Genomic DNA, 72,089 nt, shown 5'->3' on the forward strand with positions numbered 1-72,089 from the left:
TGTATGAATAAACAAATAAAAATCACCTGCTAATTTAAGACACAATTTCAAGGAAGTGAAACACTATCTAATTAGCTTAAAGCCAAAAAGAGAGATTGTTGGAGACAGAGCAGAGACAAAGGGATTACAGCTTAATATTTACAACCTTCCCTCACCCGTGCTTCCTGAGGAGGGTCTGTGTGTGCATGCACACCTGTGTGTGCTGCTTATCTTGAAGCTGTGATAACCGACAGAGCCGCACTAGCCTCTGCTTGCATACAACCCAAGATGGTCACCAGCCCTAAGTGTGCACGTATCCTACCGCTGTCTAACCACAGGTTCTGAGTTTAGTAGTCCAATTTCGTGCTGGAGTCTCTCATAGGTTCACCTTGGGTCAGGTGTCTATACAGGGTCCAATCATCCCTCACTGAGAGGGTGGATAACTTGGTATAAATTTGGCAGCCTAAAGCTCCCCTTTGAATTTGGAAGGATGGGGCAATGAGTGTGATATGTTACTTTAGAAGATCAAGTAGTGGGGAAATGACTGACATCTATATTACAAATGTAATGCCATCCAGAATTCATCACTGTTAACATTTCAGTGATTCCTTAGATAACATGCTGTTTATAACAGTATGTATATATAATTTGCTTGATATGCTGTCTTAGTGTCAGCCTATGGTCTTTGGCACTAATTCATTGCCAAAAGGAATCCCCAACTTGGGGTGCTGTGAATAAGGAAACTTTATTCAGTGCAAACAGCTCAGCAGTGCTATAGTGCAGCTGTGAAAACAGTCCAGCTATAGAAGAGCTCTGGGGCCCTGCCCCTCTCCAGGCAGGACAGATCTGCTGGGCTCTGGTCTGCTTTGCTCTGCTCTGCTTGGTGCCAGGCTAGCGAGATGGCTGTTGCAGCTCAGCCAGGTGAAAGGCAGGCTTCGTTCTTCAGCAGATAAGGAAAGTGCAGCCTCTGAAGCAGCAGGGAATTGGCTTATATGAACAGAAGTCCTTGTCCCTGATCCCTGATTGGTCCATCCTCATGCAAATGAGGACTCTGAATCTTCACAGTTTGATTGGTCCAAGTGCACTGATTTGATTGGTCAGAATAGAGCCACTCTGATTGGTCAGGGCTGTGCAACTCTGATTGAATGGGAAAAGCCTCAATCCTATTGGTTGAAATAGGCCAGGAAACCTTTATAAGGACTGGCTCTCAGCAGGTAGAAACACAGTGCAGGCAGGCAGTTCAGTATAGGCTTCTGCCAGAAATGCAGTTTGCATGAGCCGCCCCTGTGCAGAAATGGCTGCTAGGCTTCTGCTTTTATAATTTGATCCCAGTTAGCCACCAGGATTCCTTCTCAGTAGATGTCTTTTTTCCCCTCAGAGCTCACAGTAGTTCTGTGCATTGGGCTTTTTATTTATTAGTATGACACAAGCATTTCCTGTCATAACTAAAATTTTTCTCTAAATGTATAACTGAAAAGAGCAGGTTCAGCTGCCTGCTGCAAGGAAAGTCAAACTCATGAGACAGGTGTGGTGAAAATGGGAAGAGGTTTTATTTAGGTGCTGAGTGACCTGGAAGAATGGACTCCCCTCTCAAAGACCATCTCCGCTTCCTGCTCAAGCCAGAGGCTTTTACAGGGACAGGGAGGGAAGGGGCTTTTTTCCTATCCAGTTACCTTTCTAGCTTTCAGGGTATTGGGGCCCTGTCCATTCAGCTTTCTAGCTTTTGGCCACTCAGTGTAAGAACCTCCCCCTGACTCCATCCAGTGGCACTCTGTCTGTGGCAACAATTCTCCACTTCGAAACTGTGGACCTGGATGGGGTCTCATCTTCTGCAGTTTCTTCCTGCTCTCAAGGGGCCTAGTCTCAGCTATCCCTGGGGCCAGAGATTCTCATTATCTACTAAAGGAAGAAGGGGTCAAGAATGGAGGGGAGCCCTTACTCCAGGGAGGAGGATTGCTGTCTTCGGAAGGCAGCGTACGCAGTGTCTAGAGGACGGCACTGCTGAAAGGCGAAGCTGGCAGACTGCTTCATATTGCAAAAGATGGTGCAGATGGGCTTCCAAGGTGAGACCTATTACGCAGACAAACAAGTGTTTAGTGAGGGGTATGCCTAGTAGTGCACGGGAAATTGTAGTGTTTGTCCTAAATGTTGTACATATTGTTTGATTTTTGATTCATGTTCTAAATCTAAAGGGGTGTTCCTAAAACAGAAACTGTTTCGAAAGGACTTAATTTAAGCCCACCTCAGGGTGCTACCCTAATCTGGAGCAAGGCAATAAGGAGTGCCTGATCCTATTTCAAATGTGTTTTCAGGCATATTTTTTGCCAGGATCTTTTTTATTGTGTGGTTCATTTTCTCAGTCTTCCCCACAGACTGGGGTCTCCAAGATGCATGTTCAACGTTTGGAATTCAAATTCAACAAAACCCTGTAATCCCTAAGAATCCATAAAGCTCCCTCCGGTTCTCTGGGATGTTTATTGCAGCAGTGGTTTGTTTTTGATCAGCCATCAAGCTCCTAGTGCCCTGTTCATTTGGAATCCCAAGTATGTCACCTCCTGTTTGCAAATCTGGGCCTATGAGGTGATACTTTATATCCTTTTTCTTGCCAAATAATTCAGGATTGTGATGGTGTTGAGCAAACAGCCTTTGTAAGTATTGCTAGCTTGTAGTAAGTCATCTACACATTGTAGAAGAATTCCCTATTTCAACTTAATATCCCTTAAATCTTTTGCTAATATTTCCCCAAATATGGGTCGAGGAATTCTTAAACCCTAGTGACAACACAGTCCAACAGTATTGGAGCATGGCTTTAGTGTCTGGATCCTGCCATTCCAAAGCAAATAATAGTTCAGCCTGTTTATCTGTTGGGATGCAGAAAAAAGCATCCTTCAAGCCTAGGACTGAAAACCATTTGCTATCCCCAGGCACCATGGTCAACAAAGTATAAGGTATGGTCACTATAGGATGAATATCCTGGACATCATCATTTATGGCCCTAAGATCCTATACAAATGATGTTCATCAGAGTGAGGCAAATGAGGGTGTTGTGGTATAGGGAGAGTGGCATGCCTGAATTAATTCTGATTTTAAGAATTTCCCCAATATTGGTTGCATTCCTTCTAAAGCTTCATTCTTGAGGGGGTATTTTTATTTCTGTGGGATCTGTGCCCCATCTTTTAGGTTAATTTTTATGGATTGGATGTTAAATGCCCTACCTGGGTTTTTGTTAGCCCAAATGGCTCAATGAACCTGTTTGAAAATCTCAGGTGGGAAGAGTTCACCTCCAGGTCCTCCCTTGCGAGTCAGGAGCACCTGGAGCTGGAGAGCATGTTCCATCAGGACTCCCAAACAAAGTTGCTGCTTCTCAGGGGAAAGGTTATTTGTGCATGCCATTTACAAAGTAAATCTCAGCTCAACAATGGAATGAGGCAGTCTGGCATATAGAGAAATCTGTGCATAAATTTGTTTGTTTTTTAACTTTATTGTTGAAAGTATTACAGATGTCTCCCCCCCCCCCCCCCCCCCATTGATAAGTTTTTGATCTCCACGCTGGCATTCTAGAGTTGAAGGAGTGCTTGTTTTTGTAATTGTCCGGTCACTCCAGTAGCCATCACTACAGCTGAACTTTTCTTGGTTAGTTTTGTACTTAGCACTGAGTATGTAGCTCCCATATCTATGAGGAAGTCAGTTAGCTTGTTCCCCACTGTCAATTGTACCTGGGGCTCCTGTAGGGAAACAATAATAGGTCGGGAGGTGTCTAGGGGAGCCCCTGGGCTTCCTCACATGTGATCAGATTTGTTATTCCTTTCTAACATTTTTTTGGCAAGAGTTTCTATCCTTTTTATTTTTATTTTTGAGTTCAGGCAGTCCTTTCTCCAATAGCCTTCTTCATTGCAATAAGCACATTGATTGGCGCCTAGTGGGTCTTTCCCTTTACTTTTGGGTCCCACCTTTCCTGGTTCCCCGCACTGTTCCTTAGAACACTGCTTTAATTTCCTTGTTTCCCAGGCATGGTAAACTTTAAAGGCTATGTCCACCAGCTGGGAGGGATTTATTCCCAACGCCCTGTCTAAACATTGGAGCTTCCATTCTGATATCCAGGGCACTTTGCCGGAGTCATGTTTACCATCTGAACATTATCTGGTGCCTGTGGGTCAGCATCTGTATGCTTTCCATAGGCCTAGTAGAACCTTTCTAAAAATTCAGAAGGATCTTGGCTTTGTTTCTGTTGAATGGCCTGTATCATATTCAGGATCTTTTGTTTAGGCACCCCTTTCATAAGCCCTTCCAATATGCACCTATTATAATGTTCTAGGAAGGCTAAGTCCTCACTATTTGGGTCCCAGATGGGCTCTGTCAAGGGAATTGCCTCTGCTGGGCTGGAGGTCCCATTGGGATTCTCTTGATGAAAGTGATGAGCCTCTTCATTAGCCATATTATATAACTAGCCACCTTTCATCTGTTGGTAGCAGGATGTTAAGGAGAGCTTGTATGTCTGCCCAGTTTGGATAGTAAGAGATGATAAGATCTGCCATTTTTCTGGGGATATTCCCTAATATGAGAGGTTGGAATTCTTCCAATTCTGAAGTGGAAAATGGAGTATTGGCCAATAGTAGCCAGCGGGCTAACCTTCTGGCTTATGCCCCCTACGGGGCATTGCCTCAAAGGGAATTGTTCTGCTCCAGAAAGAATGCTCTCTGACCAAACTGGGTGCCTTTCCAGGTTCAAGGGGGAGGCCATTTCTTCACCATGCAAGGGTAGGGCTGTTGCCCCTCTAGGCCCTATTTCAGGGTTATCTAGCAGTGGAGAGGTGGGGGGAAATCTTCCTGCTGATAATCCTGGGTCCCCAGGTTCAAAGCATTAAAGAGACTCATCTCCTAATTTTTCTTTTCTTCATGTCTTACAATCAGGGAGGGGTTTTGAAGCCAATTCTCTTCTCTGCATCATTAGGTTGTTCCCTTTCTTGGCTGAATCCTTATTGTGTAAAGATATAAACAGCTGGACATGAGAGATTTCGTCCATTTCCCTGACTGTTAGCAAAAAATTCCAATTGTATGACTGTGTAGTAATGTAGGGAACCATTTAGGGGCCATTTTCCCCTGTAGTCTAAAGTATACATAGATCAAGCAGTGTTACAATAGAAAACCATTTCCTTCTTAGTAATTGGATCATAGCTGTAAATGGATCAATCTGCTAAAATTTGGCCCAGTGGGCTCCCCTCAGGAGTCAAAACAGAAAAACACTTGATGGCAAGAAGGTATAAACCCAAAACCATAACCATAGCAAGACCCCAGAGAAAATAGAAACATTAATAAAACTTAGATCCATCATTCCATTAGTGAAAACTAGTGCTCACAAGCAACTCCTAGCATCTTATCTCCTTCCAACTGATACTGCAAGTGGTCCTGACCGAACTCAAATGACACGAAGCCCAAGTGACAGGGATAGCTTACCAACCGATATGGTGAATGGTCTTAACTGGACCCAAGTGGCATGAACCCCAAGTGGCACAAAGCCCAAGCAGTAGGGATAGAGGACCCTCGTGTGCACACCAGTTTGACTTTCCCAGTCTTGGAGTTCTACTGTTTCCCAGAAATCCCTTTCCTTTCACCAGCCAAGGAGTTCAGGTAGCTGACACCTTGAGAAGGAGTGCAGGGAACTTCTCCTAGAAAAGCTCTTGGCAGCTGGTGGGAAATCCCCACAGTTCCACTCAGAAGTCAGCCTGGCAGGTGGGACCCCAGTCCAGGCCCTCCGGGAATTACCGATATGCACGCTATCCCACCAGTGTTGCCAAAAACTGTAACCAGAAAACACAGGTTCAGTTGCCTGTTGCAAGGACAGCCAAACTCGTGAGACAGGTGCTGGTACAAAAGGAAAGGGGTTTTATTCAGGTGCTGCTCAACCTGGGAAAATGGTGGACTCCAGTCTCAAGGACCATCTCCCCTTCCTGCTCAAGCCATGGTTCTTACAGGAATAAGGAGGGAAAGGCTTTTTTGCTATCCAGTTATCTTTCTAGCTTTCCGGGCACTGGGACCCCATCCATTTATCTTTCTAGTTTTTGGCACACTGAGTATAAGAACCTCCCCATGAGCCATCTTGGTCAATGGGGGAGCCTCCCCAGTGCTCTGTCTAAAGTAACAAGTACTTTGATGGTGGCATAACATTCTATTGTATGAATAATATTATAGTGTATGAATTCTTAGATATTTATGTGATTTCCAAGTGTCTACCATTTTAAATAAAGCTGCAGTAAATATTCCTGTACCTTAATCTTTGTGCATATTTCTCATTATTTTCTTAGAGGATACCTGGATGGTGGGATTACTAGATCAATGTCTATAAATATTTATTTACTGCCAGTTATTTTCTAGAAAGTTTGTACCAAAGCATCCTTCCACCAGCAATGATTAAATGTGGCTATCTCATTTTAGCACCAATTCTTGGCTATTTAGGAAAACAAAACAAAGCATAAAACTAAACATCGCCGTTGTATACAACTTTTGCCAATCCTATGTACTGTGTTGAATTCCTTACTTTGGTTGACCAAAGTTTAAAGCTGAAATTCTCAAAATATGCCCTTCTACCCCCACCCTCAACCATTAGCATCAGCATCACCTAGGAACTTACTAGAAATGCAAATTCTTGGATTTTATCCTAGACCTACTGAGTCAGAAGCTCTGGGGATGGGAGCCAGTCTGAATTTTAACAAATCTCCCAGTTGTGTCTTCCGTCTGCTCAAATTTGAGAACCCCAGATGAAAGCATTGAAGAATTCTTTTGAAGCCCTCCAGTGTTTCCCATTTTGAGTAACCAAATACCATTTTCTGAGCCCTGACTATTTACGAGGAACAATGTGATGTGGGATAAAGGCAGTGGGCCCTAGTTGTAACTGCTAGATGACTCCCTGCATGGAATGCATCCAAACACATGTGACAGTCAAAGTAAACATTTTTCTATGTCACTTAGCCCAAATGTGACAATGGAGAGAAGTTTTAAGCTAAGCTACCCAAGATGTTTCATGATTACGCAAGAGTGCAAGGCAAAACATGTTTTCCCTACTGAATAAAACAAAATATAAGTTTTCTTTAGCAGCTGTGGCTGGAGATTGCAAAATGAAAAATCTGGCCACCCTCCAGGCTATCTGCATCCTTCCCCCCCCCTCCAAGAATGAAAGACAATCAAGCCAAAGAGACAGGAAAACACAATGCTCTCAAGTTCACAGCTAATACTGAGAAATGAAGCTGCTGGAGCATCTGGAACATATCAGAATGGAGGTCACAGAGAGGAAGAGTACAGAGGAACTTGCCCCATTTAGAATGGTTCTGAGAGGCATCACCCCAATATTCATCTCAAAGCAATGCATGCCAGGATTTCAGGCAGTGTGGTAGGTGTGGGAGAGAAAATTGGAAAGCAAAAGTATCTTCCCAGGACCCTTCAAACAGTATGACAGCAATGACTGTGCTCTTCACCTGGATTTAATAATTCCCCCACTTCTGAGTCTGTTTAGACCTTGATCCCATTGCATCTCCAGAAGAATGCAGTGTGGTGTAGTGGGAAAGGTGTAGATTTGGAGTCAGACAGCACAGGTATCAATGTTCATGCTCTGTCACATCCCTGACATATAACTTTTAACAATTCACTTAAGTTTGCTAAACCTCAGCTTCCCCAAACAATACTTCAATAGGACTGCTGCAAGGATGAAATGAGCTCATGTGCATGGCAAACTAATTGCTTCATGAATGGTCATTCCCTTTATCTTCTTTACAGTACTTTGGTGTCTTCTCAGTACCTCAGTGCTCACCCTACTGTGAGAGACACATAAAAAGTACTCTGTTGATGTTCAGGATTTTTAAAAAATCTCAGAACTTCACAGTTAAGTTCTTTTCTTTTCTAAATGCTCTTGTGTATCAAGTCTTTCTTTGATATTTTGTAATGACCCTAACACCTCTTTCTTTGGTGAGCATCTAACGAAGTATTCCTGCCACAAAGTCAGCCCTTTTTGATTTAGTCGGTGTCCCAAACAAGGCTTCCTTTGGGAGGGAGAAAAGACTGAGAAAGAATGCATTGAGATGTGGTGTCTTCCACTTGGACCTTGTCAGTCTTGGGCACTGGGCCCTTCAAGACTACAGCCCAGATTAGCCTCCAGCTGAATTATTTACAATCAGGTACCCATTGCTACTTCAAATATTTCACCAAATCCCCAGTCCAGAAAAATTCCCAAAGGCCATACTTGACCTTGTGCCAACCTGAAGTTTAGGCCAGATCCAGAATTACACCATATTTCAACTGCTTCCCCAACCCCAGCCTCTCCTACTTGGCCTTTCAGGCACCAATTATTTAAAGGCCTTGAGAGATTCATATCTGCATGAAGCCTCTGAGGACTTAGAAGCTAAGGTCTAAATTTGATCTTGAAGATTACTTAAACTTCCAGAGTCTCACCTGGATGGCCAAGACAATTGTACAGGATGCTTGTTATGATTTCCATGCAGGCCACATAACCTATTAATATTCATTGATTAGAGTTACGGAGAGTACCAACCAGGGCTGCAGTCTTACTGCTTAAAATTTTTTTAGCTGGGCATTCAGAAAATGCTGAATTCTAATACATTTAATTCTAAAATACTTTGACATCATTCAATTATTTCTTCATTTAATAAATATTTAATAAACACTATATATAGGCTACTATGGAGATACAGTGAGATTAGAGCAAGAGTGGGGAACCTTTTTTCTGCCAAGGCCCATTGGATATTTATAACATCATTCACAGGCCATACAAAATTATCAACTTAAAAATTAGCTATGAAAAAAGCTCCTAGATTTATTGAATTTCTAGGCCCGCCTGCGGTTGCATTGGCAGGACCAGACCAAATGATACAGCCGACAGACGGGCTGTTCCCCACCCCTGGATTAGAGTAATGAGAAAGACATACATGTCCCTGCCTTCATGGAGCTTACTATCTATTGGGAAATGCAGACAATAATCGGAGTCAAAAATATGATGAGTGTTGCCAAAGGGTAACCACTGGGTGCTATGCAAGCATCTATCCATCAAGTGCAGCTCCATAATACTGGGTAACTATCATTTTTAGGGTTTTACTCTGTGCCTTAAAACCATTCAAACAAACACCCAATTCTGTGCCTCCTTTCCTGAGGGTAACTAACTCATCCTGGTTTGTCCAGGACTTTCTTGATTTTGGCATTAACCTTCCCCAGTAAAAGAAAACCCTCAATCCTGAGGAAACCAGGATGGCCTGGTTAAACTTTTTGCCTCAGGGAAAGTTTGGAGCACAGTTTTCTGGCTTTAGTTTCCAAACCTTTAGCCCCTTAGGAAAACTGACATGAATTCTTTAAAAATGTCAACATCATGAAGTAACAACAGCGAGGACATAAAAAGGTAAAGGAAATATTTCTAGGTTAAAATAGACTAGAAGGATATAAAGAGATAATGCAATGTGTGATGCTTAATTGGATCCTGGTTTTTATTTTTAAGCCAAAAGTAAAAAGGGGGGGAATGGAACATTTGGGGGATTTGAATGTGAGCTAGATATTAGATGATTTTGTGGAACTATAGATAATTTTGTTAGATGTGGCCCTAGTGTTGTGGTTATGTAGATGAGGGCCCTTATTTTTAAAAGACTTAGAGGTGAGGAAACAATGATGGAAAAATAATAACAATTTTTATATAGTATAGTTTATAAAGATGTTCATTTTATTATTTTTGTATCCATGGAAATAATAAAATTTTAGGAAAGAAGTCAACAACCACTGAGCAGAATAGGATTTGAGCTGAGAGCAACTTCTCCCTGAACCAGAAAATGATTCCTTCAGAATGGAAGCAAGAGAAAAAGGAGAAATGATCGCATGTAGTGGGCTTGATTCCAGGCACATGGGACCACAGAGCCTCACAAAAGCCCCCGTGCCCCAAACTTGGCACAGAAGCAGCAAACGGCATTGGGGCAGCCAAGAGAGCTCCTGGCTGATGATACAGACATCTCAGTAGATAGATTCCTGGGTAATCAGATGACTGGTGACCAGATGCCTGGGATTTTGATCCAAGTGCAAGTTACCGGCTGAGCCCAAACGAAACCTGAGATTCAGTTTCCATCACCGCAAAGAGTTACATTGTCGCCACATCTGAGTTTATGAACTGCATTTGATGGCCTATACACTAAACTGGTCCGCCAGAAAGGTCCACCCGAGTGAGTGACATTTTGGCTGCCACCTGAAAGATTAGTAGGAGTTGGCCAGGAGGAAGTGGAGACGGAGCATCTGAAACATCTGAAACAGCATGTTTACAGGATAGGAAGCTAAAGAGAATGGTGCCATGGAATAAACTGAGAGAAGTTCCACATGGCTGGAGCAAAGAGAGTAAGGGCCAGGGTGACGTGAGATGAGTGGGGAAAGGTGCGCAGGGGCCAGAATGTGCTAGACCTTCCAAAGTGAGCAAAGGAAATGACCCTCACCTTCTCCCCCTTAGGACTCTAGGGTCCTTTTGTTCCTGGACAAGGCCCAGCCTGGAGCAGGTCTGCCGCAGACCAGCTTGTTGTATGTGGGTCCTTGACTTTGTGTAGGAAAGATTTTGCAACACGAGCCCAGATGGGTTTGAGAGTATGTTTATTAATGCTGAGGACAATGAAACAAAGAAAGAAACAACCGGGGAGAGCCTAGGCGGTGCTCTGCTTTGGCTCTCTAGGAATGTTATAGGAAAGAAGTGAGCCAAGGCCAGGCTGCTCTAGCTCACTGGAAATCAGAGCAAAAGTGGGTCTTGGAGACAAGATCAGGGGGTGAGCCCGGGTCAAGCTTTCACTGCCCACCGCTCCCCTGACTGCAAGTCTCATGGGGATCCTTAGAAATTAGAAAGAAATAAAAATTTCATGCCAAGGAAGGGGCATGGGCATGCTCTAGAGAGAGCCCACATTGAGTCTTTCTCCTGAGGGCTTTTCATGCATTTTTTTTTTTCTTGCAGGCAAGAATCTTAGGAGAAGGTTTCAGTAAAATATCCATCAGTTTTCCAGGTGCATTTTAAATATGCTAATACATTAAAATGAGTGTATAAGGAGGTTTTGGATTATTCTTTGGTCTGTTTTACTTTTATCTTAGGTCTGTCTGGCTTTAATGGGTTTTTATTATTTGTTCCCCAACTTGATCTGTCCTTGGGCTTAGCTGGCACAAATGGCATTAATTGGGTCCCTGTTCTCTATTTCCCAGGCCAGGGTGATTTAAGTTATGTATTCTCTGATTAGGAAGAAGGGTATGAACCATTTGCTCTCAAGTGTCCTGGGTTAGGGAAGATAAGGCCTTGCAATTCACAAGCTGGCTGCAAGCTGCCCAAACTGTTTGGTCTTATTTAATTTTCTTGTCTCAGTTTCCTCATTCCAGTTGCCTGGGGATTTTTCTAGCTTCTTACTATCCTGCTATACTTTCCTCTCAACACTCTGCCCCATCCCAGTGCCCATGCCTCAGGGCCTTTCCAAATGCTTGGTCTGGGCTACAAATTAGAAGTTACTCTGATTAGGCACCAACTTCTTTCTACAACAAAGATGACAAATGAAGAGACACCTGATCTTCTGGGTCTGTTACCCATGATTTTAGGTCTTACCACCAGCCCCCTCTCACCCACTAATGCCATTAATATCTGATCCTAGCTGCCCCCAAACACTCCCCAAGTATTTGTGGACGTTTCCTGAGGTGCCTGACATGTGCTCACAGACAAGTCTAGCTAGTCTCCACCTGGTGCCTGCAGGCTTTCCCTCCTTTGCTGCCCCAGCATCTGTTTGCTAGACAGTGTCCTCTCCCCTGGGCACAGCTGTGTCCACTGGGCACCAGCTGAGGAAGGGCAGAGGAGGTGCCAAAGCTGTGAGTTGTTGTTCTGTGCACTGGCAAAAAATGCCTCTCCCTTTGTGTGTATGCTCAATGACTGGGGCCCCAAAGTCACATTACTTCTGCCCAAATAGCTTATATGGATTGCAGGGAAACAGCTCTTTCTGTTTTAGTGCATATTCCCCCAGCTTCTCCTGGGACTCAGATATATAATCACAGGACATAAACAGGGGTTGGGCCTTGGGGCTTTGGCCCACAAACATGTGTCAGACACCAAGCTGTCCCCCAAATCATTCCTCCTTCCTGACAATGGAGGCTTTGTTCGTGGGTCAGGCTTGTGGTGCCTGGCTCCTATTTCCCTGAGATGACTTTTCTCCTGGGAGGAGCTTCAGTTCTTCCTGTAGAGACCTCAGGGACTGCTCACTGGTTCTCTGAATGTGCCAGATCCATCTGAACCCCAGCAGAGGTCATGGGTTGGGCTTCTGGGACTCAAACTTTTTGTCTATGTCTCCCACTAACTCAGGATGCTTGATGAAGGAGCAAGTTCTTATTTGTTCCTGTATCCCTGAAAGGTAGCATGGGCCTGGCATGTAGGAGGTGTTCAATTTATTTTTATTGAAAGACCATCCCATACCCTAAGCCAGTGGTCATCAAATGTCAGTTTGATGGAAACCACTTGGGATATTGTGAAAGCAGATTTCTATGCCCCGTCCCCAGCAATCAGATTCATTAGGTCTGGAATGAGAGCCCAAGAATGTGTATTTTAATAAGATTTCAGGTAATTCTAATGCAGATGATTCTTGGATCTCCCTTTGCCTTTGTCTCAGGCAGGCCTGACCCTGAACCAGGGACACTATTAGTCCTTCAACTCCTTTCTGAGAATTAGAAATAGGCATCTCTTCCCCTTCTAGTTGCACCAAGCTCAAAGCCAGGGTAGCATCATGGCAAGCAGAGTTTAGGCTGTAATTTCAGCCTCTTCTCCTTTGCCAAGCATCCTTGTGCTGTGCACAACTGCACATATTTGCAGCAGCCCGGTCAGAAGCCTGTTCCTGCTAAGAGATGGTGCAACTGAGAAATTCATCTTTAAGTCACCCAATCTCTCAGTAAATTCCAGGGAGATACTAGGGTTGAACTGTTCTAGTTATTTGTGCCTGGATACCAGGGGAGCCAGTAAGCAATCTCTGGACCTGTTGGGAAGGGTCTGGAGAATATGAGCTTGAAAGACCTAAGACAGAGGTTTCTAACTTTTGCCTCATGTTGGAATCACTTCTTATTGATTCAGAAATGGACTATAGGAAGATGTGGATTTCCTGCCTGGAGAGGTCCTCTGTTTTGTCAGAGTATTCAGAATTAAGTTGGCTCTGAAAGGCTACCTCAACTTACAAGAGTTTGGCATATAGACAAAAAAAATACCAATTTCTTAATTTCCAGTGGAGGAAAATATATATCAGCAACTAGAATGTTTGCGTTCCCCATTCAAGCTTAGAGTTTCCTGGTATGTAGCTCTTAGAAGACCACATCACAGTATATACTAGCATACACTGAGCTTCTAATCTGGGCCAGAGGCTGCGCCAGACATTTTCTACAAATAATCTAATTTGTTCTACATCCTCAACTTGATGAGGTAAGGGTGATTTGGACCATTTTACAGGTAAGAAAACTTAACAGCAGAGAGGTTATATAGCTAAAATATGGCGAGGTTGGTGTCTGAATCCAGATCTATTTGATACCAGAGTGAGTGCTTTTTACGCTGCACCTTACTGCTGATGTGGGAGCTTCTGTAGTAAGCTTCTAGACATCCTTGGCAATGTTTTCACTGACTGTGCCTCTTTGTACAGATTTCCACTACAGCATTTATTTTCGTTATCATGGAAGGTTATCTTTTCCAGCCTCCCTCCATCTCCTGGTATTTATGGATCATGTCTTAGTCATTTTACACAATTGAGACCAGCACAGGGCCTGGTATTTGTTACATGATTAAACAAATGATTAAATGAGTAAATAAAAAGCTCTCTTCACCTATAGTTAAAACCAGACCCTCTACAGCATCCTTACCACTTATTACCAACTTGTACCTTCAACACTTAACTGGCCTCTAAGATCACCACATTAATATCTTATTCTAAGTCCTTGGTTTCCAACTCTAGTGCCAGGGACACTCAATCACATTTCCAACTGAATCTAAACAACAACGTTTTATATACTGGAAAGGCCTACCTGACTGAGCTTTTGCTTCAGTCTAACAGTTTATCTGATGCCTTGTCAATGTGTTTCCTTTTGTTTCATCCTCATAAGTGATGAAAAAAAGCTGTTTCCCATTTTGAGTTGAGCATAAAAATGAGCCCTCAAGATTCCAGGGAAAGGCTGATGTCAGCTCCAGACTGAGGTCATGATTTTGTTGGAGACTTTGCTGGTCATCTCAGTGCTGGTGCAAACTCCCTGTAATGGCGATGAGCACAGGCCTGGGTGGGACTGGCCTCGTTCTCCAGCCACAGCTCTGGGAAGGAAGGAGCTGGAAACCAGACGAGGCCTTTAAAAGGCCTGGTTCCTCCACCAGTGACACAAATGATGGGGTATGTGGGTAGGATTAATCAAATCAAATGTGAAGATTACTTAAAAATTCTATGCAGATTTTGCATTTGATTCCACAGTTACTCCAAATTGTTAATATACAAATATATGCTTTTCTCTCAGTGGAGCCTTGGCAGAAAAGAGTTTGTGCTCTTGGGGGTACCGATTTCCTAACAGGAGGAGCTTAGGGCTGGAAGATGCCTGATATCCTTTCTAATCCAAAATTATTTTATGAGAATTCTGGAGTAAATAATATCAGAATCAGCATAGGCAAAGATATTTGAAACTAAGGGTATAGAAATTCAACTTATTTTTCAATACTCCAACCAAATAAAATGCTTTTGCAAACCAGATTCATTCACCAACTGCAAGTTCTCAAACTATGGGGGTTTAGGAATCTGTATTTTCAGAAAAGTTCTCAGGGACTCATTATCAGGCGATTGGAAACCCTGAGATAAACTATAAAACCTGGTACATACGTGACCCATGATTGTGGGCAAGTGTAATAATCCCTGCTGTCTTTGCCACACAGCGTGGTTTAAATAAAAGAAAATGCATTGCTTTGTGAAATTCAGGAACTAAAGCTATCAGACCTGGAGGCATGAAAGGGGCTGCAAATCTCTCCTTGATCCTCAGTGCAGGAGTAGATTGGGTGGGTGGAGGTTCTGTAAACTTTATAGCCCTGGAGGGAGGCACGTTGGCTTGGAAAAGATCCTCTCCACTTTTTGCCTCATCCAGTGGCTCAGAGCCTGGGCTGTGAGCTGTGCTGGTGCAGAACACCAAGGATCTCTCTCTTCCTTCACTTATTCATTTTAAGGCCTCTTCTATCGAGAGAGAGAGAGATCTGACAAAGAAAGGGACACGGATTCCAGTCAAACCTTAAAAAGAAGGACTGTTCTTCCTGAACCCCTGGATCTCTCCTGACCCCAGCCCAGACACCAAGGACCCATGCATGTGTTCTTTTACAAAGACTGCTTTCCAAGAGATCCCATTTCTTGATCCTCTCCTGACTTGATTCCTTATATCAAAGTGAATTGGTCCAGGGCTCTGTTCTTTTGGAGTCCTAGTATGGCAAATTAATATGATAAATTATATTTAAGGCACTAAACTAAGAGCTTCCTGAAAGCAGATTCAGGTTTTAATCATTTCTATGCCTTCATCCCTAGTTTCTGGATAATATTTGAAGGGTTGAGATGGAACTCATTTAAAGCTAAATGTGGAAAGGTGGCAGGGTTTTCAAATATACAGGCATTTCAATAGCTCCCTTTAGTCATTCAACAAATAGTTGAATGCTTACTATGTGCAAGACATGTTCTAAGAAGCAGCATAGGGCAGTGGGGCAGTGGCTTTCAAACTTCAGTGAACTTCAGCATCACTTAGAGTGCTTGTTAAAAGACAAAGTTCTAGATCATAGATTCTAACTCAAGTCTGGATTGGCCCTGAGAATTTGCATTTCTAACCCGTTCCCAGGTGAGGCTGGTGCTGCTGGTCTGGGGACCACACTTGGAGAACCACTAGTATAGGTCATGGTAGGCACCAAGTGCCTGACCTCGCAGGACGCACAGTCCATGGTGGTTACGCCAAAGAGACTAACGGTGGAAATTTCAATCATCTCGGCAGGTCAGCGGGGGAGACACGCAGGAGGCAGCGAAGCCCCTGAAGCTGCTCTGTGCCTGCCACCCCCGGTCATCTACACACTGAGAAGTCAGTTGTGTTGCGCCCCTCCCGGGGCAGCGGCGCAAGGAGCGGGCCGAGGCCGGGGCCCAGGCTCCTCCTGTCAGGTTCGGGGCGGGGGGCAGAGGGCGCGCGCCGGCAGACTCGGGGGTCCAGGGGATCGCTCCCCGACAGGCCTCCGCCGGAGGACAGCGGAGGAAGTCGCCCCCCCTCCGCGGCCCCGCCTGCGCTGGCTCTCCGCGCGCGTCCGGGGCGGTGGCGGTGGCGGCGGCGGCGCGGGGCGGGGCGCCGCGACCCCCGTCCCTCCCCGCCACCCCTGGCCCCTCGGCCGCAGGCGCGGCAGCCCGGCTGGCTCGGCCTGGCGGCGCGGGGAGCCTGCGGCGCCGCAGTCCCGGCCGCCCGCGAGCCATGGCCCAGCCCGGCGAGCAGGCTCTGCCCGGGCCCGAGACCGCCGTGCAGATCCGCGTCGCCATCCAGGAGGCCGAGGACGCCGAGGGGCTGGAGGACGACGAGGAGGGCGCGGAGGCGCGGGGCGCGGGGGATCCCGCCCGGTATCTCAGCCCCGGCTGGGGCAGCGCCAGCGAGGAGGAGCCGAGCCGCGGGCACAGGTAGGCGCGGGGGCGCGCCCGGGCCGAGCGCAGCTGGCGACCCCGGTCCCGGCGCACGCGAGGTCGGGGACCCCGAGTCTGCGGGCGGAGGGGCTGAGTCAGCCCTTCCCGGGGGCGCTGCCCTGGGCCGTGGCAGGGTGTCTTGGGGCAGCCCTGGATGCCGTGGTCCGCGGCTCTGTAACCCGGCCGCGCTCCCCTGCCAGGCGCGGGCGGCGGGGATCTGAGGGCCTGTCCGTGGGCGCGGTCTGGGACCCAGGAGTAGGAAGCGCGTCCCGGGCCATCCTCTCCCTGCCCAGCCCCAGGAGGAGCCTCCTTCCCTGAGCCTCTGAGCCGCTCAGCCCGGCCTGGTCTTCACCCGGGAGGCCGCCCGCGCCCCCGCGCCCGCCCCCGCCCCGCGCGGGGCTCTGCGAGCTCTCGCTGCCCTGTCTGCTCCTCAGCCCCAGTGGCTTCCCGGTCTCCGGTGGCCCAGGCACAGCTGACACTCGCTGCTGTGGGGTCCCAGGAGGGGTGATTTCATGGTGTCGAGAGCCCTCTTGCCCTGATTCAGGGTCAGTCCAGGGCTCGCGGCCCGCATCCCCCGTGCTGGGGGATTCCCATTTCCACAGCGCCCTGCCCACTGCCTCCTCGGCGTGCAGCGTCATCTTGCTGCCTTGGCATTGGGTTCCTGGATGATGGGTAGTCCGGGGGTGGCACAGGAAACCACCTGCCTAACTGTGCCTCTGGGCCCTGAGCTTGTCATCAGCTGGAGATCTTAGTCTTGTGCCCAGCGAATGTCCAGGCCTTTTAGGACTGGCTTTGTCTCTGCTGTTGAGATACAGTATGGAGTATCCATAGAAATGAGCATAGGGCATGGCAGAACTTGCAAATTCTGGGGGATGCCAACAAGCATTTATTAAAGCCTTCTTCTGAGACTCTGTACACGTTTTTAGCTGTCAGAGCTCTGGAGGATTATTCTGTGGCAGGCATAAATCTTCTTCATTGGGAGAATAGTTAACTCAAGGGCATAAGGAGACTGGAACCAAAGCCATTCCCCATCACTGGCTGACTCCCAGTGAAAAAGTCTGGATTTAGGGACCCAGAGATTCAGGGTATTCAAGGAGGAGAATCCAGCCCAACAATTTAGAGCAGGAAAGCTGGGTCACAGCAGATGACACAGTAGATATATCAGCACTTTACATACTGTAAAGTCTGATTCATTCATTCAGCTCTGCTGAGTATTGAGAGTATAAAAATAATGACTCCATAGTCACTGGATCTCACAGTGTTGAGGAGAAGGCAGCCACCTAGTCAAATAATTTCAGAGGTCAAGTATGGTAGCTCTGAAGTGTTTATCCTTCTGACCTTCTTGCCTGTGGCTGGCAAAAAGCTGTCCCCTATCCTGGGGCTAAGTTTTGAGAGAGTACCGTTACTAGAGATTAAAGTCCTACTTATTTCCTGGGCCCAGAAAGATCCCCTATGAGATCTAGGAGAACATGATCCTCAGTACTCCTCCAGAGCCACCCTTCTCTCCCAGCTCCACTGTCTTGAGTCTCATGGAGCATTCAGTCAGAAGCATTTCCTGCTGCCCACGGGCATAGAGTTGACCCCAGAAAATCTTTGGGGTTCTTCAGGGTAGTGTAGCCAACAGAATCCAGCAGGCAGACATCCAGAGCACAAGGAGATGCAGCCAAGAACAGGATGCACACTGTCCCTCATGTCGGCCCAGCCTAGCATGGGAGCAGCTGCCACCCTGAGAATATACTTCTGGGATCCCAGGGCCTGCTGGAAGCAGCCCAGGGTCATGAATATGCTCGGTGAGATGGGGCACCCACCCGCATCATCCCCTCAGCCCATTGCTGCCTTTCCTGCCTGCCCTAACAATTCATGCTCCCACAGACCCCTTCTCCTCTAGGTCCCTGAACACAGGGTGCACTTTGTGTCTACATGCCTGTGTAGTCACACTTCTGGTCCCTCTGATGGATGATTTCTAGTCAACCTGAAAGTTTCCCTGCCTCTTCCCCACTTCCCCCATCCCTACCCCAAACTGGATTTGTTTCCTCTCCTTCGTGTTGCTGTAGCCCTCTGTCCATATTATTCCTAGCACTTACCCACAATTATAATTCTAGAGTTGTGTCTTCCTCAACAGCGTATGAGCTCCGTGAATTCAGGGACTGTGCTTGCCCTGTTCTCATTGTATCCTCAGCACCTGGCATGTACTGAGTGTTTTCTAAATATTTGTCGAATGAATGCAAGTCTCTATCATCACACTCACTCCATGAGGTAGGAGTATTTGTGTTTCTCCTCTGCTAAATAGTGAGATCCTTGAAGGCAGTCATCTTGCCCGAGTTCTCTGCATGTCTCCAGTACCTAGCCCAATACCTGGCTTATACCTGGGGACAAGGGCTAAATGGAAAAAAGGAATAATCTTGATAATCTCCAAATGTTCATTAGTCTTCTCCTCACATCTTGTTAACTAAACAGGTATCTTTCCTTTTATTATTACCTTTTAACATAAAAATTTCAAACATAAAATGTGAAACAATAGTACAGTTGTAAATATTTTACCATATTTATTTGATGGACATATAATGTGTATGATTTTCCCTGAAGCGTTTGAAAATACATGGTACATAATACTTATACCCTACATACTTCATTTTGTAGCTCTTAATAATGACATTCTCCTGTAAAGCCGTGATACTATTATTGCAATTAAGAAAGTTAACAATTCCCTAATATAATCCCTAAAATGATCTAATAGTCAAGTTCCATATTTAGGATTCCCCCAATTGCCCCACATTATGTTTTACAGCTTGTATTTTTCCCCTTAAACCAGAATCCAATCCAGGTCGAGGAATTTGTCTATTAGGTGCCTTTAGAATCTTTTAATCTAGAATATTACCATTTTTTTTTAATGCTTTTCTATTTTGGAACTAAGAGGCCAGATGTCTTGTTGAATGTTTCACAGTTTGAATTGGTCTGGTTTAACTTGCTCCTTTGTGCCATGTGTTTCCTATAAAATGGAAGTTTTGGCTAAAGGCTTGATTAATTTCAGATTAAACATTTTGTCAAGAACACTTCATAGGCAATGCCATGAATTTTAGGCAGCATCCACCATTAGTGATGCTAAATTTGACCTCTTGGTTAATGTGATCCCTCTATTGCAATTAACAAGCAATAGGTGGGCTTCTTGTGACTATTCTTTCACCATCCACTTTCTCCTAATGGTTTTAGTGTCCAGTGATGATCCTTGCTGCAGTCAGTTTATTGGGGATGGCAAATTGGTGATTTTCTAATTTTATTCTTTGTAGTACATTTATTAGCTAGCATTCTTCTGTAAAAGTCAGCTTTGCTTCATTACCTGGAGTTCAACAAGAGTTCCTCCTAAAGAGGCAGGCAGAGATGGTTAATTATTTCCCCTTTCTTTGAGTACTTCCTTGCTTTCTGATACTAGATAGTCTGTGCTTAATTTGTATGTTTCCTATTCCACTCATGGGATCTAGCCATTTCCACAGGAATCCCTTGTTTTTTCAGATACTAGTGGAACAGTATTTAGAAACCAAGACTTGGAATTAAGAGTGCTAATTTCTGCGGTTTGGCGCAGTGGTTGGAGAGTTGGCCCATGGACTGAAGGATCCTGGGTTCGATTCCAGCCAAGGGCACTTACCTCAGTTGCAGGTTTAATCCTCAGCCCTAGTCAGGGTGCATGCAGGAGGCAACCAATTGATGCGTCTCTCTCACATCGATGTTTCCCTCTCCCTCTCTCTCTCATTCCCTTCCGCTCTCTCTGAAAAGCAATAGAAAAAATATCCTCGGGTGAGAATTTAAAAAAAGAGTGCTAATTTCTACTGGGGCACCATTGCTTTCAGGTTCTTTTAATGGCCAGAACTAGGAAAATTTTTTTTTAAATTTATGTTGCTAACTCTAATTTAAATTTAATAGTACAAGTTTTTGCTTTACTTCTTTTCGTTTTACACTGGAAATCTTGATTTCTAATAATATTAATTTATTTATTTGCTTTGTCTTACAATGTATAAAATTATTTAAAATTATAATGCTAAATATTAGTACAAATAACAAACCACTGAGCACACCTGCTTTTCATATAGCAAACAGAAACATCTAGGTTTCTTTCTCTCCGTGATGTTTAGAGATGTTGCTCAAGCTATCGTTTCCCTGCTCTGGCTGATGATAATGAAAGCCCCCATCTATCAATGCCAGTTTGTGCCAGACATGGAACTAAATACTTTGTATACCTTATCTCTGCTCCACATCACAAACCATTTTTTAGATCTGCAGAGACATCCACTAGTTGTACTCTTCCCAGTCATTGAGAACACATCCAAACATCATGTCAGAAGACAGGTCGTGATCTCTAATAAATATATAAGAACCCATGGCCACGCAGACGCAGGATGTGGCCTCTGCTAGGACATCCAAAATGGAGTTGTTCCCAAGATGCCTTTTCCAAAGTTGAACATACTTGTATATTTTCAATCTGTCTCTATGAAGAACCTTTATCTTTTGATTTCGCCCTCATGATTTTTTTATTGCATCATCAATTCGGTTGTCTTTTTGAACCTTCTCAGATTCATTATCTTTTTCTAGAGGCAAGGCAAGAGAAACTTCACAGATGGCACTGGACCCTAGTGTTTCTCAGTATCCTTCTTGTTGCTTTCTAGCATTTTCCTGGTCTTGGTGGCCAAAGCACCATATCAGACCATCTGCAAGGATAGGTGAGTCCAAGAGATCTGTCCTGTGTTGAAAGTCTCCGTGAGAAGCTCACTACTCTGCCATTTTAGATTGGATTTTTCTTTCTGTAAGGTATCATTTGATTAACCACTCAGTTAACATATCCAAATTAGCTTGACATTTTATGAGAAAAGCCTTGGAGATTTTATGCTCCATTTGTTTCTCCAGATTATTTACAAATATGATAAATATTTCAGCACTGGCCTATGGAGCCCAGTCATCTGTTTTGAAATGTGCCCCTTATTTCTACCCTATGTGTCCATTTTTAGCAGGTTTACAACTATAACAAGAATTTATCACCACTCCCAATGTACAATGCTTTTAAAATGAAACAATAATGTAAACATAAAACTTAAATGTAAATCTTTTTCAAAGCCCTTTTGAAAGGTCACTAACAAGACATTCACCAGTAACCATATTTTCTGTCTCAAAGAATCCTGATAGGCATGATTTGCCCTTACAGAAATGATTCATTTTATATTGGTGGTACTTTTCAAATTCCTACTGCGTGCAAGGCTCTGGGTTGATGCTAGAGTGAAAGAAATCAATATGAACCTTGCTCTCCAGGAACTTAGGGTTCAGGGCACTAAAAAGATGTGCATACAAGTAGTTTTGATACAAGTATAGACAAGTGTTAGTTGAAAGCTGAAATGATTTCCTTACTGAGAGATTGCATTTGAGATGGACCTTGACGTGCAGCTAGAATTTAGACTTGAGAGATGGGATAAGGAATTAAAGGAGATAGGAACTGAGTGCTCAAAGGCCAAGAGGCCAGAAACTTTGTGACCCTTGCAAGGAACTATAAGTCTTTTTATTTTATTTTATGTTTTATTGATTTTAGAGAGAGAGAGAGACATCGATGTGAGAGAAACACGGATCAATTGCCTCCTGTACGTGCCCCTCCCAGGGATCAAACCCGCAACTTAGGTATGTGCCCTGACCAGGAATAGAACCCATAATTTTTTGGTGTATGGGACGATGCTCCAACTAACCTAGACACCTGGCCAGGGCAGGAACTGTAAGTCTTTTATTGCTGGGAGCAAAGGATCTGAAAGGAAATAAGGTCAAAATAAATTTGGAAGCTGATTACAGCCAGACTCTAAATGAATCTGAGTAAAGAGCTAAGGACTTGGGTTTTATTTAATATGAAATAGAAAATGTTGCTGTTGTCAACATCATCACTACAGCAGTGACATAGCTGTTCTTCAAAACATGTGATAAGCCACAGAGTGGAAGAGGCTTAACCCAAAATGCAATTGCAGGGGGCAGGGGCAGGAGGTGGGAAGACGGGACCCTGGAGAGGCTCCGGTTGGGAAATATGTGAAGGATGCAAGAGTGAAAAGGGATGCTAATATCTGAGAAGTAATTTAAATTCTTCCTTTAGAAGAATCGTCCAGTCTCTCTGTCTGAAAATGAAAAGTAACAGACAGCATACCATTTACTTCCAAGGGGGAAAAGAAGAAACAAGGTTATTTTCTAAAGGAATTAAATGAACTAACTGGTGATCTAGGGCTGCTAAGGTAGAGCCAGTACCTGCAGTGTAAGAGCCTTCTCATATAAAGCCCCTAGGTGATGATTCCCTGCCTGTTCCCCCTAAAGTGAAGCCTGCCAGCTGGCATGTGCCACCCATGTATATAGAGCCACCTAAGAAGAAAACCAATGGGAGTAGAGATCTGTAGAGGGAACCCACGTGACCCACCAAGTAAAAGCAGTCCACACCTTCATCATTCAATATCAGTAGCCGTGGAGCCTAACTTCCCGTTCTTAAGTGTGGGCTGTGTACAGTGACTACCTTCCAAAGTGTACCGTATGGGAAGGGGGGAAAAGGAGTCACTTTGCCGTAGAGACAGACCACCTCGGCCAGGTGATCAGGGTCAACATCCGCAGCCATCAGTCATGTGGATAGTACGTAGCCTTGATACGATGTGATGAGAATAGAAATTTACTTCCGTGGTCCTCCTAAAACCCCGTAGCCCCAGTTTAAGCATGAGAAAAATATCAGACCAATCATAAAGAGGGACATTCTACATATACCTGAACAGTACTCTTCAACACTGTCGAGGTCTCAAAATGCAAGGCAAGTCTGAGAAACTGTCACAGCCAAGAAGAGCCTAGGGAGGTATGAGGACTAAATGTGATATGACATCCTGGATGGGATCCTGCAACAGAAAAAGGACATTAGGTAAAAACTAAGGAAATCTCAATAAAGTACGGACTTGAGCTAATAATAATGCATCAATATTAAGCTATTAATAATAGAAGAAGCCTGATGTGAGGTATATGGAACTCTGTACTATTTTCACAATTTCTCTATAGATCTAAAACTATTCTAAAATAAGTTTATATTTAAAATGCTTATAAAGAAAAAGATGAATTATTTATCAGTCACATGAAAATCAGTGACATCAAAGTTAAATAGAAAAGCTGACCCCAGAAGACACAGAGGTGACACTGTTGGGAACAAAAAGACTAAAAAATATGTCCTCTAGTTAGTACCCTGAGAGAGAATTTAAAATATTGCATCCACAAAACAAGAACAAGATGCTCTTAAAAAGGAACAAAAGGAACAATCTGAAGAGATAGAAGAGTTCTTAGAGAATAAATAAATAATTACTGAAATTTTAAAAAATTCACTAGGAAAGGTTGGAAGATAATGTCAAGGAAGTCTCTTAGCATGTAACGCAAAGACAAAGGCAAAAACAGACAATATGAGAGAAAAGAGACATAGAGGATCAATCAAGTGGTCAGTCAATTAATAAGACTTTAAAAAAAAACGTAGCCTTAACAGATGCTTTCGCCCTGCAGTGAATAATGTTTGTATAGTTATAAAACAAGATATAACTGATTGACTTGCAACTTTTACTATCTCTAGACAAAACATGGAAAAATAGTTACAGAATAGAATGCAAATGTTATGAACCCTGACAAAATGAAATAAAGGTACATCTGATAGAATTTGGATGGTTGGAAATGGAAGGAGAGTTGAAGGAAAAGGTAGGGTAATATGCACATTGTATGTAGTGAGGAATTGAGAAATATTATTTAATGTTGATGGAGTAAGAAACAGAATTTTAAGTGCATTATTTAAAATCACAGAAAAAAACAAAAGTAATATAAAATTTTAAAAATTGGAAGAAGAGGCTTTAGGAGATGAGCAACCCCAAATCTTCATCTTATATAATAGGACATGAATAGAGAATGTCTGTAGTTGACAAGTGGGAAATAGAGCTATGAGCATATTTTGTAGAACTACAAGGGAACTGTCATAAGAACTAAATGATTAAATAGAGGTTGTCTCTTGGGAGAAGAAATGGAACAGGAAATTGTTGCTTATAAATCCTCTCTTTTATTTTAGTTTTACTATGAATATGTATTACCTTAATTTTTAAGATTTGTTTTTGATGAGCTATTAATACTCTTCAAGGGGGAGTAATGAGGACAGTTGGAATGGAAAAGAGAACAGATGGGAGACGCTACAGAATATAACCAACACTTAACTGACTCCATGTGGGGGCAAAAGAGACATTTTGGGTTTTGAGCCTAAGTGCAGAGAAGAGTGACTAGGCAAAGTAGTTAGTGGGGCAGTTTGGGAGGGATGATATATAGTTTTTACAGGCCTGTTGTAATTGACAAAAAGTTGCCAATATTCGTATTTAAAGGATAAAAACTTTTTCAATGTTCATAAAGGGTACAGGGTTTTTTTTGTTCAAAGGTTGTTGCATGAGCCAGGAAACAGTGCAGCATGCTCCCAGACATAAAACAGGCTCTCTTATTCTTCCAGGAGTGCCTTTTGGAGATACACAGTTGCTGCTAAGAGCACCCATGCAGAGGGAGGGGTCCCCTGTTTGCAAGAAGCTCACCTCTGCACTCGAATAGGGGCCTTATACACCTCCCCAATACTGCCCACCTGTTCAGAATCTCAGGCCACCTGCCCGCCCACTCACTGGGTGCTAATAACTGATGCAGAATTACCTCCAACACGTTATGGATTGTTTACTGTGGAGCTTCCCAGGTAGACCGTCTCTTGGTAGGCCCAGGTTTCAATCCTACCTGAGTTCGAGTTCTGCAGAACTGGACATACTGAATTTGAAGTGGTGTCGGGCTATCTAAGTGGCAACGTCAGGCAGGCAGTTAGGAACTGAGGACTGGAGCTCAGGAGTGAGAGAGAGAGCGGTGTGGGAGAAGAGGCAAATTTGCATTGGATGAGCTAACCAAGGGCAGAAGTGTGGAGGCTGCCAGGAGATAAAAAGTCAAGGCGGAATCCTCAGGGAATGCCTATATTTAGAAATGGGAGAAGAAAGAGGAGGCTGAAAGGGCAGTTAAATGGATGAGAAGAATCAGAAAAGAACAAGTCATGTAAGCCCAGGTTGAAGAATATCAAGAAGGTGGCCAGCAGTGACCGCCGTCCCGCAGCGGAGCAAGAGGGCCGGGGTGGAGGAGAGGCACCCGGATATGGCAGATGGGTGGGCTCTCTGGTGGATGCCCACACACAGAGCAAGCTTGGGGGTGGGGAGGCAGGCTACAAGGCAGGCCTGGGCAGATCTGGTTGGACGAACTTCTTTCTCAATCAGGCCCCCAAAAGAATCATCTGCAGGAAATAAAGTCTTCCTGTGGCAGACCTTGGGAAGAGCGGGAGGCTCTAGAATGGGCACTGGAGAAATTGAAAAACTAAATCACCTTCCTTCCATTATATTTTATTTGTTTACGAGTACAGTTTTTATCATAGCATCAACGGCTCTGGTTTGAGAGTAAGACTTACTGGTTTTCAGGTCCCTTCGATGGTCTGGTCACCTCTGATATACTAGCCACTTGTACTAAGTTAAATCATTTTGCTAATACTCCTGAGTCCACCTAAAATTCTTCATTGGTCATTGACACACACCTCACCTCATCACCACCTTCCATCTCCAGAACTTCTTTGTTTCCCACCTGAAACTCTATCCATTAGACAATAACTCCCCACTCACCCCTCCCCCACCCCCTTTTAACCACCACCCTACTTTCTGTCTCTATGAATGTGATTATTCTAAGGACCTCATATAAATGGAATCGTACAGTATTTATCTTTGTGACTGGCTTATTTCACTTAGCATAATGTCCTCAAGTTTCATCCGTGTTGCAGCATGTGTCAGAATTTTCTTTTGGGGGCTGAAATATATTTCACTTATGTACATATCACATCTTGTTTATCCATTTGTCCATCAATGGACTCTTGTTGCTCCCGCCTTTTGGCTGTCATCATAACACTCCTGTGAACAAGTCCTCCCAGCAGAGTAGAAGCACACCGATGCTTTAGTGGGCTAGGTGTGTGTATCTGTACCAGGAGGTGCTTTCTCTGCTCAGAGCATGGTAATGGAAGCTCTGCATCGGGTGTTCATGCTCTTAGACATAAAGCTAACACATAGGAAAGCAGCTATTTTTTTCTGGAAGTAATTTTTAATCCTTTTTATTTTATAGTGTATATCTATAGTATTTGTATAATACATGATTTAATTTGGTAATAAGTATACAAAAGAGAACTCATCTTTGATAACTTTTAATAATGGTGTCCGCTATGATTTGGATAATCACAGATTCCCTAAGTATTTATGGCTTTCAAGTTTTTATAACCTCTTTGTGAAAGGTTGGCCATCCTAAAGAAGCTTTGTCCAGGATTTCCTTGGCTTGTTCTCATGTCCTAATATTCTGGGGAAGGGGAAGTCATCCAGGTGGAGTCGCTGTGGGTGTGGGTTTCATTTAGAAGACCCTGGTGAAGGGGATTGTTTCCAGATTCCATGGCAGAGTCCCAGCAAAGCCTGGAAGGTGTTGTATGCTGGCTTTGGGGACACAAAGTTTGAGTTCAGATCCTCGAAGCCTCTTATGAATGAGCAAAGAGATGTATCTGTTGCTTACTGAGCTCTGAGGATATGCCAGGAGCTCTTCTGGATATTCATTTAATCTTCACAACAGTCTTACCATGATTCCCAATTTACAGGTGACGGAACTGAGGTGCAGCAGTGGAGTTCCTTGCCTGAGTTTACTCAGTTAATAAATGGTGTCAGGATTCAAACCCAGGCAGCCTAACTCTAACTCTAGAACCTAGACTCTTAGTTACTTCGCTAAGCTGTCTTCTAGAAATTGGGATTTGCAGGGTGGAGGTTGGGAGGGAAGGATAAGGAGTATATGTGAAAGGTACGGGATGGCAGAGCAGCACATCAGTGTTAACAGAGGGTGTTGTTGTATTAACGATCCTCCCTTGTTAAAAACAAAAGTGTGATTTCTTAGCTTTTTGGAAGCAAAACCTGTCCCCCTCTGGCTCTGTGATCACCCCCCTGCGGAGTCCAGTTCAGGTGTGACCCAGTGCAGTTTCCAAGGGCTGCTGTAACAAGCACCACAAACTGGAGGGCCTAGAACAACAGAGATTTATTGCCTCACAGTTCTGGAGGCCAGAAGTCTGAAAGCAAGGTGTCAGCAGGGCCCTGCCCCCTCTCAGGGTGCTGTGGGAGGGCCTGCTGTAGACCTCTCTCCTAACTTCTGGTGGTCTGTTGGCAGCCTGATGTTCCTTGACTTCTGCATCCCCCCATCTCAGCCTTCATCTTCAAGTGGCATTCTCCCTGTGTGTCCAGATTCCCCTTTTAAAGACATCAGTCGTACTGGATTAGGGACCTCCCTGCTCTGGCATGGCCTCATCTTCAACTAATGACATCTGTAAGACTCTTTCCAAATGAGGTCGCATTCTGAGCTGGGAATGTTGGGACTTCAACATATGAAATCTGGGTGGGGGAGGCAGTTCAGCTCGTAACACCCGGTGTCTCCTTCTGGTCTCAGTGGCTCCACGACAAGTGGGGGTGAGAATGAGCGTGATGATGTGGAGCAGGAGTGGAAGCCCCCAGATGAGGAATTAATCAGGAAACTGGTGGATCAGATCGAATTCTACTTTTCCGATGAAAACCTGGAGAAGGACGCCTTCCTGCTAAAGCACGTGAGGAGGAACAAGCTGGGATATGTGAGCGTTAAGCTACTCACGTCCTTCAAAAAGGTGAGGCCTCGTGGTCGGAGCTGCCCCAAGGGCTTCAAGGCTGTTTGGGATTATGGGTCTAAATATGTTTTACCCTTTTGAAACCTAATGAGTAGTGACTTTTTACTTCCTCTGAGGCCTGAAAAATAGAAAAATGATCAAGAGAAGGGACTTAGGATTGTTAGAAGGAAAACTGTCCCCACTATCAAAAGGGTTCTGGGTTTGGAGACAGATCTCAGCAATGGTCTTTTGAGACACCTATCAGGCCTAGAATTGTGAAATTCAAGCTTTTCATTTGTCAAGTTGAATAAGCGAAGGAAGGAGTGCTCAGACGGGGATGAGCCTTCTCCAGGCTTTGGCTGCCTTTGCTGGGTAATGCCCACCTCCTCAGCTGCAGACGGAGACGTGGGGTCTGCCTATTGCTGCCTTCTGGGCAGCAGGCCGCGTGCCCTGCTGTGTACACGTCCAGCAAGTGGGCTCTGCTTGCCGGCTTCTCGAAGAGCCAACTGACCATGTGGCCTCGGAACTCTGTCTCCCTTGGGGGAAACGCATTTACTAGAATGGAAAAGCTGCTTATTGTATAAAGGGATGTGTAAGGAGTGGGCCCTGGCCAAGTTGTCAGGCAGCACTGAGGACAGCCTTTCTCCTGGCGCGCGTTTCTGCCTCACCCCCTGGTGTACTCTGCCCTCCTTTGTTGCCCTCTTTCCTTTATTCCTTCATCAAACATACTCATCCCGTATGCTGAGCACTGTGATAGGCACAGGATATACAAGATGGATTTGGCGTTGCCCCGCCTTCGCAAACACCAGTGAAGGAGAGAGATTAGTGAAGGGTTATAATATGACCTTAGACAGCACCACAGAAGAAAGAACAGAGCACTGTTGGTGGTGAGTTGATTAGAGCAACTGACCCTGCCTGGAGAACTGAGAACCCTTCCTAGAAGTGGTGGCATCATTGGATGCTGGAGAACAAGTAGGAGTCTTCAGGTGTAGGAGAGGGGAAGGGGCATTCCACGTTGCAAAGGCGGCCCTGCTCTTCCTCCGGCTGCCTCCTTTCTTGCTACCCTGTTCCCACACCCACACTTCCGACGGCAGATGTGAGGGGAGGTTCTCACACCAGGCGTTTCTCTAACGCCAGCTGAGTGTCCTGCAATTTACCTCAATTCTGACACTGCCTCCCTGGAGATGGCATTAGATGCCAGAGGTTAAGGGCTCAGTCCCACAGACTGCCCCCCACTTCAGGTGCCAATCACAAGTAGTAGGTCCCCAGGTTACCCACAACTTCTGTCCAAATTGGCTACAAATCAGAGCTTCCTGTGACCTCCTCCTCTTGGATTTGATTATTTGCTAGAATAGCTCACAGAACTCGGGGAAACATTTACTTACGTTTACCCGTTTATTAAAGGACATAGCAAAGGATAGAGATGAACAGCCAGAAGAAGAGATACAGGGGTTGGGACCTGGGATGGTCCTGAGCACCGGAGCTTCTGTCCTGGCGGAGCTGGGATGTGCCACCCGCCCACCTGGAAGCTCTCCAACCCCCTTACTATTGGAATTTTTTTGGAGGCTTCCTCACATAGACACGATTAACTACATTTCCATCCTCTCTCCCCTCCAGAGGACGGTGGGTGGGGCTGAAGGTCCCAAGCTTCTAATCATCGCTTGGTCTTTCTATGAACAGCTGCCACACAGGAGCCATTGGGAGCCCACCCAGAGTCATCTCGTTAGAACAAGAGATGCACCTAATGCTCTGATCCCTTAGGAGTTTACAAAGGTTTCAGGAGCTCAGTGCCAGGAATGGGGGCAAAGACCAAATGTATATATTTCTTATTATAAATCACAATATCACATATGTGCAGAGAATAGTGAGCAAGCCCTCACATGCAGAGTGTTTGTGGGGGACCCCAAAATGCAGCAGCCAGTGGAATCATCCTATACATTTCTCCTTTCCTCCCCAGACACCCTAAGAGTCATCTTTCCTTCCTTTTTAAGTTGCCACTTATGTATCTATTCAGGAGGCATCTTCTCTGTTGAAAATCAGCTGCAGAGTGGACACAGACTCCCCAATACCTCCAAAATGAGAGCAAAGACCCTTTTCCTTTGAAAGGGTTTCCCGCTAATCATAATAGGAAACCTTTATGACGGAGATAACAAACAGGGAAATGACAGCTTCTGAAAATCTCACAGAGTTCTTGTAGTAATTGCACAAAGCCCACATCCCCCTGGTTCCTCTTCTTAGCTGGTGCTTGGTCACTCCTCCTAAAGACACAGACACAGGCCTGGGACTCTCAGACCCAGGTTTCCCAGTGGACCTTGCACCCAGCTCTGGAGGGGTGCTGGGTCCTTGCCAGAGCCTGCTTTGCTCACTGCTGGCCCTGGCGGCTGTCACTTCTCCAGCCCTCTGAATAAGGCAGGACTGGCCTCCCCAGGCACCATTTGCTCAGGCCCCGGGCTTAGTCACTAGATTCTCCTTCTCTCCTGAGTGCTCCCGCCCTGACTGGTTTTGGAGAATACGCCCCATGTTCTTCCCTGAGAGAACCAATGTTTGGCTCTCCCACAGCCTGGCACTGAACTGCGGTCATCACCTTCACCCTTTCTGGATCTCTCATTGCATCCATTCATCTATAGTCCATCTCTTTCCCTGGACGCACTTCTCTCTGTCCTTAGCCTGTGTCACGGTGATCAGCCCATTGAGTCTGTGTGTAGGTGACTCATGGTTCCCACACTCTAAGCACAAATCCGGGCCATTTCATCCAGAGGCCACAGGCTAGCAAGGCAGTGTCCTCTCTCCAGGAGCCTGCCTGTATGACTAAGGGCTCTGCCAGGGTCCTCCCAATGCTGCTCTGTGAGGGAGTGCTCCCTTCTTGAGTCCTAGGAAGTTCCTGCTTTGGTCTCAGGGTTCCTCTGCAGAGCAGCTGCTCTGACCTAGCCTCAGAGGACTCACCATTCCTGGATCAGGCCACCCACCCCACCCATCTCCACCGTTTCTTTGGGTGATTCATTCTCCCTGGCATTCCCTTCACTGGAAGTGGGCCTCTTGAAAACTACTATTTTATGATATAAATACAGCTTTCACATACTGCAACATTGATACCCACACTTTCCACTAAGGAAAGTGAGGAGGGGATCTATTTCACCATTCTCCATGAGGCCCAAGTTGGATTTAATTCCAAGTTGAAACAGCCCACTTTATTTCCAGGAGATATTTCAGTGAAATATGAAACATCTTTTGGAACTTCCTCTATAGCAATGCATAAAAGCAGAAATACAACTCCAGAGAGGCATTTGAATGTTAAAATCTCTGAGTCCTATCAAAATGATAGCATTTAATGTTTGAAATAATGATAATGACTAATATTTATTGAGGACTCACTGTGAGCTAGACAATATTCTAAGATATATATATATTGTGTGTCTGGATATAGATATGTGTATACAGGATGTCCCAAAAATATGTACACACTTTAACACATTGCTAACTCAGTTAGTTTTCACTCCTTTTCAGGTTTAACTGATTTGAAATAATGGGTAAGGTCAGACTAAGCTTTGAACAAAGAAAACTTATCCTAAAATGCCACTAGACCTTTTTTATGGGGAGATATAAAAGATAAAGTTTTTGGTACAAAACCAGCAACAATTGATGACTTGAGGTCACACAAATACCGAACGAAATGATTGTTGATGTTTGCGATTCCATTGCTCCGGATTATCAGCAGTGCCTGGACCAGAACTGTCATCAGTTTGAAAACAGACATTTACCAAAAAAAATTATTCATTTCTTTTAAATTTTGAAAATGAACTGTATGCTAGTAAATGCTGACTTTATAATCATTCAAAGTGCGTATACATTTTTGGGGGGACACCCTGTATTCATTTAATCTTCAGACTGACTCTGTGAGGCAGGCTTATTAACATCTCCATTTCACAAATGAGGAAGTTGAGGTACTGGGAGATTGAATAACTTTTTAGGTCTCACTGCCAGTTGGAGGTGGGCCTTGCATTTGTGCATGCAACAGCGTTGGTCCAGAGCCTGCAGGTTTCCATCACCATGAAAAGTTCTGTTGGACAGCACTGCTCCAAACTGCGCTGCCTCATTCGACGTGCTGCGAAGCGTGCTTGTTCCCTCATTCATTCACTAGATTTTTGAGTGCCTGCTCACACCAGGAATGATTGTAGGTACCAGTGTTCCGAAGTAAGGAAAGGCAGGAGGGAGATTACAGAGGACACAAGGTGGACAAGGACATTAGGTACCATTTCAGATTTGCTTTGTGTTCTTTAGGTGAAACATCTTACACGGGACTGGAGAACCACAGCGCATGCCCTCAAGTACTCAGTGACCCTCGAGTTGAACGAGGACCACCGGAAGGTGAGGAGGACCACCCCTGTCCCGCTCTTCCCCAATGAGAACCTCCCCAGCAAGATGCTCCTGGTCTATGATCTCTACCTGTCCCCCAAGCTGTGGGCCCTGGGCACCCCCCAGAAGAACGGGAGGGTGCAGGAGAAGGTGATGGAACACTTGCTCAAGCTCTTTGGGACCTTTGGCGTCATCTCATCAGTGCGGATCCTCAAACCCGGGAGAGAGCTGCCCCCTGATATTCGGAGGATCAGCAGCCGGTATAGCCAGGTGGGGACCCAGGAGTGCGCCATTGTGGAGTTCGAGGAGGTGGAAGCGGCCATCAAAGCCCATGAGTTCATGATCATGGAATCTCAGGGCAAGGAGAACATGAAAGCTGTCCTGATTGGTATGAAGCCACCCAAAAAGAAACCTCCCAAAGACAAGGCCCAGGATGAGGAGCCCACCGCAAGCATCCACTTGAACAAGTCCCTGAACAAGAGAGTCGAGGAGCTTCAATACATGGGTGACGAATCTTCTGCTAACAGCTCCTCTGACCCCGAGAGCAATCCCACGTCCCCTATGGCTGGCCGGCGGCATGTGGTCACCTGCAAACTCAGCCCTTCTGGCCACCAGAATCTCTTTCTGAGCCCGAATGCCTCTCCGTGCTCAAGTCCTTGGAGCAGCCCCTTGGCTCAACGCAAAGGTGTTTCCAGAAAATCCCCCCTGGCTGAGGAAGGCAGGCTGAACTCCAGCACCAGTCCTGAGATCCTTCGCAAGTGCACAGATTATTCCTCTGACAGCAGCGTCACTCCCTCTGGCAGCCCCTGGATTCGGAGGCGCCGCCAAGCCGAGATGGGAACGCAGGAGAAGAGCCCCAGAGCGAGTCCCCTCCTCTCTCGGAAGATGCAGACTGCAGATGGGTTACCTGTGGGGGTGCTGAGGTTGCCCAGAGGCCCTGACAACACCAGAGGATTCCATGGTGCACACGAGAGGAGCAGGGCCCATGTATAAATAAATACCTTCTATTTTTAATACCAGCTCCATTGAAAACCACCTCTGTTTTCAAGGTTCTGACAAATACCTGGCATGCCATAGAATGAAATTAAGTCTCCTTTCAAAGATTTTGTATACATGTAAACCTCTTAATTTATATATTTGTAATGTACATAAATTGTCCAGTACACTCTGGTTTTAAGACCATCTTCTAGGTCAGAACACCCCTTCCTCCCGGCATGACCATCGTTGTGATGCTGCCCAGTGTGTGTGTGTGTGTGTGTGTGTGTGTGTGTCACGGCTCTGTATGGCTGTGGGATGGGCTCCCCGGGGAAGGTCGGGCAGCGAGTCTCTTCTTTGGGGCAGGGTTCTTCTCTCCGGTGACTAAGCTGTCCTCAGTTGGCCATGCAGGGGCTCCTGAGAGCCCAGAGGAGTTCTGTTGTGCAATGTCAACTAGTTAAGCCTGTAGCATGGTGTCTTCTAGGACCTAATGTATGTTTCCTGTCAAGTGAATAAAAAATAAAATACTCAACTGGGAGTGCTGGCTCTGAAGTCATACACTGCATCTGACAAAAGTCTGCTGCCTGACAAGGCTGTGGTTAGCCTGTCATGAAGCCCTGAGGAGCTTAACAGAGACATTTCTTGAGTGTGCCCAGGGCAGCCCCGGGGCTCTCCCTGGGGCGTCTGGCAGCCTGAGAGGTCAGCCCAGTTTGTGCAGATGTTAGAGCACCACACCTCTCACCACAATGCATCACAGAGCAGAAAACAGCTCAGTGTAGACCAAGGTCTCTAGATGTGGTCCCCTGGACTGGCATTGACATCACCAGGGAACTTGTTAGAAATGCAAATTCTCAGGCTTACTGAATCAGAAACTGGGAGAGGAGCCTGGAACCTGGATTCTAACAAGCCTTCCTGGTGATTCTGAGAACAAAGGTGTGGGATTGGAGGTCACACAGTATGACTCCCGCATGCTACCCCCCCCCCCCCCACTTCCTAGTTCTGTGACCTTAGGGCAGTTACTAGCCCCACTCAGCCTCATTATATCCCTGCAAAGTGCTTTGTTTTGATTTCAGTGCCTGAAATGCAGTTGGCCCTCCATAAGTGGTAGCTCCCTTTTCGTGGGTTAATGTACATTACCACTGGAAGCTGGCTAGATTTTGCCGAAGGAGCACTGGCCAAGGCTTCGGTGTTGGCTTATCCACTTGCTAGTTGGGGGATTTGGGGCAAGTCACATTTAACGGAATTTGTTAATAATTATTGAATAGTGATCAGATGCCAGGGACTGTGCTAAGAGTTTTCCATACATTATCTCATTTAATTTTCCCAAGAACCACTTGAGAAAAGGTACAGATATTATCTCTATTTCACACTGGAAGAAACAGAGACATCATGCAGGTAAATGACTAACCTATCTGAGATTTAATGGCCAGATTGGTGGAGCTGGTGCCGGAGCCTACACTTTTACCACCAGACCATACTCAGCATCTCTGAACCTCATCATCCCCATTAAAAATAAAAGAACCACAAAAGGTGTGAATATTTATTCAGTACCTCCTATGTGCTGGACATTTTACTAGAAACATTCTTCCAATTACCTTCTCATTGCCCCAAGTAGGGTAATACCGAAAGCCATTGTGAAAATGGAAAGAGATAATGTGTTTTAAATTATACAGCTCTATACAAGCTAGCCGGTGAGTATTATCTGGTTAGTAAGATAGTGTGTCCCTTTGAAGACCCAGGAGAATTCCTATTAACTGGTAAGCACCTCCAGGAATTATGCAGATCTGCGATTTCCACCACTACCAGCTATAGGTGGCCCAAAGCCTCCCCACCCTGGGTAATGCTGGCCGCTCCAGGCCTCTGTGCTTCACTCCCTGCCTCTGCCTCCACTCGCCCTCGCCTGATCCTGCCCCACAGGCACCTGCTGGCTCCTGGCCATTGGGGCCCTCTGGGCTTCACCAGCTCTGGGTCTGGTTACATTCAGACTCTGTTTTTAGATTCAATCCTGTGGATCATAATTTCTTTGAAAAAACACCTATACTCTCACCTTTCTATGTGAATACAGATGAACTTGGCCTTGTGTTTGTAATATTGCCCTGTATGGCCGTATGTTGGGATGCCGAATTTGGGGTCAGCAGACCTGGGCTCTAGCTTTTCCAATAAGTAACTGTTTGAGCAAGTAATGACTTTTTTAGAGTCGGTATTCCCATCCAACCAGTGGGTAATAATAAGATGCTCCTGAAACAAGGCCATGTATGCGCAAGTGCTCTGAATTGAGAGTGCTTTGCAGATGTCAGTCATTATCCTCCGCTCTGGTCACCCTCAAAGACAAACCCTCCTTCTCGTGCTCTGGTGCTTAGCCCCAGCCTCACTTCAGAATCACCTGGAGAGCTTTTCAAAACTGCTTGTGTCTACCCTGCCATAGTCGGATTCAATTAGTTATGGGTGAGGCCTGGGAATCAGTGGGCAGGCAGGGTGAGAAGCACCGACCCATTAGAATGAGGAGGGCGCTCGGAATAACTGAGGGGGCCTTAGATACATTCATCCCCTCCTCCTTTGTCAAGGCTTTGGCTTGGTCTCTCTTGCATGAGCACCTTGCTGATGAACCTACTCTTTCTAAAGCTCTGGCCAAACCTTCAGCAGGAGCCTGGGCATCCTGTTTGTTAGCATAGCAGGCCTTTCTTTAATAGCTTGACTGGGAAACTCAGCCAACAGTATTTTTACAGATGTTTCATTATTTTTAATGAAAACCAGCTCTCTCTCCATATTAGGATTCAAAGCTTGCTGGACATCTCCACCCGAGGTGCTGGCAGGACATTCAAACTCTATACTCATCCAAAGCGCCCTCCTCCAACTGCACCTTCCACATACACATGCACACCTGCTCCTCCTGACTTCCCATCCCGGCCAGGGACACCACCATCCTCCATGGCCCCCAGGCTGGAAAAGAGACTGTAGGGCATATGTGGAGAATGCAGGTTCTGGGCTTTGACAGCTGGGCTCACACTAGGGTGACCTTTGACAAGTCACTTAGACTCTGCGCCTCAGTTTCATCTTCCATAAAAGATGGAATATTCCCACCTCATATGATTAGTGAGGATTAAATGAGTTAGTACCTGTAAAATACTTAGTAACTTGCACATGGTAAACACTCAAAGAGTGTGAGGGTCAGCAAGTCAGAGCTGTTGGTTCTAGCCCTGAAATATGCCTTACATGCTTCTTCCTCCCCAAGTCCTCATTCCCTTCTCCCAAGGTCTTCAGTTTCTGGCCCGCCTCTTTAACCTCCCTCCTAATGCCTCCAAGCTCACTTGCTAGAGTTCTGTTCACATAACTTCTTTACTTTAAAAAACAAGCAAACAAGTTGCTGCCTCTCCTTTCCCTAAACACAGAATAATGGGCAAACTGCCCCACGCCCCGCGTGCTGGGTGTCTTGGGGGAACATTAGCTCTGTTGATCCAGAAGCGTGTCCATGCCTGTGTCTCATCTACCATTGCATCACTCCAGGGTGTGGCTGGGTTGAAAAAGGCTCTGTTTGCTTTCTGCCACATGGGACTGAAACACTGAGAAAGGGCTCTTTGAAGACGCATTGGTCACTGATTATTTTTAACTACTTTCCCTAAAATGTGCACTCGCTTTTTCCAATAGTTTTCAGCTACATATAGCTACATATTCTACCCTTGTTGGTAGCAAACATGATGGAAAAGCACCTAGAAACTAACAGCAATGCTTTAGGAGAAAAAGAAGGAAACAACAGGGAACGTTGACTTCTGGTTCCCAGCACCAGCTTCGATCCTGGTGAGTGCCCATTCCCTAATGGAAATATACCCTGTAAAGGACAGCTGAGTATTTCATCACATGAAGCACCTCTCACGATGATGGGCATGTTGATGGGCTAGACCTTTGTGAGGCTGCCAATGGAGAGGGAGTCATGCCAGTCACTCATTGCTCTGGGAGCTGGAATAAATGTGGTGAGGGTCATGTCTGGAGTGTGTATGTAGTCCAGCCGGTAAACTGAGCTACTTTCACTTGGACCATTTTCTAGTTGAGCAGCTGCTTGCACAACACTCCTCATTTGGAATCAGCTCTGGGATGAGCAGAAGCAAGGGAGACGTGTCTTGTGACTGTACACAAACATCTAATTAAATTCCACAAGTATTCTATATGAGTAAAAGAAACAGTGGGTTGAAGTACTTTGGATGAAAAGATGAGTAAAAGAAACAGTGGGTTGAAGTGCTTTGGATGAAAGATGAAGCCTGAATGATTCTTGCCCTTATCTGTAACTGGAATGTGCAGTAGGTTCAGACCTGCTCTCTCAACACTGCACTTATTATTAATCCACCTTCAAAGATGAATTTGAGGTCAATTTGTTGCAGCTTTTCAGAATGGTAGCCCCTGGAGGCAAATTCCTCCCATTGGTTTGCTCTCTCTCTCAGCGCCCTCTGGTGTCCAACCTAGGACACAGCCCTATCTAAAGGGATTATAACTCAACCCCTGCTTAGAGTCCAGTTTACACTTTCACCTTTGGGGAATAAGAAAAATCCTAGCTTAAATTCCAGCCTTGCTGCTTGCCAGACTATGAAGCTTGTCTCACCTCTCTAAGCTTCAGTTTTATCATCTGTAGATGAGGAACATCAGTGTTCTTGTAAGGATTAAAGGGGGTAATATATGGAAAATACTTCACACAATACTAGCTTAAAGAAATTGCTCCAAAAAAGCATGTCATCACTAAAACTCATCCTAAGAAGTATGGGAAAGACTTAACCTAGAACACTAATCACTTTGCATTAGAGTCAATTGTTTATGTACCATTCCTTTGCTGGATTATGAACTATGAGGTAAAGACCATGTATCTCAAAACATCTAACTTAGTCTGGTCCATGGCAGGAGTTCAGTAAATATTTGTTGAATGGATATTGAATAAAATTTTGTTTTCCTTAGCCTTAAAAATATTGTACAGTGTATTATAAATTTAGTGTTTTCAAACATCCAAGCAGACACTCTCACAGGCCACATAGATTCTAAGGGCTCTTTGACAACTCCTTTTCCTGAAACACTCTGGCCCTGGAATGCACCTTGGAGTGTCTGTAATGTCCCATCATAACCTATTGAAAAGCATATTCTGCATCATTAAGCCTGGGATGGGAAATCATGAACTCAGAACCCCTGAGGAATCTGAAAAGGAGTGTGAGTACTTAGGAGAGATGGGAGGAGCTTAGCAGTGGAGGCCAAATCAGGACTGAGAAACCACCAAAGCTGCCCCTCATCTGTGTAAAATAAGGGTGATGGTCCCATCCTGAAGCACCTGGAATACACTCTGAAGTGCCAACCCAATTATCAAGTGCCCAAATACATTCAATTATGCAAATGTACTTGAGACTCTAATACGTCGTCTCAAGTGGACAAAAGGCAGATTTCAGAAATAGAACAATTATGAACATGAATAAATATTTTCTTTATCCAAAAAATGATTATTCTAATACCATAAGTTCACAAACTCACAATCAAGAACAGAAAATAAATGAGAAAGACATGTATATTTGTTTTGTTTTTAAACACAAGAAATATGACATGAGAAATTTCAACTGTGTTTTTACTTTTAAGGAGCTAAGTTTGGAAGAGAAACTTGCTAGTTCTTAGTGACACAGCCTCTTCAAAGATGGAGAAGCTGACTTTGACATTGGAAACTGATTAGAAGCCGGTGACTGCAGATTTACAAAGTGCAACATTTGTTCTTTACTGAGCATAGCCTTACAACAACTTAAGGAAGATGGGTCTATAAAGCCCCAAAGTACTTTGAAATAATAGCTTCAGTTAGAGATTGCAAGATGGCAGCAGATTAAGAGGAAGCTACACTGACACTCTCCCAGGACCAAACTGGAATTACAACTAAAATGTAGAAAAACCATCCTGAATAATCAACTGAAGACTAACTGGAGAGAACCTTTATAACCAAGGACATAAAGTAGAGGCCGCATAGAGACTGGTAGGAAGTGTGGAGGTACCGGAGGGATGGCTGGGCTCTCACAGGCAGCAGCTGATGGTCCAGAGGGATATCTTAGCTGTAGGTGGTTCCCACTGAGAATTCTGGGGTTTAAACCCCAAACTGGGCTCCCCAGCTCAGAGCACCAGAACTGAGAAAGGTGCCCACATAACATCTGGCTGTGAAAAGCAGCAGGGTGTCCGTCTGCCAGGGAGAGACAGCTGGAAATGCAGGCACCCTCTTAAAGGGCCAATACACAAAATTTCATGTGTAGCCACTCACCTTAGGCTCTGGCAGAGGGAGGGCAGAGTGAACTAGAGCTGTGTGAGGAGAACCCAGGATCGTGAGCTCTGGGGATAGAGCTCTAAGGGCACCTGTCTGGGTTCCTGTGCTGAGTCATTTCCCCCATACCACAGAGTTCATCTTCCTCAGGCAGACCTTTACCATCCAGGTAGCTTTTGCCTAACAGGGAAGCAATTGCCCCACCCTGTTGGAAAACCTCTACCCCTACCCTATGGAGTTTATGCCTTGCTGTGTTCTACAGATCAAGGCTTATTAAGAGACTAACAACCAGCCTGCAGGCAGAGGTGATTCTCTGAGTGCTTTGAGTCTTTGCCTGATCTACTCCTGGACCCAGGGCTTGGAAAAGCAAAACTTGCTGCACTTCTTGGTTCTTTCCAAATGCATCTAGCCCCAGAGAGGGAGCTACAAGCTGTGGATTGCAGAAAGCTTCAAACAGGGTTCTCAAGGCCAGTCACAAACAGTGTCTGACATTGGCCTGCACCAGAGACCATCCAAAAGACTGAGAGTTCTAGTGGGCCTACCTAATACATAGGAACAAACCCAAACAGGCAGCCAAGATGGGGAGACAAAAAAACAAGCCCCAAATGAAAGAGCAAGAGAAGCCTCCAGAAGAAGAGATAAATGAAATGGAGATAAAAAATATATGCGATATAGAGTTCAGAATACTGATTGTTAGGATGCTTAACAGTATAAGAAAAGATATGGAACCTATGAAGGAAATTAAGAATGACATAGCAGAAATAAAAAATGCATTGGAAGGAATAAACAGCAGATTAGGGGAAGCTGAGGATTGGGTCAGCGAATTAGAGGGCAGGGTAGAAAAAAATCATTCAATCAGAGAGTCAAAAAGAAAAAACCAATTAAAAAACAGGAGGACAGTTTAAGAGAGCTGTGGGACAACATGAAGCATAACAATATTTGTGTCATAAGAATGACAGAAGGGGAAGAAAGCAAGCAAGGGATAGAGAACCTATTTGAAGAAATAGTGGCAGAAAACTTCCCTAATGTAGTGAAAGAAAAAGTCATACAAGTTCAAGAGGCACAGAGTCCCAAGCAAGAAGAACCCACAGAGGCCCACACTCAGACACGTCATAATTAAAATGCCAAAAATTCAAGACAAAGAGAGAATCTTAAAGGCAGCAAGGGAAAAGTAACTTGTTACCTATAAAGGCTGTCAGCTGATTTCTCATCAGAAACTCTAAAGGGAATGAAGGGAATGAAGTATTCAAGGTAATGAAAAGCAAGGATCTGAAACCAAGACTACTCTATCCAGCGAGGCTATCATTCAAAATAGATGGTGAAATAAAGAGCTTCCCAGACAAAAAATATGGCTAACAGAGTTTATCACCATTAAACTCCTTTTGTTGCTAGAAATAAAGGTGAAAACAAGACTTGGGTACATCCTATCCTTCTGGTGCTTATACTCTTCTTGGAGGAGGCCTACAATACACCCATAAACAAGATAATATCAGATAGAATGTATCAGATAGTTTAGAAAAAAATAAAATAATGTAATGGGATAGAAAATGACAACAGGTGGGGGTGACAGGTTACTTTATTTATTTTTAATTTTTTGATAAAAAATTTCAAGCAAAAGTAGAGAGTATAAGAAGCTCTAATATGTTCCCCAGATTCAACAATTATCAATTTTCCCCACATTTACTTCATTTAGAACTTTTCCTTTGTTCCTTCCTTTCCCCTCCTCCTCCTCTTCCTTCCTTTTGCTAAAAAAATTTCTTAGGGCAAAGTTTCTGGATTAATTGCTAAAATATTTAAAAACAGATCCTATACTTCATTCAATTCACCCTGACATACCTCAGTATGCACCTGTAATAATTATAGGCCAGAGAAGTATTTCTAAAACTTTGGCTTAAATTTATAATTCATAAAATTATATTGTATAAATTATAAAATTATAAATTATATAACAATATAACATAACTAGACATTTAATAATAATCATACTTATATATGATTACTATTATATATAGTTATATATAGTAATCATAAATTATATACAGTTATAAAATTATAAATTATAAAAGAATTACTAAACATTATAAAACAACATTTAAAATAAAATTATATAAACAGCCAAAATCTAATCACCTGAACTTAGTAACTGTTTTAATTTAGGTGCTTTCTCTTCCATGTTTTAAAAAACATTTTTATTACAATAGAACAGTTGAAAAGTACACATATTATAAGGGTATAACTTGCCAAAGCATCTTAGGTGAGCATATCTGTGTAACTAATGGGTTTTTTCCTTGCGATTTATTTACTGAAGAAACTCATCATCATCCTGTCGTTTCCCACATACTGGATTCATTCAGTTTCTTCTATCACTGTGTTTTCTGTAAAATGGCCATTTGATCTGGACTCTACACCAGGGTCAAGATCAGAAACAGTGCTGAACCATATGGAACCTGAGGCAAAGGAAAAACCAGTAATACTGATCCTACCATTATTTAAAATGTTGATATTTTATCATGCCTTTTTGTATTAATTTTGATTTTTTAAAATATTGCATTGCCCGGCCGGGCGTGGCTCAGAGGTTGAGCGTTGACCTAGGATCCAGGCGATCGGGGTTCAATTCCCGGTCAGGGCACATGCCTGGGCTGTGGGCTCGATCAATGACTCTCTCATCGTTGATGTTTCTGTCTTTCTCTCTTCCTCTCTCTGAAATCAATAAAGATATTAAAAAAATATTTAAAAAATAATAATAATAAAATAAAATATTGCATTAAAGTGTTATTTTTCTTGATGTCTGAGTTTTTCATCCCATGTTCTCATCCTTAGAGGCTTGGTCCACCTCTGGTTTAATTTTTTGCCAAGAAGACTCTTCATAGCTGACTGCGTGTCCCTGCACCACACTGACAGGGACTTGCTTGGCTGGCTCTCCTTTTTTCTTATGTTAAGAATGGTCAGTGGAGGATGTCAGCTCTGACCACAACTGTTCCATATTTACTAAAAATCCTAGCAAGTGTAATTAGACAAGATATAAAAGGCTTCAAAGTGAAAAGGAAAAAATAAAATGCCTCTATCATGGATGACATGCAGAAAATCCCAAGAAAGCTACAAAAAATCATCTAGAGCCAAGTGTGTATAGCAAGGTCATGGAATAGGTCAACATACAAAAATAAATCATTTTTCTATACCTACAAATGATCAATTAATTGGAAACTAAAACTCAAAAAACATTACTGTTTATAATAGCTCCCCAAAGAGTATGATATACTTAGCTATAACTTTCACAAAGTATGTGCAGGATGTAAATAGTGAAAACTACAAAACACTGATAAAAGAAATCAAATAAGTGAGGAGACATTTTGTTCATGTATTAGATTATTATTATAGTTAAAACGTCAAACTTACCCAATTGATCTATAGATTAAAGGCAATCCCAAGCAAATCCTACTATGATTCTTTGTAGATATAGACAAGCTGGTTATAACATTTACACGTAAAATCAAGGAACTAGAATACTTGAAATAATTTTGAAAAAGAGCATGTTGTAAGACTCACACTACCTAATTTTCATATATACTATGAAATAAAACTACAGGCCCTGGCCAGGTAGCTCAGTTGGTTAAAGCGTCATCCAACTACGCCAAGGTTGTGGGTTCCATCTCTGGGCAGGGCACATACAAGAATCAACCAATGAAGGCAAAAATAAGTGGAACAACAAATCGATGTTTCTCTCTCTCTCTCTTTCTCTCTTTCTGCCTACCAACCCCTTCCTTTTTCTTTCTCTAAAATCCATAATAGACAAATAAAACTACAGTGATCAAAAAAGGATGGTATGGACTAAAAATAAACACATAGATAAGTGGAACAGCATAGAGACTCCAGAAATAGAGCCCATTTTAAAGAGTTTTACTGAGGTATAATTGACTTACAACAAACTGCACATAATGAAAGGGTACAAGATGATAAATTTTGATTTATGTGTACACCTGTAAATCCAACACCTCAATCCAGATAACAAACATATCCATTATCCCCAAAGTTTCCTTGTGTCTTTTGGTAATCCTTTCTTCCTACGCCTCTCCAACTACCTGCTTTACCTCCTGGCAATCACTGATCTACTTTCTATCATTTATCTTAGTTTACGTTTCTTGAGATTTAGTACTAATGGAATCATACAGAAGGTACTTTTTTGTCTTGCTTCCTGAACTCGACATAATTATTATGAGAATGATCCATGTTGTAGCATCAATAGTTCTTTTTATTTATTGCTGTGCAGTGCTTCACTGTATCCAGTTTGCTTAGCTGTTCTCTTGCCGATGGGCATTCAGACTGAGTCTTGCTTTGGCTATTATAAATAAAGCTGCTATGAACATTCATGTATGAGTTTTTGGACATGTGTATGGACATATGTTTCCATTTCTCTTGGGTAAATTCCTAGGAGTAAAATGGTTGGGTGAAGTGGTAATTGTGTATTTAACTTTTACAGAAACTGGTAAACTGTTTTCAAACAGTTTGTACCATTTTACACTCCCACCGGCAGTGCCTGAGAGCTCCCGCTCTGACACGTCTTTGCCAACACTTAATTTTAGCCAGTCTAAAAGGTGTGTGGTGATAACTCATTGTTGTTTTAATGTGTGTTTCTCTAACACTGAATATCTTTTCCTGATGTTGAAGACCTTTGCATGTGCTTATTTGCCATTTGTGCATCTTCTTTTATGAAGTGCCTGCTCAAAGTTTTGACTAAGGTATGAGAGCAATTCAACAGATTGTCTTTTCAACAGTTGGTGGTGGAACACTTGAATATTTATATGCAAAGTTTGAACCTCAACCTATACCTCACATCAAATGCAAAAATTAGATAAAAATAAATCACAGGCCTTGACTTGTGTGACTTAGTGGTTAGAGTGTTGGCTCCCCCAAACCAAAGGATCATGGGTTTAATTCCCAGCCAAAGGCATGTACATGGGCTGCAGGTTCAATCCCTGGCCCCAGCTGGGGTGCATGCAGGAGGCAACCAATCAATGTGTCTCTCTCACATGGATATTTCTCTCTCTCTCTCTTTCTCTCTCCCTTCCCTCCCTCCCTTCCACTCTCTAAATATCAATGGAAAAAATATTCTTGGGTGAGGATTAACGAAACAAACAAATAAAACATATATAATTACCATTTGACTCAGCAATCTCATCTGTAGGTATTTATTATTAGAAGTAAAAACTTATGTTCACACAAAAACCTATACACTAATGTTTAATAGCAGCATTATTCATAATTTCCCCAAATTAAAAACCATTCAAATATTCTTCAATGAATAAATTGATAAAAAAACAACAACCGTGGAACAATGGAATACTACTTAGCAATGAAAAGGAATGGGCTATTGCTACACAGAACAGCGTGGATGACTCTCAAATGCATTATGCTTTCTGAAAGAGAGCCAATCTCAAAAGATTAGCTACTATGTGATTCACTTCATGTGACAGTTTGGAAAAGACAGAACTATAGGAACAGATCTGTGGTTGCCAGGCTTTGGAGACAGGAACTGATTATAAAGGGGCAGCATCAGGGAATTCTTCTGGGCATTGGAGTCATTTTGTGTCCTGTTTGTGGTGGTGATTACAAGAATTTATGCATGTATAAAACCTCTTAGGACTATACAACAACAAAAGTGAAGTTTATTGTATGTAAATTTTTAAAAAGTAATAAAAATGATTTATGGGTGTTGGTTTCAAGTGTGTATGCAGCCTGACCCATCTTTATCAGCCCCCTAAACCTGAAGTGCTTGTGTGGCTGGAGCTAAGAGCTGGGGGAGACACAGTGAGGTCAGGGAGAGAGCAGGGCCAGTCCAGGTAGAGCCATAGAAATAGGTGGAAAGGAATCTGCTGCTTAAAAATCATCCTGGCTGCCACATGGAGAATGGATGTATAATAGTGAATTATGAAAAAGGGCTTTTGCATTTTAAAAAAATAATCAGTTAAAGAGAAAAGTAATCATACCTCGAGAAGAGAGGTCCAAATAATTGAAACATTTTACTGGAACTGAGGATGGGGAGGGCAAGAAATCAGTTAGCTTTTAAAATGTGGTATGGTCTTGTGGTTAGAGAGAATTTCCTTGTCTGGCCAACTTCAATGATGAAGGGACAGGGCTTCTTCCAGTGTGTTTTCTTGGCCTTCTGCCTCAGAATAAACAAATGCGGAGCCTCCAAGCTTTTCTGAGGGTCCCAGGCACAGAGTGGCCTGATCCAGACCACAGACACCTTATTGCCAACTTCCTCCAGCTCACGGCTTGGGCCCTGTTGCTATAAACATGCCACTCAGAGGCCTGGACAAGTTTGAACACTGCCCCAGGGCTACTTTCTGTGCCATCCCAACTCCACAGAGCATCATGGGAAGAGCTAGCACCTCAAACCTCAGAAAATGAGGGTGGTCAAGGCTGTTGGGAGGCATATGAGTCACCACTTGAGGTAATTTCTCATTTAATGCAGAAAAAATGATGATACTTGAGTGCCAACATAGGCCTCTATCTGCTGGACCCTCTGACTAGCAGCAAAAATCTCAACCCAAACCCCCAAGTCCAGGTTGACAAAATGGCTATATGAACAAAGGCGTGTGTGCGTACGCACACACGAGGGGGGGGGGTGATTGAAGCCAGATTTCTAAGGGTCGCTGACACCTCCCTTTCCGATGTCCCAGGGTAGCCAATTCCCATTCAAAGTAGGTGGTTCATTTGGTTCCTGGGATGTTTCTGTTCTTCTTTCCTGCTTTGTCTCTTCTCTCCAGAGTCCTGGTCATGGACAAATGTCTCCTCAACAAAAGGGTTAGGCCTGCCCCATTGGAATCGCTTAGCATGGGGACTGCAGCCAAACTCTGTGGCTCAATTTCAAGTTCCCTTTTAAATGGAAACCACTTGATACACTTGGCCTGTGTAGACCTAAAGTCTGAGTACTCTGAAAACAAAGGGGAGAGTGCTGGCTCAGATATTTAACTCCCTGTCTACACAAACATTGGTAATTACTCTACTAAAAACAAAACACAACAAAAATAGATTTCTAGAAAACTGAAAATAAAATCTATCTTCAATTGACACCATAAAACCCAATGAAAAAGTATGGGTTGGTGAGCTCCCTAGAATATCCCATATGTTGCCTTCACATGTCCACCACAGTTAGTATTCAAATGACCAGGACAAGATGACACCTGGGAAAAGAAAAAACAAAAACAAGCCCTAAACTGGGAATCAGGGGTGGTAGAGTCGAGCCATGGGTCTCAGGTCTAATAGTTCTGTAGCCTTGGGAACATCAGTGGCCCTTGCCTCTCTCAGGGTCTCAGTTTCCTCATGTGGAAAATAAAGGGCAAAGACTTGTCTTTGTCTCCAAAACCTGTTATACCTGGAAAATTTTCATAGTGCTTAGATTCTCCAATTTTTACCTCTCGTCTTAAAGTTTTCGCCTTGTCTTTCCCACATATTTCCTCATACATGTGGGAAGTCTCTGCTTGAATATCCTGCTGCTACTCCAAAGTAATTAAGTAAAAATTATGTCTCTAGCTCAGCCCTCTGCCGCCCGCCTTTCTCTCTCCCCTTCATCTCAGTCACGGAAGAATATATGGTGGAATCCAAATGACAGCTTTTCCTTCCTCTCAAGGGTCACCTCCCTCTATATTTGGGAGAGAAGTGGAGGTTGTCACCCTCCCCTCAAGTCTGAGTTTTCCTGGCTTCTGTCCCTCTGAGTTTTGTTCTCCTGTTGGCCCTGGGCTCTGTGTGGCCATGACTCGGGGCAACACTGGGCAGGCCATCCCAGCATCTGCTGCTTCCTGAGTCACAGCCTACGTGCTGGGAAGGCAGGTGAATGCATCCCTTCTCTCCTCACAAAATTATCAACCAAATGCAAATAAATGTATCAGACTTTACTAAAGGTTGAAAAATTAAAGTTACACCATATAAGAAAGAAAAAATGACTAACTTCATACCCATAAGAAGAAAACAGAACGAACTCTTTTCCCACTAACTTCCCATACTTTGCAAAGCTGCTCCTGGGAGGTGTACTTTGCATTCCGACCAGAACATGTTCCTTTGCTCCGCTCTTCCCGCACCCATTCTACTTTCAGATTGCACTCCCTTAGTCTGGACAAGAATCAGAAAAGGAGCCTGTTGGTCACATACCCTTTAATAGTAGCCTGTGGAGCTTCTCAAAGACCCCTGGAAACTTGGAGAATATTCCTTGTAATGTGAGAGACATGAAATTCTTAGATGATGGGGCCATGCTGCTCCCCAATTTCTATCTGAGTGTGGGGAGTGGGGAGAGGTGTGTGTGAGTGTGAGGGAGTCATTCTTCCAGTTATAATAGCAATAAAAAGGGTGATGTTTGACCCATGTTTACCAATTGGTACAGCACCTCTCAATCCTGACTGCACATTAGAATCACCTGGAGAGCTTTAAAAATACCAATGCCTCACCCCTGAACTCTGAAATCAGAATCTCTGGGAGTGAGACCTGGGCATCACTGTTTCTAAAAGCCTGTGGGCGATTCTAATGTGCAGCCAGAGCCAAGAGCCACTGATGTGTAAGGATGGGAAATTACTACAGCCAGAAAAGGTCACATTTTGTTGCACCTGAAATGAATTCTGCAGCCCCAGCCATCATTATTCCATCAGGCTCCTTCAGCAGCCAAGATTCTGGGTCGAATCTCAAAGATGGGGTTGGGGGTGGGGTGGGGGTGGGGGCTGAGGCTATTGGATTCCTATGATGCAGCTGCTACGGAAGGTCTGGAATGGCAGTTACCACCAATCCCAGGGGCATATTCCTACCACACAGGCAGACTCTTATTTTAATGTAAACAGATGACTGCAATTACCACGCAGTGCCTGATGCAGAGTGGACCCTCAGCAAATACAGTACCTATTGAAATAATGAATACAATCCCGGAGCAGAAATAGGCAGTTACCCTCTTCCACCACGAGATGGCGACACACCCAGCACTGCTGTAGAACAAAGTCTAACTCCGCCCAAAGGAAAAGGGATGAAGAGTTGAACTTGGAGGTAAAAGATGTAGAACAGGTGGAGTTTTTTTGGTTGTTGGTTTTTGGTCTTTTATCCTTTTATATAAGGGGGTCAACAAAATTGAAAGTGGTTTTAAAAAAAAAGTCAGACACTTGGCTTATCTCTCTCCTAGATGGCCAAGCCATTTGGTTGACTCTGTGGGCTCATGATATCTCAGGAAGGTAGGCCAAGGCTGAGCACTAAGTTATTTTATATATAAGGACAATAAGTCGCACTAATGTGGTTGCTCTGACAATAAATCCTTTTCCAGGAAACATATTTGGAAGCCACACTGGTCCCTAGCTCTCCCCATCCACAGTGGGGAGTTTGGGGAAACAACTAATCTGTGGAAACACAGAGAGAGCCAGTTATGATAAAAACCTCTGAGAACAGCCTCCTTTTACTAAAGCTGGCCTTAGCACCAGGGAAGGTGGGTGGGATTTCTTGTCCATATGTTGGGTCCTAGGAGAAAAGGCAGAGTGACATCTCATGAGCAGTTTTTGATTGGTGGGCTGAGATGTAGGCTTATGGCCTCAGGGATTAAAGATCCTATGTACCCCAGGGAATCAGAGGTCCCACCCTGTCTTGGCTGTGTGCTGCCTCTGGGACTCTGGGTGCAGGGAGATCAATCACTGCCAGAGAGGCAGGGTACCTGCCTGGCCATCTGCCCCTGTAGCTCCTGAGCTGTCCCCAAGGCCAGTCACTTGACCCTAGGGGCAAGGATGAGAGTGCACATGGAGTAGGGATAGGATGGTCTGATGGTGATTAAAATATCTCTGATCCACTTATCTTTTGACTGCTCTCAAGAAAGGGACAAGGGAAGATCTAGGCTTAATAACTATTTAGACTACAGGCATTGGGAAAGATGCTTCCCATAATGACCTCAGTCCCATTCATAGGTAGTGACTCGACTAACCCCAACCCCACCTCTGCTCGTTTGGACCCTGGATCTTCATATCTGGATGCTGCTGAAGAGGAAATCATAAATTCAGTCTTTAGTGCCTCTGAGCCATCCTTCACCATATCTCTAGAGAGCATCTTATTTCTTCCCCATGGTGGCTATCCTGGATCTTCATCACTACTCTCTAATTCCGTCCTTACTTCAACTCCCCTCTCAGCAGGTGGCTGTGCCTTCTAGTCCCCAGAGAACACTGAGAGCACCTGGTATGAAATCCCTCAATTTCCAGCGTCCCTTCTACAAACTTCTGTTTTCCAACCCCACATCCTCTCACCAACGTCAGAGGACAGAGGTGTCCCACCCACAGAGAGACTATAATCTCCTCACCTGTGTCTTAGATTCCACAGCCTCCAGCCCCTCCCGTGTTTCCTCTGGGTCTTTGCTCTACCAACTTTCATCTCGCTCGCTCTTTCTGGCTCTTTCCATGTATAAACTCCCTCATCATCAAAATGAAACAGAACAAAACCAAACCCTCCCTTATGCCTCTGTGAGACCTATAGTAGCACATTTTCAAGTCTACCTCAGTTGCCTCACACCTAAGGGCTCAGCTTCAAATATGAGGCAGGTGAGGAGACCCAGGGGATGAGGAATTGGTAGAAGCCCCTCCCCCCTTTTCTCCAGTCTGCCCCACCAGTGGCCTGTTCCCACTCAGAAGTGGAGCCATGAAAGTAAACCCAAGCCCCAGCAGCAGCCTGCTGTGCGAGTGTGACAATGACCTAGAGGTTAAGTCGCTGACATCTGAGCTGGCATCAGAGTCTTCTATAGGCTGCTGAGGCTGTGGGCAGTGACAGTCTCTGTCCTAGGTTGCCCTGGGCCTCACTCCCTGCCAAATGTCCCCTTAGGCCTCCAAGACCAAGGCAAAGGTAGAAACAACCAGGGAAGAAGCCTGTCCTTTCTGAGGATGAAATGGGGACAGGAGCAGCAGTAGAAACAGCACTTGTGGGTGAGGGATGGACAGTTTCTGGGCTGAGATCAGTTTGGGTGTCTGAGTGGGCACGTGCGGCCTATAGATGAAATGAGTGACTGGGGAGAGAGGCAGGGGCCTGGATTAACATTCATATCCCTCTCCACGCTCAGAATCTTGCCTGGGAAATCTTCCAGACTGGCCCTTCACGCAGGCCTGGATGTCCCTCTGCAGTTGCTGTTACAAGGCACTGACTCAAAGGCCTCCCGTGTCCCTACTCTTCATTTTCCTATCATTACAACAAAACAGCATTGTCTGAGTTCATCCTACATGTCCAGAAATCTGCTAACTATTCTACATACATCATCTCATTCCATTTAATCTTCACCAAATCCATGAAGTAAGTTTTATTATCTCCATCTCACAATAGAAACCAAGACTTAGTGAAGTCAAGTCATTGCCCAAGTCTGCGTAGCTAGTGAGCGATGGAGCCAGGAATAGAGCCCTGGTCTGTTTGACTCCATGCTCTCTTGACTCTATTGCCCGAATGTCTCTGAAAAGTGTGTGTTTGTTCCAACACACTCAGGTGCAAGAGAAGTCCTGTTACTAATGTAGCAAGCCCTCCCTGGCCAGGGTCAGCAGGATGGCCAGAATCAGTTATTCCTGAGGACCCTCTGTCTTGGCCTAGTTCCCCTAAAAAACAAGAGGCAAAGTTGTATGGGGAGGGGAGTTAATCCCAGGGCAGTGACAGTGAGAGAAAGGGGAACCAAAGCTGGTCAAAATTCACCTCATGGGGCATTTGCTCCCTCATACTTCTACATGTGCCTGGGCCCTTGGGGAGCTATGGGGCCAGCCTCAGTGGGTCCAGGTCAGGTTGGACACGGGTGCTAGAGCTGTTTCAGCTCCTCCTATCACAGTGGGCATAGTAAAGGTCATAATAAAGGCCAAAACCCAACACTCACGCCCAGGGTGGTTGAGACAGCTACTGTGTTAGAAGGTGGGTGACAGTGGCAGCAGAGCCTCTCCATTGGGCAGGACCAGGGAAAGGGCGTAGGGGGAGGCAAGTAGGCTCAAACATATCTGACTTTCCATTTCTTTCAAGATCAAGCCCAAGTTCCTTAGCGTGGCATCCAAGATTCTCCATGGGGTAGCCTCAGCCTATTTCTCCAGTATAGTCTACTGCACCCCCACGCCCTCTTCAAGGCCACGGAGCTCCTATATACGGATGAGAAAAAGGGACCTCTCTAAGTGCTCACAGCCCTGTGGGCTCTGGGTCTGGCTGGCAGGATAATGTTCTGGTGAAAATTAGAAAAATAAAGCATTCTTTCTTCCTGGTCACCACTCATGCCAGAGTGCACAACTGGATTTTGATGTATCCCTTGGCCATGCATGCATGGAGGCCTGGCCAACCACACTAAATCCAGATGAGCAAACAGGCTGGAGAGGTAAAGGCCCTTCACTAGAGTCACATAGACCCAGACACAGGACGCAGAATCTAGCTGTTGCCTCCTATTTCAACCCCAGGGCCCAGTGGGGCAGCCAAGAGACCAGCCCTCCCCTATCCCAGATAGAAATAGTTTCAGAAGTTCCTGGCATTGACCCCCTGTTCTAGTGCCCAAGGCTGCACCTCAGCTTTCCTTTCCCCACCCCATGGCCTGCAGATAATCGGCCCCTGGGGCCTTGGCCAGTGACCTCAGGGGGAATTGCTGCCTGCTGGCTTCCTGTTTTTATGTTCTTTCCTCCAATGCTTGTTTTTTCTACTTTGTTGTTCTTTGGTCATTTTTGGTTCTCCTCCCCTAGTACACCCTGCAAAAACGAAACTTTGTTTTTTGTGATTATTTTAAGTCCATGTTTAGACAAGGCGATGCTATACCTCTTTTTTTTCATTTCAGTGTTATTTCTCCCCATGGTTTATTTCCCAAACCAAAGTCTTCAGGTTCCACAGCTTAGAAGAAATAAACTCAAAAGCTGTGTCTGCAAATACCACGTGAACTCAGGATCTGGCTCTACTAGAGATTTCCTGTCTACTGGGTGTCGTAGCAGACAGAGGAGAAGAGATCTGCCAGCTCCCGCTGTCATATCCTAGGCTCCCTAACACAGGAGACGCAGCCCCCACTTAAAACGCACGTGGGCTCTCCACTTTTCCACGATCAAGTCCAACTCCCTTAGCGTGCATCAAAGGGCAGCCCAAAGGAGCTTTCCAAGCTTGTTCGCTGTCATCCCATCTGCTTCCCTCCCTCTGCCCTGCCTCCTGGATTCCAGCCCCGCTAAACTCACTGCCTGTCTTGGAAACACGGCAGCTTTGTGCCTCCTGCTTCTTCACTGCTGGTCCTCCCCTCCCTCTCTCTGCCTGGGGAACTCCCGCTGGTGAAAACCTCAGACATCACCGCTCGGGGACTCCTCCAGACTGAATGTTATTCCTTCCTCCACGTTCCTTTGCATTTTGTTCCTTAGTGTAAATATAAGGTATTTATATTTTCTCTTAAAAGTTAAGAACCTCACTGATATGCTCTCTTTGGTGGCATTTGTCTCACTTTTGCATTGCCTCCTTTTGTCACATTAGTCTCCTTCTCCCTTACTGGGTTAGTCATGTGTATTTATATTTATTTTCTTTATCTCTGGTGTTTATCTCTGGGATAAATTGCTTTCTCTCCATACGCATTGCATATATGTGCATGTGCATGCATGTTTGTGTGTGTCTGAGGTATGTATGAATGTTTTGCTAATTGTAGTATTAAAATATGATTAAGACCCAATAATATCACTAGGGTCTGAGGGGCAAGGCCCCTGAGGGTGGGGGAGGGAGGGTAAACTGAAAAGGTTGGTTACTCACAGTGTCCATTTCCCAAGGGAGGTTGTGGATCACTTAATAGGAAACCAGAACCTGGGGCAAGTGGGAAAGGAAATGATTGTGTTTTCAGGGCAGTGCTTATCAAAATATAGTTTGTGAACCAATTGCATTAGAATCGCCTGAGTGAAGGGGGGATTTTTAAAAATTCAGGTTTTGGGTCCCAATCCAAGCTTTATGAATCCAAGGCTCTGGAGGCAGTTCCAGGAATCTGCATTTTAACAAAGTGTAAGAGATTATTCTGCACCAGAGTTTGAGAACCACTGATACAGGTGCTTTGCGAGCTGGAGTTCATGCCACTGACACTGTGCTTGTCAGAGTCACTAGTGGTCAAGCCTCCCGCATGTCTAATTTAGTGGCTGCTTCTCAGGCCTGATTCGTATGCTCCCTCTGGCGATATGTGACCTACTGGAGCATTGTCTCCTTTTTGAAACTCTTCACTCTCTTACCCTCTATGATGTTTCCTATTCCTGGTTCATATCCTAACTCTTTAATCATTCATTTCTATACTCCATACCTGGCTCCTCTTTCTCCAAATGCCCTTCATTCTTGGGTCTTCTCCCAGGTCCTGTTGGCCCTGTCCTTGACATTCCACACCAGGCCTATGGCTTTCACCACCGCACATGGACATTGAATGGTGTATAAGTTGATGTTTCCCACACAGATGCTCTCCTTGGCCTCCTTCCCATACATGCAGCTCCCTCCTGAAGCTCTCCCTTCGGATGGTCCCAGGCATCCCAGATTGTACATTTCTAAAACTGTACTGAGTATCTTCCTCCTACAGTTCCTATCTTTGTGGGAGGCATCAATTTAAACACTGAACTGGACACCTGAAGGTCATCCACCTCCGTCACTCACTAGCTGTGTCACCTTGGACAAGTAACTTATTTCTCTGTGCTTCTACTTCCTTGCCTGAAACACTGATGTAATGTCAGTACCAGTCATTCTGCGCTTTGAGGATTAAATGAATTCAGGCAAACAAAGGACTTGAATAGCACTTGACATGGTGGAAGTACTCAGGAAATGCCAGATATTAATAATAATGATGATCACACTAATAAATACTTGGTAGTTAACAACCATTTTTTAAACCCTGGTTCCCTCCTTCTCCCTCACTGCCCACCTGATTGGCAATTACAGGCCATTTTCTCTCTTTAACGTGCTCTTTCTGATACCTGTCCTTTCTTCCCTATCACCTCTGTTCAGTCTTAGTCAGAGTATCCTTATTTCTTCCTTGGACTTGCCCAGTACTGGTCTCCTATCTAGAATCCTGTCTCCTTTCTCAACTTTGAGGTTCCTTAAAGGCAGGACCCCTGCCTTATTTCTCTTTGTGTCCCTTAGCACCGAGAGCGTATTAAGTATTCACAGTATAAATAGGTGAATGATGGATGGGTGGGTAGGTGGGTGGGTGGATGGACAAAATCAATGCATTATGTAGAAATCTTTGAAGGGGTAAAATGCCTTATAAATCAAAGTAGTAGTGGACAATCAGGAACATGGGAAAGCAAACTCTAATTAAGGTGGAATCCCCAGAAGTGCTTCTGAACAGAAAAGTACCAATGGCCTAATCAGTTACAGTAATGTATCTGAGGAAGCATGTCTCCAGAAGAAATGGGTTTGTTAGAAGAAGAATCAATGTCCATAAGTGCTCAGTGCACCTCAAGTTCTTCTCAAGGGAGAGAGGCGCTGGACCTGAGGTCAGGAGTTTCCCATTACTGGAGAGAGGGCACTGTAGTCAGACAGGGATATGTTATCTGCCTTTCCTGACTCATGTGAAATACTGCCTCTGAGCTTTTCCACTTCCTTTCTTTTTATTCCATTCTCTTCATGGGACTGAGCCTTTTAACGATAATTTAGTCTGGGTAGCAGATAAGACTTGCATCCTTGGGAAGTCCTCAGATTTTTTTTTGCTGTCAGTGTCTCATGACTGTGATTCCGGCAGGCCTATTCCCAAGAGCCCAGTCATCTCTGGGTGTACCAGCAACACTGAGTTTCTGGAACTATGAAGCTGATGACCAGACGTGTGACCGTAGCAAACCCAACTGTGCCCTGTCCCAGGTTAAGTCTGGGTGTCCACCTAGAGTTCTAAGTTGTGGGTTTCCTCAGTCACAGAATTGTGCTCTCCAGTGACATAAACAATACCTGGTCAAGTTCACTCAAGGAGTTCTGCCTTCACAATCACTGTTCCTGGGAAATATAGGGTACCCCCCAAAATGTATACATACTCTAATGACTGATAGCTGTTAAATGAAAAGAACATGTATTTTAATAAACACTGTCTTTATAATTATTCAAAGTGTGTGCATACATTTTGGGGGGACACCTTATATTACCTAATTCATGGGCAAAAACCCTCACCAATTGGCCCATTTAACATTCAAGTTTGATGTTAAGATTCTGCTTTTCTTATTTACTGCCCTCTGACTGATATAATATGGAAGCCAGATGGCAAATGTAAGGCAGACATATTGCTGCTATTTCTACCCATACTCTCTGCACATAGTATTAACAAATCATGGCTTTCTTTTCCATCAACATGGCTTTCGAATTCTTTCAGCACAGCTCCCAGGAAGACACTACCAATCAATTAAAGTTGATAGACAAGATGTAACGTATCTGTCATTCCTGGTATAAAGGAGTCTATACATATTTTTTTAAAAAAAGAATTAGTAGCTCAATTATTTATTACTGTATAACACACCAACCCAAAATTCAGTGGCTTAAAACTACAGTTACATCTTTTCATGATTCCATGGGCCAACAACCTGGGCTAAGCTAAGCTGGGCAGTTCTGCTGACTTTGTCTGGCTGCAGTCATCTGCTGGCTGGATGGGGACTGGGGGGTCTAAAATGGCCTTGCTCACATTCCTGGTGGTTAGAGCTGGCTGTTGACTACACCACATTCTTCAGCAGGCTGGCCCAGGCTTCTGCATATGATATGCAAGTTCTGATGTACTTTTCAAGCCCTGCTAAGGTCCCATTAACCAAAGCAAATGTGACCACGCCCAGAGTGAATGTGGAAGGGGCTACACAAGGTGTCCCCTATCATTTCTGTAACAACATACTCCAGATTAGGTGGTATTTCATTGATTGGAAGCTTCCTGAGTGTCTACTATGAGTCAGATACTGTGCCTCTCTCTCTCTCTCTGTGTATATATATGAGAAGGAAGAGGGATGTTGAATTATTTAGATAATTTCTTCTATTCTCCATTTCATGTAGATTTGTGCAGCCTAGAATGAATGGGTAACTCTATTGTTATTCATTGTGATGTGTCCCTTCAAGCTTTTCTTAAGACTCTGAAACATTCAAAACAATCACTTAAGTGTATTTCTTCATGACCACAAAGAGCTACTTGAGATTTTTTCCCCTAGAAACCTGGCCAACTCTGAGACTGAGGCCCGCACTTGCTAGCTCTGATATTTCCTCTCTCCCCACATTCCTGCCACCCACAGCTGCTCCAGGCAAGAGTGAAAGTTCAGAGGCCAAATACTTATGATCCAAACAGCCTCTCTAGCAGTGATGGCAAAGAGACAACTCCACTTATGAAAGCAAACAATTATTCCTCCCATTTACATAGCTCTTGAGACTTCTTTTCAAAGCATATTCATATCCTTTCTTTCACTGGATTATCTCCAAACCCTTTGAAGTGGGTAGGGCATGTAACAGATGGGGAAACTGAGGCCTAGAGAGGGGCAGTGACTTTTTCAGTGAGTGACAAGGCTGAAATCAGCTTCCCGATTTCAGATCTTGGCTTGTCTAGTAGTCCGCATGCCATAGTATGCTGCCTCCAGCTCCAGGAAGCCCACTATTAAAACCCTTCTGGGGTTTCCTATTCCACACCTTACAGTTCCACTAATAACCATTTTAAACTTGCTTTATTTTTGTATTCACATGGAAAAAAATGAGAGGAAACATCAAATATTTTCCTGGGTGCTGGCTTCTAAATCTTTTGTTGCTACAAGATAGTGGATTCTCTTTGAAGTTTGAACTTCAGCCCACAAATGAGCCAGCCAGCATTCTCCCAGTGGAAAACAGAGGCCCAGAGCCAATTTCACAGTGAGTACCCACTGCACCTCCTCAAAACAAAATGTGTTACAGCAGAAAATCTAAAGTTGATGTCAAGAGAAGGCTTAGAGAGAATAAGCTACCACCTGAGAGGAGAATGAAATTTGAGGAAGTCCAGTGTATGAGTGATAGGGGACCCCTTGCTCCACGCTGCTAGAAGGTGTTGGGTGAGAGATAGGCCTGCTTTACAGCACCAGTCACCTCCTTCTCTTCCAGCTCATATTCCTTGAGAGAGTTGATTTTCTGTATCACTACCCTGGGGCATAGGAACCCATTGGAAAGCTGGGATTAGAGCAGATATCTTGATACTCATACTTAGGTCATAGAGAGTGAGAAACAGTGGTGCCACTGCTGTCCCACATTCCTTGCTTGCAGCAGACATGGCAATCCTTCTGGCTGAGAATGGAAGTGGCTTAGAGTCCTTTTTATTATAACCCTCAAGGCAGTCACCACCACTTGATTAGGCTGGCATGCTTGACAAAATCTCTTGCCAATTATGTAGCCCCTGGTGACCCAAAGGTCTTACAGAGAAGAGGAAGAAATGCAGAATTACCCAGGTATGTGTGAGGTGGGCATTCCTCATCTTCTAGGCTTTAAATACAAAGGGCATGGGTTTAGATGGTGGAGTAGGTAAATGTGGTACTTGACTCTTCCCACAACCACATGAAAATTACGATTAAATTAGAGAGCAACCTTCTTTGAGAACCACCTGAAGTCTAGCTGAACAGAAGTCCTATAATTAAGGATATACAGAAGACACCATGTGGAAACCAGTAGGAGGAATGGAGATGAAGAACAAGCTGGTCCACACCCACATGTGGTGGTTAAAAATCAGGAGGGCTATAGAGGTCCCCCCTGAGGAACAAGGGTTCCCAGCCCAACACCAGCCTCCTAACCCAGGGTTCCAGTGCTAGGAAAAGAAGTCCCTGTGACTTCTGGCTGTGAAAACCAGCAGGGATTGTAGCTGAGAGAGAAAGAGGGCTGCTGGAGTCACAAACATTCCTCTTAAAGGGCCCACACAGACTTACTCAGACTCACTGGCTCTGAGCTCCAGTGCTGGGGAAGCAGCTTGAAAAGCACTAGGGGCATACAGGAAGATAATGAATTGTCTGGCATCAGGGTAAAAGCTGGAGGGGCAAGAAGTGCTGGTAGAGGCCACCGTTCCTTGGCTGAGCCACGCCACTGCAGACACAGGTGGGCACCATACCTGAGTTTCCATCAACCCGGCTAACCCAGCCCTAGTGATTCTCTGAGACACTGCCCCGTCTAAATTTTGGGCCCTCCCAACCTACTTCCAGTGCCATTTCCATACAAATGACTAGTCTTGGCTCATGTTTCAAACTTTTCTAAAAATCTCTCAAAGGTCCACAAACCCCAAACAATAATGTCTGGCCTCAGTGGGCCCCATACCTCTTGCCAAGCAGCTCCAAGCCTGGTACTAATAGCAGCCAGCCTGTTTGCAGCTTGGTCCCTCCTGGGGATCTCCAAGCCAGCACAAGTGGCAAACATCTGCAGATGGCTCTATAGCTCATGCTAGGTGGCCCCAGGCAGGGTACAGGCAGCAGCTGACCTTACCCTGCACTTCCCAGGAGGCCCCAGAACCAGCACACACAGCAGACAGCTTCAGACCACATGGTAACACAATCCAACCACCTGCATGAGCAACACACTCAAGGGGTGGACTCAGCAGGCACCAGAGCCCCACTGAAGTGAGTTCTGCTCTATGGGGTGGGCCCCTGCACAACAGCTCCTCTGCTTTAGTCTCAGCTGGTCTTTGGAGCCCATCAGCCTAGGGGTTAATCTTTCCTAGCAATCAAGGCTCAACTACAACAGGAGGATGCACACATGGAGGGGGCGTGCACCTTGAGCACCCCACTTGGGTGGCTGGGGAGGGCCACACAGGGCACCTACTACATAAGGACACTCTACCAAGGCTGGGAGACATAGCAGCCCTATCTAATACATAGGGGGACGAACACAAGGGGACAGCCAAAATGAGAAGACAAACACGTTCCAAATGAAAATAGAATAAAATTCCAGAAAAAGAGCTAAACAGAATGGAAACAGGTAATCTACCAGAGTTTAAAACACTGGTTTTAAGGATGCTCAATAAACTTAGAGAAAGAATAGATCAAGTCAGTGAGACAGGAAATATAAAAATGGAGATAGAAAAAAAAAGACCAGTCAGAAATGAATAACTGAAATGAAGAATACACTAGAAGGAATCAACAGTGAACTGGGTGATGCAAAGGATCAAATTAGTGATTTAGAAGATAAGGTAGCAGAAAACGCCCAATCAGAACAGCAAAAAGAGAAAAGAATTTTTTAAAAAATGAGAATAGTGTAAGGAGCCTCTGGGACAGCATCAAATGTACCAACATTTGCATGGGAGGGGGGAGGTGTGTCAGAAGGAGAAGAGGGGAAGAAATAAATTGAAAACCTATTTGAAAAAAATAATAACAGAAAACTTCTAACTTGGCAGAGGAAATAGACATACAACTTCAGGAAGCACAGTGTCCCAAACAAGATGAATCCAAAGAGGCCCACATCATAATTAAAATGCCAAAAGCTAAAGAAAAAGAGAGAATCTTAAAAGCAGCAAGAGAAAAACAGTTATCTATAAGGGAGCTCCCATAAGACTGTCAGCTGATGTCTCAAGAGAAACTTTCAGGCCAAAAAGAATTGGCATGAAATATTCAAAGTGATGAAAAGTAAGGACCTACAACCAAGATTACTCTACCTAGCAAGGCTACCATTTAGAATCAAAGGATAGATAAAGAGCTTCCCAGACCAAAAAAAAAAAGCTAGAAGAGTTCACCACCAAACCAGTATTACAAAAAATGTTAAAGGGTCATCTTTAAGAAGAGGAAGGAAAAAAAGATAAAAAAGATGAATAATAAAATGGCAATAACTATATATCTTTCAACAATTACTTTAAATGTAAGTGGATTAAATGCTCCACTCAAAGGATACATGGTGGCTGAATGGATAAAAAAACCAAGACCCATACATATGCTGTCTACAAGAGACTCACTTCAAATTGAAAGACACACTCAAACTGAAAGTAAAGGGATGTAAAAAAATATTTCATAAAAATGGAAACAAAAAACAAAAGCTGAGTAGCAATACTTATACCTGATGAAACAGACTTTAAAACAAAGGGTGTAACGAGAGACAAAGAAGGGCCCACCAATTCCACTTCTGGGTATTTAGCTGAGAGAACACAAAACACTAATTTGAAAAGACATATGCACCCACATGTTCATTTCAGCATTATTTACAATAACCAAGATATTGAAGCAACCTAAGTGTCCATCAATAGACAAATGGATAAAGAAGAAGTGGTACACATATACAATGGAATATGACTCAGCCATAAGAAGAATAAAATATTGTCATCTGCAACAACATGAATGGACCTAGAGGGTATTATGCTAAGTGAAATAAATCAGACAGAGAACGACAAATACTGTATGATTTCACTTATATGTGAAATCTAAAGAACAAAATAAATAAACAAAACAGAAAGAGACTCATTGATACAGAGAACATTTGGACAGTTGCCAGAGGGGTGGGGGTAGGGGACTGGGTGAAAAAGGTGAAGAGATTAAGAAGCACAAATTGGTAGTTACAAAATAGCTATAGAGGTGTAAAGTACAGCATAGGGAATATAGTCAGTAATATTGTAATAACTATGTATGGTATCAGATGGGTACTAGATTTATTGGATGATCATTTCATAAGTTATATAAATATCTGATCACTGGGTTGTACATCTGAAACTAATATAATATTGTAAATCAACTGTAACTTAAAAATTAAAAAAATATTTAAAAAGCAGAGGGTTGAGAAACACACAAATGGCATGGTCAACTATAAACAAGAGCTTGCTACAGGAGAGGTGACTGAAAGCCTTTGACACCGGCATCAGAACATCAAAACTTGCCTTAGAGTTTTTCCATGGCATTAACATAGGATAAGTTACTCTTGACTTGTCTATGATTCAAAAAACACAAAAGAGTATCAAAAGTCACACACAAAATATTCTGAAACAAGTTTATCAAATGAATGAGGAAAACAGCAGAACAGCTAAAGCAGAAAGGGACAGTGGAGCTCAGCTGTATTTGTGCCCCTGGTTAACTGATGGAAAAACAGGACCAGAGTAGGAAAGCAACTTCCTCAAAGCCACATAGCACATTGGCAGAGCTGGAGCCCAGTCTCTTCGCTCCAAGGCCAACACTCTTTTTTTTTTTTTAAATATATCTTTACTGATTTCAGAGAAAGGAAAGGAGAGGGAGAGAGAGAGACAGAAACATCAATGATGAGAGAGTCATTGATCGAGCCCGCAACCCAGGCATGTGCCCTGACTGGGAATCAAACCCCGATCACCTGGATCCCAGGTCGATGCTCAACCGCTGAGCCATGCCCGGCCGGGCTAAGGCCAACACTCTTTTAACTTTACTGTACACCCACCCTCACTTGTATTCCTCTATAAATCTGTCGCCTGCTCCAGCATCCCTTCCCAGTCCAGCCACCTCCTTCATTGGGTGAAGATTATTAGTATACAAATTCAGCCACTACGTGGCTTAATTTAAATGGTACTACAAGGCATGGTGGGGCATTGTGGGTGGGAGGAGTCTCACCCTGCTTTCTAAAAATATGGCAATTTGTGTTTCCCATCTGAGGCCTTCGGATTATTCTCCAAATCCCCTCAGGGCAGAGATGTTAAGTGAGAAGTAGGCACTGTGTAATAATGGGCCAGGACATTCCCATGGAACTTCAAAAAACATTTCTATCCCAATTGACCTGTGGCAGGAGGAGAGACAGAGGTATAGACATGCAGTGTCCAAGCATGCTAAAGGCAGTACATACCAACAAGGCTGATGCCCGCAGCACATACTCCGCTTGTATCCCAGACCTGAGGCTCCAGGGGATGAGTAACTACACAGGCGACTTTGAGTTAAGAGTCCTTGCCCTTACACGAAGTACTGTAACTGTGGCTCTCATATCCACAGCTGGTGTTTCCAATGTCAGAGGATCTGGTGAGTTCATTCCCCATCCTGTACGGTGCCAACAGCACTGCACCTAAGCCAATGGGCCTGGCCTCTGGCTCTGGGCTGTCCATTCCCCTGACCCACCAGCTTTTACTGTTTGTGTAGTACCTTAGGCCAGTCTCTGGGGTTCATTTTCCTAACATATGAAAATCAAGAAACTGATATGAAAATCAAGAATTTGACTTCTGGGAATGTATCCCCCTTAAAAAGTGTTAAGAGTTTATGCAAATATTTAGCTGTATGGATGTTCACTACAACATTATTATTAACAGAGAAAAAGTTGTAACAACCTAAGTGTCCAGCAACAGAGAACTAGTTAAATAAACTTAGTATTTCAGGTAATAGAATAGTATGCAGGCTTCAAAACAGTGTTGAGAAATGCATCTAAAGTCACAGAAAATGTCAGGTAAAAGAAGGAAAGAAATCACAACATACGTACAGGATTAATCCATTTTTTGAAGAAAGGTACATCCATGTATATTGAACATATTATATGTACAATGTGTATTATATGATGTATAATATATTCTGTTTATCACAAATATATCCATATATATTTACTTAGGAGGGTATTCTAATTATGGTGTTACTAGTGGTTCTATAAAGTAGGTGAGATTATGAATATTTTACTATCTGTTCTTTTTACTTTGTTTTCCTATAATGAACACCAATGCTTTTTAATAAGAAAAAGCAATAAAAGAAACTTAATTTGGGGGGGAAAATGGGGTTGACTGTGATTATTGAAGTTCAGTCATGCTCTAGAATTCTGTAAGGAAAACTGCTCCTTCCAGGACCGAGGTGACAAGGGAAGAGAGGGGAGGGCCACGCCCCATCCGGGGTGAGAGCTGGGGAATCGCCCCCCACCTCCCCCTGTGTACCCGCAGTAAATACACCGTCAGTGCAGCTCAGGCTCCAGCTGGGAGTTACTCATCTCCAGTTTTCTGGCCTCATTTTGACTCACTCTTCAGACATCATTTAAAAGGAATTTCTGTTTAACCACAGCGCCCACATGAATCTTACTAAAACTTCATTTCAACTAAGTTCCAGCAGACAGATGACTTAAATTAGCTCCACCGGCCTCTCGAAGGACGCCCCAAATCCCCTACTGTGGGAGCAGTAGTTGGGCTGATCAGCTGGCAGACAAACCCCATTTCACACAGTTACACAGGCTCGCACACACTCACACTCGCTGCGTTTGGGGGGCTCCATTCTCCCTCCTCTGAATGCTGATTTTCCTCTGTTTATCTTTCCCCTCGACCCGCCCACGGGAAGCTCTTCCTGCCTCCCAACAGTCAGAGCAGTTTGCAGGGCTTCAACATTCACTCGGCTGGCCCTGGGAACGCGTGATGTGCTGTGATTTTTTCTTTTATGTTTAAGGTCCCCCCGGCGCCCTTGACCCTTGTGGGCGGGTTACACTGGTTCCAGCCTGAACTCCACTGTGTGTGTGACCGCAGCAGTGCAGCAGGGTAGGGGTGGTGGGAAATGGGGGTGGGGGGCTTTTCCACATATTTAAAGATACTATAATACGATCATGGTTAAGACTAATATGGAAATATGTTAGAGGAAGCTCGACTGTGAGACAGAATGAGAAAAGCAGCTCCCACTACCTCACCAGACAGCGATGGAAGTCTGCTGTCCTCAACCTTGCCGCTAGGCATGCTCTCCCTCCACCCCCCTTTGCCCTTAACCATCCCCCTTCCTGTGCCAAGGAAGCTGTCCCTGTGATTTTTTGAGGTCTGGGGGTTATTTCTCAGATTCCCTCTGCTCCCAGCACCCACAGCCTTTCTTGCATTGTGTCTGTTTAACCCATGACAACTCAGAGGCTAACCTCAGCCCTCCCTTGGTTTCCAAACAGCGTCTCTGCAATGTGAGCTAGGTAGCTCCAGTGCCTGGCCTCCTGGGCAAGCGCCTAAGCCCCCTTCCTGCCTACCACACATCCTCTCCAGGAAACTGAGGACCCCCACTTCCTGCCCCCACATCTCTTCCCTTTCCGGGTTCTTACATGCAGCAGACTCACCCATCCCTCTGAAGCCTGGGCACCTGTTCCTCTGCCTTCAGCTCTCATGCAGCTGTGAACACCTATGATCCATCAGGCAAATTGCTTCACCTCAGCATCAGTTCAAAGGTGAAGGTTTGCCCTGCCCTCCCAGCCATCCTCCTGGGCCCCCGCAGGCGCCCCCGGGGAGCACTTGGTGCAGGCTTCCACTTTACATCTAGCACTGTGACTCATCATCAGTTCTCGCTCCCCTGGTTAAACAGTGAGCCTCGTGAGGGCCAGAACATGGTCTTCTATGTCTGTTTCTAGCTCCACTTATTACCTGTTTCTTTAACATGCATTTAAAGAGACGTTGAATGAACTTGTGCTGGGTGACACTAGAGATAAAACAGAGTAACGCCTAATCGTGGACTGGAGTATTGATTTGCGCCCTCAACCTAGAGGAAAGCCAGAAAATGCCTGCACTGGGCAGAAGGGAACTTGTCTGAGATAAGTGGGGTGAGGGAGCGGTAGGGGAGGGCACCGTACTACCTGTCTCTTCCCAAAGGGGAGAAGTCCCTGTGAGCCCCCCTCAGGCCCGCTGGATGAGGCCCACCCTAGCTTACTGTTTGTCCTTCATTCAACACCACTTATCCAGCGTCCACGCCCTATGAGCAATGCTAAACGGAGAAACTGAGGCATGGCTCGTCCAAGGTCCCCCAGCTAGTTAGTGGAAGGGCTGGAAGACAAATGTGGCTCTCACTCTTCATTTCGATGCAAATGTTTGAGATGAAGGGAAGAACTCCTAGTTGTGTCTCAGGATTTTTCCAGCCTGCAGTCTGCTGGGATCTGACCTCCAAGCAGCCAGGAGTCTGCCAGATTTTAGGGCAGCAAAGGGAAGCAGCAGAGCACACCTCAAAGTCTCTAGTGAGGTTACCTGCCCAGTTGGCTCCCTGACTCGACTGACTCCTTCTGGTGGTTCGCTGGCTGGGCATTTGTGGGGGCAAGTGAGTGTACCTCCAGTTCTCAGGACAAACAGCGCAGCAATGGCTGTCCAGGGTGTTGGGAAGTGGTATTAGCATTCAACAGCACAACCCAGGTTTGGGTTTCTGAGACTTCCTCCGCAGCCACCCCCGTGGTCATTCTCCTTCCTCCCGCCACCTGTAGCCTAAATTTAGTGACAAGCACAGTAGAGCACCTTCCAACTGGGTGACTTTGGCAGGCTACTGAGCTGTACCATCTCATCAGGGCCACCAAGGGGGCAGGGGTGGGGGGTGGGAGTGCCACAGTAATTGTTCTGTTTTGATCTCTTAAAACTTTTTTAAGTTTTTTGTTTGGTTTTATAAACAGCATGTAATTTGGAAAATGAAGAAAAATATAAAGAAGAAAATAAATAACATTTGTATTCCTTCACTGAGAGGCTTTATTGTTAATATATTGCCCAGGTGTGTTCTTCTATATTTGAGCCTTATTTTTATTCTGATAAGAATAAAAGCTTATCCATAAAAAATAGATGAATATGAGCAATAAAGAATCCCAGCATTCAGAAATATAACTGTTAACATTTTGCTGTTTCTTTTCAATATTTTTCTATTCATATTTTGTTTACAGAGTTAAAATCACACCAAACAACCAATTGTGTATCTCACTTTCTCTACTTACCATTTTTCAAAATAAGCAGTCTCCCAGTAGTTCTTTCAAATTCTTTAAGACCATTTGTTAACACAGTATTTCACTGTTTTAATAAACTATGACTTACTTAACCATTCTCCTATTCTGGACATTTAAGTTGCTTCCTTTTTTTTTTTTTTTTTTTTTGCAATTATAAGTTATACAATTTGATGGTGAATGTCTTTATGCCAGAATTTTTAAAATGACTTTTGGAATTACTTCCATAAGGTAGACTTCTGGAAGGAGTATTATTATAAGATAAAAGGCTATGAATATTTTTAAGCATTGTGATCCTTCATGCCAAAATGTTTTCCAAAGGAGCTGGGTCATCTTACAGGCACTAGTCAGATCCCCTGGGCACCGAGTGCTTGTCCCACCACAGTAACAATCCAAAAGGCAGAAATATGCCAGTAGGAAGAGACTTTAAAGATTCTTTGTTCCAACCCCTTATTTTATCTGATCAAAGCCTAGAAAAATGAAGTGACTTGCCCAAGAAGTTATTCAGAGGGAGTTTGTGGCCAACCTTGGATTACTATCCACATCTCCACCCACAACCGATGGCAGTGGAGAGGACCCCCTCCAAAACTACCCCTGCCATTGCATTTCATTTGAAGGCACAATCTTCATATACATATTTAAAACTCTGATCAATTAAGTTTCCGAGTTTCTTGACTGATTGGTATACATTACTAGGGTGAATGGTTTCTCAAGTCTTTTCTAATATCCTGGATGCTCTTAAAGGAAGCTAGTTAAGCTGGGGCTCCCATCTACCTGTGCTCCAGTTCATCTGTGGACCGTCTGCTTTTGAAGTATCATGACTCCTCATGGCGAGAACTGCAGCATGTAGACATGAGTCTTGTGGCCTTTAACCTTTCATATACATTGAAACACCTGAAATGGGTTGAACTTTAGATATGACCCTACTGTTAACTTATTATTCAAGGCTGAATTCAAATACAATCTTTTTCAGGAGAAAAAAAAAATCCTTTGACCTGCTTAGGCTAGTGTTCACTTTCTTTTCTAAATTTCAGCTGTCTATGCCAGTGGTTTGAATAACATTTGATTATGTTAATTCTTTTTAACTTCAAAAAGTGTGCTCAGAGCCCATATGACAATAACTGTTCTTTTAGCAGCTATTTTAAAAGTTCATGATGACCAAAGCAGAGCATGAAATCCTAGCCTTTAAAGTGGCTATATATTTTGCCAATCACAATATACCTTTGAAAAATAAGTATGTGCACCTTCTGGGACTGGCTGAGTCATCTTACAGAAATAGGGATTTGTGATTCTTAGTACAACTCATGAATGACAAGGAATCCAAGGTCCAAAGTTTGGGACCCACTGGCCTATTGCATTTATTTACAATGAATCACAGGCCAGGAGATATTGCTTGTGTTATCCCTTACTTCTTCAGGTTGGACTATATCCTTCATTTAAACTAAATCCTTCCTGACGACAAGAACTTTCACCTACATGCCTTTGTACATCCACAATGCTAATGGACCAATGAATTAAGGACCATTAATTGAGCACTTACAATGTGCAGGACACTGAATTTGAATCTGCGGGAGATACAAAGTGTAAGATCCAATTGAGTTGCTGCCCTTGAGAGCTCACAGCCTGGTTATAGAGACATGGCAAATGGATGGATTTGCCTATAAATCTATGGGCAATAAGTGGATTAATGAATTAAATCTCTGAGAGAAAGTCTTGAGAAATAAAGTAACAACTTACTGGCTAAACTCTACATGTTATAGGATTAATTATGAAATTAGTTGAACAGACACTAAATGCTATGAAAAGGAGTTACAGTGTGCTGGTAGGCAGGAGAGCTTTGTAGAGGAGAACTCTGAGTGTGAACCTGAAAGATGGTTAGGACTTAGCTGCTTCTTTCAGATCTGGAAGGTGCTCAGAAAATACCTGAGTGAATGCATGCATAAGAAAAGCACTTTGGGTCATTCGTTCCCAGATAGGTACAAAGTGAAACCCTCATTCTTTTAACAAATAATATTTTTCCTGAAACACACAGGAGTCAATTTCTTGACGGGAGCAGTGGATGAAGAGGAGAAGTGCCTTCCTAGTTCCTTCCCCGAGCCACTGAATCCTATAATCTCTTAAAATTGTATTCCTGGGGTCCAGGATCATAATAACTATTAGTAGCAGAGCTGGGACTGACCTCTGGTTGCTGGGCTTCAAGCCTAGTGTTCTTTCCACTCATTCTTCTACTCCTGGAATCCCCTCTCTTTTACTGAACTTGTCTAAAATGAGTTTGCCTCAGGCTAACCCTCCCCACCTCCTTATTCTAATCACAACGCTAGGTTGGCCTTTCTTCCCTTGCTACGTAAACATGCCCTGATTAGAAATTAGAGGCAACAGCTGGGCCCTGGCCAGTGCTTCAAAGAGACTGTGTATTGGCACCCATTGTGCCAAAACCATCTTAGTAAAAGAAAAACTATTAATTACAAAATCCAAACCATAGCTTTGTGGATTGTGGGAATCTCATAACCATGGGTAGGTGATAGGGGTAGCTTTGGAGGGGGTCCTCTCCACTGCCATTAGTTTTCACCCACAACAAAAAGCTGCTTCCTCTGGATACTACCTTAGGTTGGGGCTTTTCTGGAGAAGCTGCCACCGCCTGGTGAATATTTGGGCAGCCTGAGTGATCTGCAGAGTGGGTGGGTGGGCACTGGGATACACAGACGTGTCTTCTGACAAAGGATGCTCAAGTCTCAGGAACCTAGAGAGCAAATGCCTGCAAGAAATTATCCCCAAACCCCCTGGCCATCTGTGGGCTAAAGTCAAACTATTGGTTTAGCTTGTTCCATGGTGACACAACTGGCAAATTCTTGGCCTCTTCTAACTGTGTCCTTTTCTTATCTCCGTGACAACTTTCTTCATCACTATCAAAGGCTCCAGGACCTTTCCCAATAAAGCCTTACTCTCAGAGCCTTCATTCATTAATCCATTCACTCAACACCCATCTATCCTGCAGGGTTAATATAGTGTAGTCACTCTTCAAATTGACCATTAGGTGAGGTGACCTCCTCCTCTGATGCTACTGCTCACTAGCTGTGACTTGGGCAAGGCATTTTCTTTCTGGTCTCTCTCCTGGTCTCTGGTCCAGTCTCCCCAACTATCAAGTGAGGGATCCATATGAAATTATCCCATTTCATTCTATCTGTATTATTCAGAGTCCAGTTAGGACTGGTTTACACAGGGGAACCAGTTGTACTTGGAACAGGGGAAGTTTAATATCAAAAATTATTAACTGATAACAGAGAACTTGCTACTCAGGGGTAAAGTGAACTCTGAAGAATATTGGAATAGCAGATAGACAGCACAGCCTAGGGCCCACCCTAGAAAGGGACAAATATGGACAGTCCCCACCCTCAAGACTGAAATAAAGACCTTATAATCATAACCTAGTGAATGGTATAAAAATTTATGGAAGTGTTGCAGGCTGGGCTAGAAGGCAAGGAGTCATCCACTGGGCGCCAGGAAAACTTGTTGAGAAGCTGCCTGTGGGGTGCCGCTGAAACTTACTTGAGGTGGGTGTCCCCCCACCTTGTCCTCTGGCACAGGAGTAAGAAGCAAGCAAAGCACACCAGAACCAGGAGGCTAGCCACTTTCTCCTGCTGTTCTGCGGTATCCTTCCAGAGCCCTCTTCTGGCAAAGCTTCGCTTCATGCCACCAGATAAAGAGGAATTTTACAGGGTCCAGCTCTACTACCACACACTGGGCAATGAAGGGTAGATTTGGAGATGAGAAGCAACAGATCGATCATCGGTACATTATCATTCTATAATATATGGTTTTCCGATTCACTCAATTTTTGTTTTGTTTTTTGTTAATCCTTACCTGAGGATATTTTTCCCATTGATTTTTTAGAGAGAGTGGAAGGGAGGGAGGGAGAGAGAGAGACACACACATTGATTGGTTGCCACCAGAACGTGTCCCAATCAGGGGCTGGGGATCGAACCTGCAAACCAGGTACGTGCCTTTGATTGAGAATCGAACCTGCAACCCTTCGGAGCACGGGCCAACGCTCTAACCACTGAGCCACACCAGCTGGGGCCGATTCATTCAGTTTTAACATTAAAATTAAATAAGTGAATATGAAATAAGGGAATCACTTGTATGGTGCCTAGCCTAGACATGATCTTAGCCTATTCTATGTCTTCCTCACCTTTGTTCCTCAGTAATTAATGGATTGTTTCAGAATGAGACATACCATAATCATGTTTACATATGATTATAAATATGTCCATATGTTATATATAATTATATAATTTGTAATTACTTATTAGTAATACCTATGCCAAGGACATAGGAGGGCCCGAGCTTCCAGAGGAATAAATAAAAGATGTCAAGTCTTTTAATATCCTTCCTTCTGACAGCAAGTAACTAAGAGGAAAAATAAGATCAAGAGTGAAGTTAATCTCAAACCATATATTACCGAGAACCAGGTGAGTGGCAGGAAATGTGATGAAAGCGCATAGGAAGGAAAAAGATCCATAGGCTGAAATGGTCAAGGAAAGACTTGTGATGGCAGCCAGATCTGAGAAGAAAGTTGAGGAACAGGCGAAAGTCACACACCAAGTACAAAGGGAAGTGGCCAAGGTGTGGCTACAAAATAAGAAACGAATTAACTGGTCCCTTGTTCCCAAATTGACTAACCTAAGGTTTGAACTGAGCCAGTCAGTGGCCACTGCGTATGTAGCGCACCTAGGACAGATGCCAGTGAGACCAGCACACAGGGCCTCTGAGAGTCACTGGGCCCCACACAGCCTCGTTTGACAAAACACCATTACACAGCTTATCATTTAGATTAACCTGTGGTTCTCATACCAGTGGATTGAGCATTTCCTAGTATAGATGATTTACTGCTATCATAATCAACTTCTGCTCTGCACATTGTTTAATTGAAGTATTGAAATACCAAGAAAGAAGAACAAATAAATGCCCCAAGTACTTGTGATCAACTGTGCAAATACAGTGTTGCTGTGTTGGGTGCCTGAAGTTTATTTGCTCTCTCATGATTGAAGATTGAGCAGAGCTGTGGCTCAGAAGTGTTCTGTTTGGACAAGCCATGCTCCGTGTGAGGATGACAGTTAGAAGGAAACTGGCTGTTGACCTCTGTCAATATCACTTGCACTTGATATTTACTGACATTTAGCCTCTGAGACCCTAGAGTTTGCTGGCCTGTGTTTGTTTCTCCACCTATCCTCTAAAGGCTGCTGTTCGTCAGGCTCTGTCCTGGGCTTGAATCACTCTACACACCTCCTGGGCCTTCTTGTCCACTCCCACAGCTAAAATTCCATTTCTATATGCTGACAACATCGGAGTTTTTATCTTCAGCTCCAGACTGGAATATCCTCCTTAATGCTGGATGTGGATGCACTACAGGGGACTCTGGCTCAACATATGCCAAGCTGAACAAACTTTCTCACCCTACAAACCTGTTGCTGCCCCTGTGTGCCCTTTTAATAGAAGGCAACATTATTTCACTCAGGTGTGCAAGTTAAAGACCAGGAAGTCATCCTTAACTTTCCACTCCTTTCCCTGCTATCTCCAAATCAGTCACCCAAGCCGACTCATTATCCCCCCGAAATCTCTTA

General features: G+C 44.2%; 1 protein-coding gene across 1 annotated transcript; it reads left to right on the plus strand.

The window, feature by feature from the left end:
• Positions 1–16,439: 16,439 nt before the first annotated feature.
• Positions 16,440–34,608, plus strand: LARP6 (La ribonucleoprotein 6, translational regulator). Its single transcript, XM_087824716.1, has 3 exons — positions 16,440–16,654; positions 28,193–28,403; positions 32,661–34,608. Exons 1-3 carry the CDS (start codon positions 16,455–16,457, stop codon positions 33,726–33,728), a joined length of 1,479 nt encoding a protein of 492 aa, XP_087680842.1. The 5' UTR covers positions 16,440–16,454; the 3' UTR covers positions 33,729–34,608.
• Positions 34,609–72,089: the final 37,481 nt, after the last annotated feature.

This window comes from Miniopterus natalensis, chromosome 1, assembly GCF_054644295.1.
Source record: "Miniopterus natalensis isolate mMinNat1 chromosome 1, mMinNat1.hap1, whole genome shotgun sequence".
NCBI classification, from domain to species: domain Eukaryota; kingdom Metazoa; phylum Chordata; class Mammalia; order Chiroptera; family Miniopteridae; genus Miniopterus; species Miniopterus natalensis.

Bases quoted from the DNA above. Each gene is read 5' to 3' on its own strand.
- LARP6 (XM_087824716.1), top strand. From the start codon at position 16,455: ATGGCCCAGCCCGGCGAGCAGGCTCTGCCCGGGCCCGAGACCGCCGTG. The intron at 16,655-28,192 runs GTAGGCGCGGGG...TTCTGGTCTCAG, and splicing joins GAGCCGAGCCGCGGGCACAG to TGGCTCCACGACAAGTGGGG. The intron at 28,404-32,660 runs GTGAGGCCTCGT...TGTGTTCTTTAG, and splicing joins TACTCACGTCCTTCAAAAAG to GTGAAACATCTTACACGGGA.